Source organism: Myripristis murdjan, chromosome 2 (genome assembly GCF_902150065.1).
Source record: "Myripristis murdjan chromosome 2, fMyrMur1.1, whole genome shotgun sequence".
Classification (NCBI taxonomy): Eukaryota; Metazoa; Chordata; class Actinopteri; order Holocentriformes; family Holocentridae; genus Myripristis; species Myripristis murdjan.
The window spans coordinates 2,401,906-2,473,994 of record NC_043981.1 but is presented as its reverse complement, the minus strand read 5'-3'; the positions used below and the strand labels follow the sequence as shown (position 1 = coordinate 2,473,994).

General features: G+C 40.6%; 1 protein-coding gene across 1 annotated transcript; it reads left to right on the top strand.

Moving 5' to 3' along the window:
• The first annotated feature begins 35,970 nt into the window (after positions 1-35,970).
• On the top strand, positions 35,971-70,602 carry anos1a (anosmin 1a). Its single transcript, XM_030066451.1, has 14 exons — positions 35,971-36,202; positions 43,905-43,952; positions 53,969-54,034; positions 55,330-55,552; positions 58,297-58,481; positions 60,149-60,278; positions 61,784-61,989; positions 63,182-63,308; positions 63,929-64,036; positions 66,530-66,618; positions 67,610-67,781; positions 68,104-68,333; positions 68,719-68,860; positions 69,255-70,602. Exons 1-14 carry the CDS (start codon positions 35,999-36,001, stop codon positions 69,305-69,307), a joined length of 1,983 nt encoding a protein of 660 aa, XP_029922311.1. The 5' UTR covers positions 35,971-35,998; the 3' UTR covers positions 69,308-70,602.
• Positions 70,603-72,089: the final 1,487 nt, after the last annotated feature.

Sequence of the window (72,089 nt, the reverse complement as noted above, 5' to 3'; positions counted from 1 at the left end):
CAAAGAGGAATCTTTTTTTTCTACAAAGAAAAATCCAGCTCCCAAAGGTGAGGAGGAGGGTCTGATAATTCCTGCGGCGAGGGAGTCCCTAATGTAGTTTTCCATAGCTGTGTATTCTGGTCTTGACAGGTTATACAAACGACTTGATGGAAATTTAGAACCTGGGACGAGGTCTATGGCACAGTCATATGGTCTATGAGGGGGGAGTGAGAGTGCCTTACTTTTGCTGAAGACTTCATGGAGATCGTGGTAGATTTCAGGAATTCCGGAGAGATCAGGAGGGTCAGGGGGTGCAGAAGACAGGTTAGAGACACTTCTAGTAGGAGAGGGAGCAGATTGCAAACAGGTTTCATGGCACATCTGACTCCAGCTAACAATCTTCCCATGTGTCCAATCAATCTGTGGGTTATGCTTAACCAACCAAGGGTGTCCCAAAATGAGTGGGTTGTTGGGAGCAGTGATGATGTGGAATTGAATAGTTTCCTTATGGTTACCTGACACAATGAGTGTGATGGGCGTGGTGCGGTGTGTTACCTGGGCTATTAGCCTTCCATCCACTGCCAGCGCATTCTGAGGCTCAGCCAGAGCCTCAGTGATGAGGCCAGCCTGTTCTGCCACTTGGGAGTCCAAAAAGTTCTCCTCAGCCCCGGAGTCGACGAGTGCCAGCAGAGGGAGAGACAGGAGCTGACAACTTAAGGTAGCAGGAACTTGAAAGCGGGGGTTTTTACAGGAAGTGTGGCCCACCAGAACCCCCACATTTACTGGTGAGCCCTCCCTTTTGGCCGCACTGGGCAAGAGGAAATGAAATGGCCAGGCTTGCCACAGTAAAGGCACTCACCAGCGCTGATGCGCCTATAGCGTTCCTCTGGGGATAGCCTGGCTCTGCCCAATTGCATGGGTTCGTCAACTGGTGGTGGAGAGGAGAAACCCGGGGCTGGGTTGGTTGCAACAGGAACTGGGGCTGGGGCTGGTGGACCTGGCCGAGTGTTGGAAGACCCAGAGGTGTTAATCCGCTCGCGGCGGCGAGACTTCAGGCGGTTATCTATACGATTAGCAAGGGAAACAAGGGCACTCAAAGAAGCAGGTTCATCTCGACATAACAATTCATCCTTCATATGCTCACTCAGACCCTTGATGAATGCAGTTTTAAGAGCCTCCTCAGTCCAATCCACCTCTGCTGCCAGCGTCCAGAACTCGATGGAGTAATCTGCAACGGGTCGCTGGCCTTGTGAGAGAGTCATAAGCCGCATAGAAGCATTAGCCTGATAGTCAGGATGGTCAAAAACTAGTTTGAAATCCTCCAGAAACTCACTGAATTGAACTTCCTCTATAGGATTCCGTGAAAACTTGGCCTCTGCCCATGCCAGTGCTCTACCCCGCAGTAAGCCGAAAATGTACTGAATCTTGGAGAAGTCGGTTGAAAAAGAGACAGGTCTGAGCTTGAATACTGTTGTACATTGAAACAGAAAACCCCGACAGAGATTGGGCTGACCTGAAAATGGCTCCGGAGTGGTTGCACAAACATCCCGTGGTGGTGGGGCTTCCAGGCTGGGCTCACTGGGGGGAGCAGGCAGAGTGGCAGGGAGCTGTGAGGAGAGGAAGGCTGAGAGCTGAGAGGATAAATCAGTCAGTTGTTGAGACAAAGAGCAATTACTCTCATATAAAGCTTGTATGTTGCTTTCATGTTGTCCGAGGAGCACACCCTGTTGTGCTACAGCCTGTTGGATGCGAGCTGGGTCCACTCCGTAGTCTGGTCTGCGGGGTCCATTCTTTTGGCCAGATCGTTCTGTTAAGAACACAAAAGGCCAGACCCAAAATGCAGACTCAAAAACAGTTTTAATTTGCAAAGTCAAGTTATTACAGTTACACTTAGAGTTCACGGTGATGAGCCCAATATGGAGGAGGGAGCCAGGAGCACAGAGGAGGCAGGAGGGTCCAGGAGCTCGGAGCACAGAGGAGGCAGGAGGGTCCAGGAAGGCAGGCGAACAGGGAAGGCACAGCAGGAATCGAGCTTAGGGTCAGCAGGCAGGTTAAAGAGCGAGAAGTCCTAGGAAACACCAAGTTTAATGGACGATCTGGCAAAGAGTGGTGGAGTGAGCTGGCTTATATCTGTAGTGGGTGGCTTGATTAGAGATCAGGGACAGGTGTGGATACTGCAGGTGTAGATAGGACCTCCCACTGCACTCCACCTAACACACAGACAAGGGAAACAGACACACCCACAAGAGGGAAGGGGAACAGGGAAACACAAAACAGCAAAACACAGCCCTAACATCAGCTGCTTTCACCAGGGCTTTTAAGTTCTGCGCGACAAACCAACGGATGCCGACTTCTCTGCTAAACTCTGTTAATAAAAGAACTCCTAAAAACACGAGAGACACATCACCTGATTGCGTTTTCAGTGTGATGTTTAAGAACTGTAAAGCTCTTCTTGACACTGTGCGATGCTTCCTTTAGCGCACAGTGAGGCCACGTCTTGCTTTTTCTCTGCACTGATTCCTGGAGGACTTTGGCTCACGTGCTGTGGTGTTTTGACCTGGCTGCCTCTTGCTGCTTGTTGTGCCACCTGCATTTTTCTGAACAACGGGCCAGAGAGCCCATTCTTGAAGTAAACTGTCTCGAGGTCCTCGTTTACACAGCGAAACCATCTGATCTCATGCCGGCGAATGACTTCTTCACCTTCGTCTTTCACTCTGCATGGAGCATTCTGCATCTTTAGCGTCCTGTTAGATTGTATGTGCTCAATTTGCATGAGTAGTACAGGCTACTCACATTATGTTATTAAAAAAGACTTCTCTTCAGCTTTTTTTTTTTTTTTTTTTTGGTCATTTTCTTTATGCTCTCTGGCAGGCCTTTGTCATGTTTGGTGGGCATCATACTCTCCTTTGTTTTTATTCTTCTCCCCATCTTCCAGTTGTTGACACCACTCACAGTATCTGCAAGCATCTTTCTCTGGCATGTGGAAGGCCTGTGTCAAACACAATTGTGAACATGCTTTGTTTTTGAGTCTTTGTTGCATTTCTCCACATTCAACTCATGCATTTAAGTTTCCCTCTAAATACAGCTTGTTGTGTCTTTTCTGCGGCAGTGGGATTCATTTGTTGGGAAAGACTTAATATGCTTCCCGAATTTTCTTCTTGTTTTCCTGTTTGTTGGTTTATGACGTCCCCTGTTGCTCTCAGAGGAAATTCCCAGTTCACGAGTGGCCTGATTGCCCACACACCTGGAAAGCTTTTCCAGAGACGTCAAGAGTTTTCAAGAGGAAGTCTTTGCCAACTCTAGTCTGTTTTCCATCTTTACAGAGATGATATTCAAATGTGTTCAGCCTGCTTGAGTGCGCCTTGGCTCTCCGGCTCTTCTTCTCTGTTTTGACTGCATGGTTAGTGATGAAGGCTTTCTGCCCGGCTGAATCTCCCATTGACAAAAAAATGCTCAGATATTTTCAGTCTGTCTGACGCAGGAAAACTCTCATTGCATTTATACTGACAAGAAGCACAGCTCTTTTCCTTTACCCTTTTTGCAGACACACAGACATTGAATGTGTTAACATAACTTAGGCCTAAACGTCTCAGCCTTTTTGCTTTGTTTTTTTTTTTTTCCAGTTCTCAGTCTCATCCTCATCTTCAGCCGTTCTTTCCTTTTCAGGTTGCTCATTGTTGTTTCCTCGCTGCTCTGTCTCTTCGTACTGGGCTGTCACTCCCTTGCTTCCTGGCTGTTTTCTCTCATTTTCTTGAGTTATCTCTCTGCCATATTTTGCATTCTCTTTCTCCTTTTCTTGACCTCTCTTTTCCTCATTTCGTAGCTGCGCAAGGGGCGCAAGTGATCTTGTTTGCGCCCCTTTGGCATTGAAAAAAACCCCCCTCACTTTTACTGTTATACCCCCCAGTTTTTTATACTTACAACATATGGATCATCATTTCAGTCATGTCCTCTGGCATTGAAAACATCTCATCGAGACCTTTAATTTGATATATAATGCTCAAATTTGCCCCTAACCCTAACCCTAACTTGTGCAAATTCCCTCTGCGCAATAATCCATATTCAATACCATACCTATGTGCAATAACCTATAGTGCAATATATATATATATACATATATATTCTTTTCTTTTATTCTATATATATTTATATTTATATTCCTTTCTTTATTTTTCTTGATTATTTGCTCTTTTTACTTTACACTTGGAGTGGAAGTTGTTATTGTAACAAAAAGTAATTTCCCCCTGGGGATCAATAAAGTATTCTGATTCTGATTCTGATTCTGATTCTGATTCTGATTCTGATTCTGAAAATGGCACTTGCCATTCATGCCCATTCTTCTCTAAACCCTCGAAAAGCATGTTAGCAACAATATAAGAGCACTTAAAGGTGACAAATGTGCAGGCAATGGAATCAGAAATAGAGAGAGAAAATTTATCAGAACAAAGACACCAGACAACTGAACGTCCTGGTGCATTCTGAAGTATTTGATCCAGGATTCATCAATGAATAAGCCTCATAGTGTCATCATGTGTCATCAAGCACCAGGACAGTGTTAGGACATCAGTCTGTTTGCCAGTCATCACTTTCAAAGCCAGTATTTGCTTTTGCGTAATCTCTTGCGCAACCAGAGGGATCGCTCGGAATTTCCAGTTTTCAGTGAATAACAATCAAATAGGTTCACAATAACAAAAGGCAGCGTATAAATAGTTGGTGAGACCACTCACTCGCCACCACAGCTTCACCTAGACTAAAGGAAACACAAGCAGGTGATTATTTCTGGGATTGTATGTTTGGTCGTGTGTGTCTGTACCTGTGTGTGTATCTGTCTGAAGCTAACAACACTATAAATAAATGTCATCTTTTCATGTCAATCCTCAGATCAGCTCTCCTGGAAAAGGCGAAAAAAAATGAAGGCTTTGCATTTTGCTGTTTTGCTCCTGATCGTCTGGATCAGCAGTGGTAAGTCCATGTCATGTTGACTGATTGAGCTTCAAGCTAAAAAAAAAAAAAAAAAAAGGAAGGTTCTAGACACTATGCCTGATCTGCCCGCTGAGTCTGCTGCAGGGATTGACTTGGTTCTCTACATTTGTAAACGTTCGGCCACAGGAATTGTCAAATGCAAAGATCGCAGCAACTTCATGTCAAAAATACCTGTATTAGTATCGGCTGTTATGAACCCATATTGATTCACTATATTGCTTTGTTTCCCAGGAGAGGCTCTGAGGTGCAACCGCTGTGTTCCCAGATCGCCAGGTGGCCGCTGCACTAACACAGTGGAAACCTGCTCAAATCCCTTTGATGTGTGTGCCCGTGTCCTGTTCAGACCCCCCCTCCGTATGTATACCACAAACTCTGTGTGTGTGTATGTGTGTGTGTGTGATTGGACAAAATGTTAACAGACAGTAGGGAAGAGATCAGGTTCTTTTCGGGGCCTGTTAAGTGTCAGGGTTTGGGTTTAGGATTAAAATTAGAATTGCAGCATGTCAGTATTCAGATTGTGTCAAGCCTTACAGCACTATTCTGACTTTGGACGTTTAACTCTGTTTAGTTCTGGGGAATCACTTGCACAAGGAAGTGGCATTGTTGGCTGTGGTAAATGGGGATGTTGTCAAACTGGGTTACATATAGAAATAACAGCACTGCAAAAACGCAAAATCTTACCAAGATTATTTGTCTTATTTCAAGTCAAAAATGTCTTATTTCTAGTCAAAATATCTCATTACACTTAAAATAAGACATGATCACCTCAGAAGTAACTTGTTTTTAGACAATTTTCACTTGTTTCAAATGAAAATTCACTTGAAACAAGTGAAAATTTGCTTGTTTCATTGGCAAAATGTGCCAGTGGAAAAAGTGAAAATTCACTTGAAATAAGTGAAAATTAGCTAGAAACAAGAAACAAATTTTGCCAATGAAACAAGCAAATTTTCACTTGAAACAAGAGACAGCTGTCTAAAAACAAGTTACTTCTGAGGTGATCATGTCTTATTTTAAGTGTAACTGTAGACTCATAATTTTGAGTTCTTGCAGTGAGGCTACGATTTGTGTCAGACCACACATTAACTTTACTTATCACAAGTGAATAGATAGACGTGATAGAAGTGAATGAATGGCACTAACCTTTTCTTCAATTTAAACACAAATTATGGTTCTGTGATTTGTATGAAACACATTTCCCCTGTAACCCCTGATCATCTCTATATTACAGCAATTTCATATTTCAAGAGATGCATGAAGGAAGCAGATGCTGCCATGCTCCGGGGTAACCCCAGCATTGATGTCTACACTTGTTCCATGGACCTGTGCAACTGAGAGGAAGATGTGGAGAGAGAGAGAGAGAGAGAGAGAGAGAGAGAGAGAGAGAGAGAGGGAGAGAGAGAAATAGATAGATAGATATGAAAATGTGTTAGAACATAATGTCTTGATTGTGTTATCTTCCAAAATGTGTTCATATGGATGGAAATTCAGTAAAGTATTGGAAAAGAACTGGTCACACACACCTCCTTATTATGACTATATTATCACTGTGATATCATGTGATAATTCGGTATGAATAAAAGTCAAGAGGTTTTCAAATTGTGGTCTTGGGACCACCAGGGGTCCTTGAGGGCAAAATTTGGGGAAACTGAATTTCTGTAATTGAATTTGAAAATGCAGTATGATGGATCATTTGAACATTTTCTTCTCTGGATTAATCTCACCACCATTTGTCAGAGCTTGTGTGTAAATGTAAGTAACAGTAACTTCACACACACACACACACACACACACACACACACACACACACACACACACCACCACCATCACTACCACCAAGTTATCTGGCCTGGTAGAAGGTTTCTGTGCTCCCTGCAGGGCTGGACGTGCTTACTGCTCTCACACAGTACTGTCACTCTCTCTGGGACGTCCCACCATTTGATTTGTGACATTAAAGGGCCATACCATTGTTGCATGTTTCAGGCGTCAACTGAAATGTCGACAAAATGAATAAACCTAATGTTTCTACTAATCTTTTGCCGAAGCAAGCAGTTGTATTTTAGGACTCCAATATCATTTCTAACTTTTATTCAGCCATTGGTTTCCATTCATTCACCACTTAAAGGAAGAAGGGCCCTACTAACTTGAAATTGGCTGGAGTGAAACGTTCCCTCCGCTGGAAAATAGTCCCCAGGGAAATGTTGGCTTTATGGTCAGTTCTGTGGTTTATGAATGGTGACTATTTTGTTAGCAGCAGAAGCAGAACATGATAAAGTGGGTGTTTCAACCAAAACCCCTTTTTAAAGACTGAAGGATTTCAATTATATGTTGTAAAATGATTAATACTCTGTTGTGTTTTGCAAAATGGTTTGTTGCAATGTAAAATGTGGATAAACTGTAGTAAGCATACAAATCTGGTGCCTATTTCTTTTTGACAAAGACAGGGAAGCAGTGGCCCAGTTGTCTGAATAAATTCTAAGATGCCAGAATCGCCAACAATCACATTCAGATATAGTTACACAGCTGAGGCTATTGAATGTTGTGGGAGATCAACGTGAACAAGAGAAGTTCAATCACACATTAGATCATCATTTTTCTCTGTTGATGAGCCTAAGTCCAGTTCAGGGCCAACTGTTGATTCAGTATCACTTCATGGCTGGCATATCTGCTGGAGGATGACTGAATTCTGAGAAACCTGACACCTGACAGCTGAGACACCTGACAAATGAACTTTTTGGTGTATTACAATGCATCTGATCCAGAATTCCACCGTGTATAAGCCTGAGAGTGTCACCATACACCAGGACGTGTTAAGATGCAGGTGAGTGTCAGACTTCACTTTCAAAGCCAATATTTGCTTTTGTGTCTTCTCTTATGCAGATCATTGTCAGATATGAAATTTCAGATATGGAGTTTTCAGTGAGTAACAATCAAATAGGTTTACAGTAACAATAGGCAGGGTATAAATAGTTGGTGAGGCCACTCACTCGCCACCACAGCTTCACTTAGACTAAAGGAAACAAGCAGGTGATTATTTCAAGCCTAGAGGGCATTGTGTGTTTGGTTGTGTGTATCTATATGTGTGTGTGTGTGTGTGTGTGTGTGTGTGTGTATCTGTCTGCAGCTAATCTCATATGCTGCTGGACCTATCAGTGGTTATTTCAACTTCTTTTTTTTTTATTGTCAGGGTTTTATTTTTCAGTGCAATCTCGTTCAAATTTTGCATTCATTTTCTACTACATCCTGCAATCAAATGTAATATTTTCCATTCATTTGCATTCCAGCGTTGTGCAGACAACACTATGAAGAAGTGCCATCTTTCCATTTCAATCCTCAGATCAGTTCTCCAGGAAAAGGCGAAAAATGAAGGTTTTGTATTTCGCTGTTTTGCTCCAGATTGTCTGGATCAGCAGTGGTAAGTCCATATTGTTTTGTTTAATTGAGCTTAACAAATATCTGACTGGTTGTGGGAGCCTTATGTTGGGAAGTCAAGGCCCCAGACAATATGCCTGATCTGTCTGGTGGGCCCAACAGCTCTGAGTCTGCCACAGGGATTGTCTTGGCTCTCTGGATTTCTAGAATCACCTGTATTGGCAATTGATAAAGCTAGCTTTCAGGTCATAGGAATGATCAGTACTACACTGCTTGCCTAAAAAACATGCATTGTGAATATGTTTATTCTCTTTAGTGCTCAGTGATGGTACAGTGCAGATCAGGGGGAAACACTGAATACTTGAAAACTTTTGAGCAAAGAAATTGTCAAATGTAAAGCACTTATATCACCATCAAATATCAACCATCAGCAGCTTCAAGTCAAAAATAGCAGTAATAGTATTTGATCTTAAAAATTGTATTGCTTTGTTTCTCAGGAGAGGCTCTGAGGTGCAACCGCTGTGTTCCCAGATCGCCAGGTGGCCGCTGCACTAACACAGTGGAAACCTGCACATATCCCTTTAATGTGTGTGCCTTTGTCCTGTTCACACCCCCCCTCAGTATGTACTCCACAAACTCTGCGTGTGTGTGTGTGTGTGTGTGCGTGCATGTGCTTGGACAAAATGTTAACAGACTGTAGAGAAGAGATCAGGTTCTTTTCGGGGCCTGTTAAGGGTCAGGATTTGGGTTTAGGATTAAAATTAAAATTACAACATGTCAGCATTCATATTGTGTCAAGCCTTGCAGCACTATTCTGACCCTGGACGTTTAGCCCACTGGTCACCTTGCCCAGTATGTGATGAGAGGATTGGTGCCAAAATTATGAACAGAGATGATTTAGAATTGGTTTTCAGAAGTTGAGAATCAACATGAAATAATATATAATGATAGCAACTTTGTATTAAGCCAGTTGCACGTACTTAAAATATCCATGTATGTTAATACATTAGCATGCGCACCAGACAGAGCTAACTACTAGATTTTCTGCAAATTTCCACTGACTGAAAATAGTATCCTAAAATGACCACTGTTTCTTTACTGAAGACACAGCCTGTTTTCAAATGCTTTTCGCTATTGCAAAAATAAACCTGCTATCCAGTGCAAACATTCACTTTGGAACCCAAAATAAATTTATGAACACTGATATTTTAATATAGGAACAGTCTGCCTTGCAAGATTAATATGGTTAATAATTAAATTCCCTAGGAGGATTATGAATGGCATTTTTTTTTTTTTTTTTTTTTTTTTTACTTCAGAACTCAGTGTTCAATCACTTGCACAAGGAAGTAGTGGCATTGCTGGCTGTGGTAGAGATAGCCAAAGTGTGGTAATCAAATTGGGATACAAATAGAAATAACAGGCTTTCATCTTAAACTGTGAGAGGTCACACACTAGCTTCACTTATCTGAATGGGACTTACTGTAATGTTTCATTTTTTGTTTAATGTGTATCAGTTTTACTTCTTTTAGTTTTTGCTTTTACTCGCATTTTGCATGTACTAGATCCTCCATCAAGATCAACGTCTGCTGCAAGTGACAGAAGTAAAAGAATGGCACAATGCTTCATGGTTCTGTGATTTCCCCTGTAACCCCTGATCATCTCTATATTACAGCTATTTCATATTTCAAGAGATGCATGAAGGAAGCGAATGCTGTCATTCTCCGCACCATCCCCAACGTTTATGTCTACACTTGTTCCACCGACCTGTGCAACTGAGAGAAAGATGTGGAGAGGGGGAGAGAGAGAGAGAGAGAGAGAGAGAGAGAGAGAGAGAGAGAGAGAGATGAAAATGTGTTAGAACATAGGGCTCTAGTTTCCCAGCGCAGCGCAGGGTGGCGCAGTGAGGCGCACCCCGCGCAGAGCTAGTTTCGACCAGCGCAACGCGCGAGGCGGACGGTTTCCAAGTTTCCCAGACCTAGGTGCGCCGAGATGGGAGTGGCGGCACAGCAGGGGGAGGTGTCGACAGATTCAGCCTGGCGCAGTGACAGTTTTGTGCCAAAAGGCTTCGCTGAGGTGAGCCAAAAGCTCGCCTCCTGAAACCACGTCTACTTTCGGCGCAAGGCGCAGCGTGGCCGGCGCAGTGGAAGTTTGGCTGACAGGCGGGCAGTGCGCACACGTCTCCAAAACCTCACAGATTAACAATGCAATAAATCCCCACAAAAACCACTATTCAATGCTACCATCTCAATCAGCATTTAAATGTATCTCCATATCGACTGTCCCGTCACAACTGATGTCAGATCAAAGGAGATTGGCACCGTTTGGCAGCGTCATGGAAACCCAACCTGATCACCTGTCAGTCAAACAATGTGTCCAGTACTGTGATGTCTTTTTTCCAGTCATGGTGTCTGGAGCTGCTCCTGTTAACTACACAGTTCTTCTTTCATATATATTTAAATATTCCACTCTGGGTTTTCGTTATCCGGTAATCACCGGACTTTGACTGGTAAAATCTGCCAAAGTCCGGAAATTTTTAAATGTCCGGTGAAAATATTCACAATTTGAATTTTATTAAAACAGTCAATTTCCACGTAATTTTATTTATAATTAAAAAAAAAAAAAATAGACTGCGTGATCCCTGTCTCCGGTGTACCAGAGGGAGAGAGAGGGTTTTTTTCTGCAGAACCGGATCAAAACAGCGCAGCGAAGTCGCCTGGGGGAGAACAAGGTCACAAGACTGATGCGCATTGCAAGTTGTGGAGAGACACTTGAGACTTTTGATTTTAATTCAGCTGCTGAATTAAGTTTTTATTGCATCTATTTGATTTCAAGTTGGCAGCACGCCGCGTTATTAAAATGATATGAGCCCGTTTTTTGTTTGCAAATTGTAGTTGCAATTGTATGCAACGTTCATGTTAAAAGAGCACAGGCTTGTGCAATATTTATTTATTTATTTTAGACGTTACGCACGTGAGTCAATTGACGGCACTAATTTTATTTGATACAGCCTGCTTTTCAATAAAAAGATTACGCTATAAATTGACATGCCTTGATATCATTCTTATATAGCCTGCATATAATTTTAAGCTCAATAAATTCAGATAATATTTGACCGGAATTTCAAACATTTATCCGGTAAATTGAAAACCTGCCGGTCACGTTGTCCGGTGCCAATTTTTTCTAACGGAAACCCTGATTCCACACATATAGAAAATGTAAAATGCATCGGTTCCTTGCCAGACACTGGGCGTTTAGAACAGGAAATGTAAAAGCTTTCATGAACCGGATTTTGTTTTAATCTCTAGTGTGTTGTTGCATCAGTAAGTGATGGAGTCGAAAGTTGCAAAACAAACATGTAGGCTATTTATATGAATATGGCGAGGATTATCCTTTGAGGTAAAAACATTCATTAAAAATGGGGGCTTCACAGTAAAATTTGCTCGTAAAAATCAATAACTTTAACAGACGGTGACAGAGCTGGAAAAAAAGAGATGCGAGGCAGGCAGGTAATGGAAAGACAGGGGACTCAGGAAGACGAATTTAAGGATAGATGCATGGATGGATGGATGGGTGGTTAGATGGATGGATGGACAGATGGATGGCAGGTAGCTCCAGCAACATTGCAGCATCCAAGACTGGCCTCAGTGCGTGTGTGATGCGGCTGCTCTCTTCATCCATGTCAAATGTGTAGACTACCACTACGCCTTCGCGCAGCGCATTTTAAAGGCGAGGACAGGGGCTCATTTGATTGGTTTAAAGTGAATCGGCTGTGTCAAACCCACACCACGCCTTCGCTCCTCCCTTGCGCCGGTAGGAGGAATGGCGCAGTAGTTGCGCCATGGCGCACGGCGTGCCAAACTTGCAAAATCCACTTGGCCACACCCATCAGCTTCTGCTGATGACAAAATTGTCACCATTCATAAACCACAGAACTGACCATAAAGCAAACATTTCCCTGGGCACTATTCTCCAGTGGAGGGAATGTTTCACTCTGGCCAATTTCAAGTCATCCAAACACAACAGTGCTGCTGCGTTTAGGAAAACTAATGTGGACGATGTTATGACGGTGATGGCAGAAAATGTGAACAAAGTCTGAAGTCTCTGAAAGTTCATTGTCACTGACTGACATCCTAATCAGGGTTGGAATTACACCAAGGTTGGAATTACACAATTTTAGAATGATGTCCTAACCAGGGTTGGAATTACACATTTTTAGGCCAAATGGCCTTGCCCCTAAAATTGTGTAATTCCAACATCAGTCTGTTTGCCAGTCATAACTTTCAAAGCCAGTATTTGCTTTTGCGTAATCTCTTACGCAACCAGAGGGATCGTTCGACATTTCCAGTTTTCAGTGAGTAACAATCAGACAGGTTCACAATAACAAAAGGCAGCATATAAATAGTTGGTGAGACCACTCACTCGCCACCACAGCTTCACCTAGACTGAAGGAAACACAAGCAGGTGATTATTTCTGGGATTGTGTGTTTTTGGTCGTGTGTGTCTGTACCTGTGTGTGTATCTGTGTGAAGCTAACAACACTATAAATAAATGTCATCTTTTCATGTCAATTCTCAGATCAGTTCTCCTGGAAAAAAAATGAGGGCTTTGCATTTTGCTGTTTTGCTCCTGATCGTCTGGATCAACAGTGGTAAGTCCATGTCATGTTGTCTGATTGAGCTTCAAACAGACACTAGACCTATGACACTATGCCTGATCTGCCCGCTGAGTCTGCCATAGGGATTGTCTTGGTTCTCTACATTTGTAAACTTTCGGCCAAAGGAACTGTCAAATGCAAAGATCGTAGCAACTTCATGTCAGAAACTCCAATATTAGTATCGGCTGTGATAAAACCCATATAGATTGACTGTAATGGTTTGTTATATAACTCCTTGGTTGATTCTGTTTTATTTTATGCAGCGCGAGTATGGGGCTTTAAGAAGGTTCCTGATTGTAATTCCATTCAGAATTGGGCCCTGAGATGCTTCTTGGGTGTCAATAAATTTACAGCAGGGGTTTTCAACTGCTTTTGTCCCAGGGACCACCATTATAACCAAGAAGCAACTCAAGGACCACTGCTTTGGGGGATGTTTGTTTTATGTTGCACCATGCTTAAAATAAAAGCGTATATAGGCCCATATATGTAAAGAAGGCTATTTATATGCATCAGTGTCTATTAATTTGCAGCTTGTGATAAAAAGAAAAACAGTCAATTAATAATGAACAACAATAGTATGTGGGAAGCCAAGAGGGCTTGTGCTGAACAGTTAGCCTACGTGACGTTAGGCAAGGCTCGGCTCGAAGTCATGCAAAGAAACAGTCCAATTTTTTCCGTTTTTCTTTTTTTTTTTTTGCTTCTGGGGTCCGTTTCACGAAGCAGGTTCAACAAACTCTGAGTCTTACCTGATTTGACGAGTCATCATGGCAACGGGGAAGCGTCGGACTGCATTTTTCACCCCCGTTGAATTGGAAATCTTAATGCATTCATACAGCGAGTTTGAACATGTTTTTTGAAAAAGTGCAACAGCGCTGCAGCGGCAAAGGAGAGGGAGACGGCGTGGGAGAACACTGCTGCTCGGGTCAGTGCGTAAGTTTAAATGTAGTCCGTTGCAATCACAATAACATTACAGGGGAAAACTGCTTGAATGGTTGCCTATTAATTTATTTAATTTAGGTGTAATCCCGCGGGGGAGAAGCGCACTTGGCAGCAGTTTAAGATGAAATATAAAAACATTGTTCAAACATGTAAGACCTCGGCATAAACATCTATGCGCGGTCTTGTAACCATCTCCCGACGAATATTTAATTCTCTGCGCAGTAACACTGCACCTTCATCCACGGGATCGTTGTCGAAAGGACATGCAATGTTTGTGAAAAAATGTCGCCACCTAACTACTAATGGACTTCTAATAAAGGCCTACTGACTTTTTTTTTTTTTTTTTTTTTTTTTTTTTTTAATAACAGACGGCAGAACTAATATGCCACGTCAAAACTCGCCTGCTGATTGAATGAATGAGGAAGTTAAATACCGTGTGTGGCTGAAAGAGGGCGGACACAGAGAGAAACTCAGAGTTTCCCTCATTTCAGGGTTAACAGACTCAGAGTTTTCACTAAACCTGCTATGTGAAACGGCTTGGGAGAATCTTGGCCAACTCCATCTGACATAATTTGGATGGGTAAATTTTTCACAAAAATGAATTGTAAATGGAAAATAAATTAAGTCTAAATAATAAATCATTTTTTAAATGATTATTATTATTTTCCATTTACAATTTCACGGACCACCTGCAATACCGCCACGGACCACCAGAGGGCCGGGGACCACTGGTTGACAATCCCTGATTTACAGCAAAAGTAGCCATTGAGGGAGATGCAGGGTGGATGCAGTGTATTATCAAACAACAAGGTGAAATTATGCGATTGTGGAACCGCCTTGTCTGTCTGCCAGTTGAAAGGCTAACTAGGAAAATTTTCAATTGGGATAGAGATAATAATTACCCTTGGTCCAGAGAAGTCCCAAACATGGGGCTGTATGAATGTGCAGCTTAAGAGATTTGGTAAAAAGTTCATGAAAATGTTGATGTTGTGACAAATAAATGCATTTCTGATGCAATGGTCATTGGAGTTGAGGTTAATAATGAACAAATAATAAACAATAAATGAATATAAGACACAGAACCAACCTACAATGGTAGGAGGAATTTCAATATTTGCGAGTGGTGAAGCAGCCCCATGTTTGGGATAAAAAAAAAAAAAAAAAAGAAGAACTTGCATAAAGAAAAAATGTTTTATATCCCAAGAAAGAGTAAGCTTTGAACTTTAAATTAAAACAGAGATCAGATTTTTTAAGACATTCCCACATGCAGTTACGGGCCAATGAAAAGCTGACACGAAAACTTTTTTTTTGATTTGGAGAAGCTGCCATCCAGAAAATAATGCATATATCTGACTAACCATTAATGCTTTGAACAGTCCATGTATGTATCTCAAAGCTCTGAAAAAATCAAGAAGCTGGGGCAAATACAAAGTTGTTTTCTGAAGGCCCAAACATGGTCAACCACGAAACCTGTGTAATTTTTTTTTTTCCATTTTGAGGGGCTGGAATGCCTACCAGTTATGATGTATGACAGATGTTTTTGTATATTCTGAGAGAGTAGGTGGAGGTGTTTTATCGTACCAAATTTCAGTTTCCTATGTGGTGTAGTTCCTGAGATATTGACACCTGAAAATGGAGGAAAAATAAGGATGCCCGAAAATTGCACCAAAATCGACACATACTCCCCTCACTAAATTGGCCGTATCTCAAAAAGTATCCATCCAAGCAAACTAAAAATTTAGTGTGCCTATCAGATGAATAGGGGACAACTGGTGAATTTTTCAGAATTTTTTGAGACCCAAGTGCGTGGGCCATTTGTTGAAATGACATGGAATGACCCATGTTGTATCCGGAGCATTAAGTCACCAGCTATCTTGTACATCTGCATCTGTATGTATATTTTTGTTATTGTGTCTAATAAAAGTGACAAAGTGACAAAGTGCAACTTTGTGGTGTTGGACACATAAATAAACATATCAATCAATCAACCAATCATTGTTTCCCAGGAGAGGCTCTGGAGTGCTACCGCTGTATTCCCGACTTTCAAAGGACCTCCTGCGATGAAACAGTGCAAACCTGCCCAAATCCCTCTGATGTGTGTGGCAGTGTCATTTTGATATTCCCCCACGGTATGTATACCACCAACTGTGTGTGTGTGTGTGTGTGTGTGTGTGTGTGTGTGTGTGTGTGTGTGTGTGTGTGTGTGTGTGTGTGTGTGTGCTTGGACAAAATGTTAACAGACAGTAGAGAAGAGATCAGGTTCTTCTCGGGGCCTGTTAAGGGTCAGGGTTTGGGTTTAGGATTAAATTACAACATGTCAGTATTCATGTTCTGTCAAGCCTTGCAGCACTATTCTGACTTTGGGAGTTTAGCCCACTGGTCACCTTGCCCAGTATGTGATGAGAGGATTGGTGCCAAAATTATGAACAGAGATGATTTAGAATTGTTTTTCAGAAGTTGGGGATCAACATGACATAATATATAATGATAGCAACTTTGTATTAAGCCAATTGCACATACTTAAAATATCGTCCATGTATGCTCATAGATTAACATGCGCACCAGACAGAGCTAACTACTAGATTTTCAGAAATTTCCACTGACTGAAAATAGCATCCTAAAATGAGCAGCTTGTTTTCAAATGCTTTTCAGTATTGCAAAAATAAACCTGCTATCCAGTGCAAACATTCACTTTGGAACCCCCAAAAAAATTCTGAACACTGATATTTTAATATAGGAACAGTCTGCCTTGCATGATTAATATGGCTAATAATTAAATTCCCTAGGAGGATTATGAATGGCATTTTTTTTTTTTTTTTTAACTCAGAACCCAGTGTTAAATCACTTGCACAAGGAAGTAGTGGCATTGCTGGCTGTGGTAGAGATAGCCAAAGTGTGGTAATCAAATTTGAATACAAATACAAATGACCGGCTGTGAAAGGTCGCACACTAGCTTCACTTATCTGAATGGGATTTATTGTAATGTTTCATTTTTTGTTTAATGTGTTTTTGTTAGTTTTACCTCTTATAGTTTTTGCTTTTACTTGCATTCTGCATGTATTAGATCCTCCATCAAGATCAACTGCTGCAAGTGACAGAAGTGAAAGAATGGCACAATGCTTCATGGTTCTGTGATTTCCCCTGTAACCTCTGATCATCTCTATATTACAGCTGCTCGACATTTCACGAGATGCCTGACGAAACAAGAAGTTGCCCTTTACCCCACCAACGAAAAAATTCGTTTCTGCACTTGTCGCACTGACCTGTGCCGCTGTATACCTGAATGAAATTCAAATTCACCTGAAATGTGTAGAGAGAGAGAGAGAGAGGGAGAGAGAGGGAGAGAGAGAGAGAGAGAGAGAGAGATGAAAATGTGTTAGAACATAATGTCTTGATTGTGTTCTGTTCCAAAATTATGGATGGAAATTCAATAAAGCATTGGAAAAGAACTGGTCACACACACCTCCTTATTATGACTGTATTATCACTCACTATGATGTGTGCCTCTGTGTGTAAGTTCTACTATTACGTGATAATTCAGTATGAACAAAGTCATTTAACACAGTGGTTTTCAAATTGTGGTCTGGAGACCACCAGGGGTCATTGCAGGGCTTCCAGGAGTTTCTCAGCAAAATTTGAATTCACTTTAATTTAATTCAGTAAAAACTGTTAGAATGCATTAAAATAAAAACACAAGTGATAACTTTAACATTTTCTTCTTTTAGTTTTCCTAAAAGCAGCAGCACTGTTATGCTTTGAGGACTTGAAACTGGCTGGAGTGAAACGATCTCACCTCCAGAAAATAGTCCCCGGGGAGACATTCACCTTCCACAACCAATTATCAGTTCTGTGGTTTATGAATGGTGACGAATTTGTTAGCCAATGTTAAAGCCAAAATCATATTTCTGTACAAACTCTAGTGCAGTCTGGTGCATATTTCTTATTGACAAAGACAGGGAGGCAGTGGCCTAGTTGTCTGAATAAATTCTAAGATGCCAGAATCGCCAACAATCACATTCAGATATAGTTACACAGCTGAGGTTATTGAATGTTGTGGAAGATCAGCATGGACAAGAAAGGAACTTCAGTCACACAATAGATCATCATTTCTCTCTGTTGATGAGCCTAAGTCCAGTTCAGGGCCAACTGTTGATTCAGTATCACTTCATGGCTGGCATATCTGCTGCACCCTTTTTTAAAGTGAACATTACTTATTTGGATTGAAGCTTTGAATAGGAAGGAAAATGTTATTGTACGCTCCATCAGTTAAATTCAGTGGCAACCAGAAACCTCAGACTTCAGTAAAAATGTATGTCAGAGTTCCTGAATGAAAGACAGTATATATAAAAAAAGAATTTTAATCCAAGACTTTAAAATTCTTGATCCAAAGACATGTTGGTGACAATACTTGGATATTGATGTATCTGATAAATGCCTACCTTTCATACCAAGAAAAAGACTTGAGAAGGCACAGATGAAGTTATTATGCATTAGAGGCACTTCTTCACATCTACTGCATCCACCATCTAATGTCAGAAGTTAGATGGTGGAACTATAACTGCTGAACACATGTATCCTTCCATTTATCATAACGATCCATACATTGGTTAAAGTAGATCCGGCACAAATTAATTTCTCTGGAAACAACTCTCTTTTTCTGGGGAAGTCAGAAAAAGGGTATTTTTTTCAAAACATGGAGTATTATCAATATCATGCTTGTATAGTTATCTCTGTGAGAAATGCTACACCAAACAACAGCAGACACACTAACATTCTGAAGACCACTGTATAGAAGGTTAAAGCTTGCAATGGAGTTTTGGGATGCAGTTTAGTACCAAACACTGCTTCAGTTCCAAAGTCACTATTTGCTATTGTGCAACCTCTTACACAGCCAGGGGAGTCACATGCATGAGGAAGCGGTGGCACTGCTGGCTGTGGTAAATAGGGGAAGCCCAGTGTTTGGCAATCAAACTGGAATGTACATACAAATAACAGGCTATACATTGTGTGTGAGATCACATACGACCCACAAGCTTTACTTATTACAGGGGAATATTGTTTTATGTAATATTTTGTTTTTTTATTTGATATGTTTTTATTTGTCAGTTTTACTTTGCTTTCTATTAACCTAAAAAAAAAAAAAAAAATCTTTAATAGATCCTCCATCAGATTTGACATCAGCTGCCTAGGGTGAAGAACAGTCCAGTGATGATGATGAAGTAAATGAATGGCACAAAACCGGTGGTTCTGTGATTTGTATGAAACACATTTTCTCTTTTAACCTCAAACTATGTACACTCTAAAAACACTTGGGTTATTTCTTTAACCCAATTCCTGCGTTACGTGTGTTGGGTTACATTTCTGGGTTATTGTTCCAGAGCCATAACCATTTCTTCGGTTATAAGGATTTTATTTTGATCCAATTTGTGGGTTTTTCAGGTTGGGTAATATTTCTGGGTTATTTTTTCTGGGAGTAACCCATTGTTCGGTCAGAGACTTGGGTTTGATTGACTGATTGCTTATTGATTGATTGAATGAATACTTTACAAACAGTTTGTGTAACGAAGAGCACTTCATTACTAGTGACTGATAGCTTTGCTTGTAAATATTGCACAACATGGTGGGTAGAAAAATGCACTTTAAACAGACAACTTAACTATGCACTTTAATAATGGCACTTGGCACTTTAGTCGCAATATTTGCACTTTATTATTGGTTTGCACAGAATATTTGCACATTGCATATTTGCACATTTTATACAGACTATTTGTTGTCTATTTATTGAATAATTTACAACTATGAAATGAATATGACCTATAAGTTGGGTTATATTGACTACAATCCTGGGTCATGTTAAAAGAAAAATTGGGTTATTTATTTAACCCAGATTATGGGTCAAAATGCATAACCTAGTTTCTTGAGTCAAAATAACACAGCAAGTAGTTGGACCCTTTTTGACCCAGGGGTTGGGTTAAAGTTGGGTTATTTTTTAACCCAGCAATTTTTAGTGTGTAGAATAAGGTTCCTTGATGCGTCACAGTTCTGACTTTTGAATGTGTCAGCTTCACTGAAAAAGCCAGACTGACACTTCTCACATAGCAGGCCCTTCCAAAAAATAGGAACAATCATCATCATCATCATAATCATCATCATCATCTCCAGCTTCATTGCCTGACCCTGCTAGTACTGGCATCCGGACCCACAAACTTCACTTGCGAACTTACTGACTTTTAAGTAGTATCACCAGCTGTTTGCCACTAGGGGGCACCACAAATGCATAGAAACGTTACATTTTATACAGAATGGATTCTGATCCACTCAGCCTAATTGGCTCTTTCTTGCCACTTGACCAAGTTTTCCACAAAATTTTGCCATATTACATGCTTCTGTTCAGATATATGCCATTTTGTGATTCGTGACACCCATTGCCATGCCTTCTTTTGACCAATTAGCTCTTTCTTGGCCCATGACTAACCTTTCCAGAAAGTTTTGTGCAAATCCATTCATAACTTTTGGAGATATCCCGCTAACAAACAGACACAATGGGGCAAAAACACAACCCCCGTCCACTTCTGCTGTGGGGCTAATAACAAGTAAACACTGTAAGGTAACCCGAGCACAGCCCTGGCTCTTCTATCTTGATTCATGTGTGTTTCATCTAAAAGTCATCTTTTCATCTCAGTCCCAGTCTGGTGTCCCACATCGCCTCTTAAGCAACAGTTCTCCAGGAAAAACACACAAATGAAACCTTCACATTTTGCTGTGTTCCTCCTGCTCATCTGGATCAGCAGTGGTGAGTTAGCCACAGGGATTGGATTTTAGCTTTGGGGAAGAGAACTGCCCATGTTTTTTTATTTATTTATTTATTTTTATTTATTTATTTTGTCAGAAAATTGCATCTCTGTGGATGAAGACTTGAACTGCATAGGAAAACTTTGACTGCCAAGAGGAGTTGTGTTATACCTAGGGTTATGCAGTGGTTTGCTTCTGTGCAGGGTCAGGAATGGCCTTCATTAAAATCAGGTTTGAGTCCAGTGATAGATATGATGCAGTTTGTTTGATTACATATTTGTAGAACTGATACTACACTGGCTCTCAAAAGCCTTTACTGTGCATGAACTGATTCTAATGAGACACTTTGATCCACATGCATGTTTATTGCTATTGTCCTGGGCCTCCTGAGGAACTTTTGTGCCCCGCAGTGTTGCTGCTGCTTCAGAGGCTAGAAGAATAAAACTCTACAAGAAACATTTTTTTTAATATGAATTTTTTTGGACATGAGGTCACATTTAAAGACACTATTAGGAAATCATCCAGGGATAAGATATGTGTGTATGTGTGTGTGTGTGTGTGTGTGTGTGGCGGCTCTGTCAATGCAACTTTTCATCAGTGAGAGCCCACCGGTCGAACTTTCAACTCCAGAATTATGTTTATTGATACATTTGCAGTTAAATGAATGTAATAAATGTAATATTCCTATATCTGTCAGGTCCCTCATATGGCAATCCTGCATGGCACGGCAAATTTAAGGGATTGCCATCAACTGGGATTATCCAACTGTTTTATGAAGTACATGAGCATCAATAAGTGTGAATCAATCTGTGTTATTTGAAAGAGATTTTAACATTCTGTGTTGTACAGGTGATTTTCCCCTAAGCACCATTATAATCCAAGAAAACTGCATTTACTCATTTTCTTCAGTCCTGTCATGATCAGTTCAGAAGATATGGAAGAAAAACTCATTTGCTCATAATGGCAGGAGGGAAAATGGCCAATTTTCGACATGACTCCAATTGTGAAGTTGTTCCCTTGCTTTCTACCCGTCTGCCTTCATGTACCTGCATGCATGTCTTACTGTGGTTTTGTCTTTATTGTGTCATATTTTACAAATTGTGCATGCCTTTTGTATCTGTGTTTCTGCTTTGCATGTTCTAGTTATTGTTTAACAATGTAGTTCAATGTGGTCTTATTCAATCTACTTTTCTATTAACATTAATTTCTTCATGTATTTATTGTCTTGCATATTTTGTATTATGAGTCTCTGTGTTGCATGTTTTAAGGATGTCCTGAATTGATGTTTTTTATTTATATTATATATGTTCTTTCTTCTTCATTTTTTTCTTCTTCTTTCTTTCTTTTTCTTTTTCCTCATTTTATTAATTGTTCTGCATGCTTATAAATGACCTCAGTAACTTTGTAATTTCAATCTCATTTTCACATTTTATTCTGTTTTAAGGGTGACTCTGTAACATCTGTCCAGGGACTACAGATGAAAAATAGCTTCTTGGCTAACTGTGGCGCATTTACAGTAATGTTTATTAATGTGCACTGTCCCTGTCAAATAAACAAATAAATAAAATAAAGTACCAAACGTGTTACTGAGACTTTGTTACTTTTTGGCATGTAAAGGCCCGCTGGCTGAGATCTGTCTTACAGCACAAATACACCGAGCCGCATAAAGCTAAAACAATCGCAGGAAAGTTTTTGAGTTTCAGTTTTGATTGAAAACACATCTGACACTATCTCACCTCCACCCATCTGACTCACCCACTGCAGGGGTTTCACACAAATCCTGAGGATTATTACAAAAAGAATTACTGTTTGATCTGTGCCTTTGCAATTTCTGCTCTCTTGACTTAAAACTGAAACCAGGGCTGTTTTTCTTGTCTGGAATGCCCCTATTAATAATGCATGAGTTAACTTGTTTTTAGATGATACACTTCTGAGCACAACATGCATGTGACAAACTGAAAATTGCCACCTCAAAGCTGATTGGTCTTACACTTATGGGAGTTTTGGAGAAAAAAAAAAAACAAAAAAAAAAAAACATGAGTGAGCAACAGGTGAGAAAACAGGAACAAAATGAGACGGAACATTTCTGCTTTGCATTAGTCTTGTCTTTACAAGCTGCCATTGTGTCCTGTCTGTTGCACCATCAAAAGTGTAGCACAACAGTGGAATGATGGATACATCAATCAAAATCAAGGCAGGCTTGAATTCCTCAAGCAGAGGGTCGGCGAGACAAGACGTGATGAAGGCAGGCTCTGACTTGTGTCTTCTGTTGCGTCACTGCTGGGAAAGCACGCTGTGTTGCAAGCGCCCCTGACCACTGATGGCTTGTCAGCTGAAGCAGCCGTGTCCTCGGGGGCCGGGGGAGCGACTGCATTTAAGTCGAGGCGGCAGGCCTTGTGGTGAAAGAAAAAGGCAACTCTGAAGAAAGCAACATCACATCCTCCCGGTGTTTACTTCACAGGTAGCTCGGCGCCGCAGCAACACACTTTATTCGTTATTATTCCTTTATTCCCTTAACACACTCTTTATTGTGTTCTTTAACTTCCAGACAGACACAATGAGAGCTGTAGCCTGTGCCATCCTCGTCTTGGTGACTCTGTATCAAGGTAGGTCTGCCTTCCTGCCTTTTGTGCAGCACTGACATGGGATTTTGAAAGACACCATTTTTGGGGAATTGAAACTGGCAATAACCACCATCATCTGCTGGTATTCAATAACTTTTGGATTTTTTTCGTTACGCATTTTCCCTCGCTAATGAAATTCTAGGATTGATCTTTAAAGGTGCATTCTGCCAAACTGGCCAGGGTCATTAGCTCTTATCTTTGTCGTGTCTCTTGTAAAAGTTGAGTCTAAATCGTCTTCATTTTACTTTTGCATAGTTCACTTTTAAGGCAGGGTGACCCTCCAAGCCTGTAAAATGCAGTTAAACATTGAAATGAATAAATAATATTTGGAAATGTATATAGTTTTACTTTTTTAAGATTGGCATTCTATATGTACAAGAGCTTTGAAAGTCTGTTCTAGTATATCTTTTGAGTTTTTGAATACCCTTTTCACTTATTTGCATATTGTAAATATTGTATGCTTTATAGTTGTTCTGCTTAACTCAAGTTTCCACTTAACACAACTGTCAGCTGTGCTATGTTTACCGCCCCTGCATTTGCCATATCCTTATGTGTATTCTATTTATCATCAAATTTCATCTTGTCACAGTTTGCTGAAGGAATGCGCCAATTTCCCCTCGGGGATAAGTAAAGTTTCATATAAACTTATCCTACAGAGCTGTGCACGTGGGAGTATGATCCTCTGTCATATTGTGTGTGTACCATTCCCAGGCGAGGCACTCAAGTGTAACTTCTGCTTCTCGAAGGGCGGTGACCTCTGCAGCCCCACCAGCGTCCAGACCTGCTCGCTAACACACAACGCCTGTGGCGCCGTCCTGTTTATGTATCCACTGCGTGAGTCTATCAGCCGTTCACTCACTCTCTCTGTGTATACGTGCAAGTGGGGCACTAGGTCTGCACCATTTTTGGAGTTGTGTTAAAACTGGGAATAGGCTCTTATGGAGGAGGTGAGGGATATATCTTAAAGGGATAGTTCACCCATTCTGAAAAATGTGATATTACTTCACATACCTCTAACTGTTCTGTAGGACAGTAGTGGTGCTCTCTTCCTCTCATTGTTACTGAGTGCTGGATACTGGCTGGATGCTCCAAATGCTAACTGTTAGCCTCCTGCCATTGAGCTGGACTTCCCCCCAGCTAACACTCTTAAAAATAACCACCTTCATGCAAAATGGCACAAAAATCCTGAATGTTTAAAATAAATGAACAAATACTAGAAGAAATACTAGTTATCTTTTAGTACTCTGGAGAAAGTTGTTATTTTTGTCCTCCAACATGCATAGATGTGTTCAAAGATGAAAACACACAATAGCAAACTCAAACAATCTGTGAGTGGATTGAGGCAGTAACAATGAGAGGAAGATAGCACCAGCACTGTCCTACAGCACAACAAAAGGGAGGTAAGTGAAACAATATTTTTTTATTTTTTTATTTTTAGAAAATGGATAAATGGCTATTCCTTTAATGGTATTTTTTTTTTAGCAGGGTTGATGGTTGTCATTACCATTAAGTGGTATTACTCCCATTTTTTGTATAGGTGTGTGCGCTGGAAAGTGATTTTGTGTTGCGCATGACTGCATTCAATTCAATATAGATACACAGAGGCCTCTCATAGCATTTTCACTTTCTGCTGACGGTGGAGACAAAAATGTGAGATGGCTAATTTCCCGACAAGCTGCCATGAATGCTAAATATATTTTCAGAATTGAATGTAAAAATTATCTGAATGGGACGAGTGTGTGCCCCACTGGAATGTTTATTCCAATTCACCCTACGCCTCTGTTTATTTTTCCATTTAAACTAAAGGCACCATGCAATTATTCACCTCTTGTTCTCAGCTGAACTGTCTGGTAATGGTTGGCTATTTAGATGAGAGGAATAGTACCAACAAAAACATGTGCGCAATACTATATACCTACCCTTAAATTACACATTAAGTAACTTTGAAGTTAGAAAAAAACAATGTCACATTCATATTCTATATCTGCTGGTTGCAGCTTCATTGAAGCTCCATCACACTTACGCTGAGTGAATGATGCTATTGTTTTATGGCTGCAGCATCACATCAAATAGAAAAGATCTACATGACTGGCCCATCATTTCATACAAATTTCCCTGGAATTCAGCAGCACATGGGATTAACAACGACAACTACAACAATAATAATAATAATAAAACAAACCAAAAAAAAAAAAAAAGAAGAAGAAAAAAGAAAAAAGAAACATGTTGGACTGAACAAAGCTCAGCTGCACAGCATGCATTTGTAATGACCAACTCACAGATTGGAGAGGTCAGAGTTGAAGAGGTTAAAAGGGGTTAAAGGAATACCTCACCCATAATGCACCATTTTTGTATCACGTGATCACCATGTGCTTTCAATACCTGATGAAGAAAACTGTTTGGCTGTTGTAAAATCATAGAACTGTGGACCCCAGCACACGGTGAGGACTTGACACAAAAATGATGCATTATGGGTGAAATCACAGGAGGAGTTTGTTTGCATTTGGTTATTGTACCAAAGTTTCACAAATCACCAGCAGCAGCAAAATTAACAGAATTCAGCTGAGAAACAAGGAAAAAGACCTTAAGTACATAACTAGAACAATAAAACAATAAAGCAATAAAGCAATAAAGCAATAAAATAGAACTGAAATAAGTGCGAGGCTATATAACTATGTGTTGCAAATAATTTCAAGACTTTGTCCAAATGTCTTACACATATTCTGTCTGTTTTATTTGATTCTTCCAGAGTCTTCTTTCCGTCAGTGCATGAACATGGCGGTGTGTCAGGGCTACCAGAAGACACCTAATGTGGCAGCTAACTGCTGCAGCACCGACCTCTGTAACTGACTTCCTCCACATGCGAGGCCAGATCAGTGATGTCAGCTGCTACTCAAACTACACCAGCGCTTTTCAAAGTGGAGTCCGGCAATCCCCAGGGGTCCCTGAGGGTCCTCCCAGGGGTCCACAGCAAAAGGAGGACTAGTTTACACTAGTTTACAGTACATAAACATAATAAATCTGATCTGACCATTTTAATCATTATGAATATAGTTAGTTATATGAAATGTGTTTCGAATTTCTGGTCATATTCTCTTTTTTTAGAGAATTTGCTGGGGAAAAGGGTGAAATTAACAAATTGATAAAAAAAAAAAAAAATGCTGGAACATTAGTAAAAATGTGTGTTTAAATACTTGTGAAAAAGAAAATAATCTCTTGACATAAGGGTCCCTGTTGGGCACAGTTACTTCAAATGGGCATCTGTGGCTTATTGATAGTCAACTTAGGGGTCCAGAACATAAAAAAGTTTGAAAACCTCTGAACTATACAGCCAACTGCTGTTCACTGTGTGATGCTGTGATACAGAAGACTGTTGCTGTGTAAAATGCAAACAACGTGAATGTGATTAAAGACTTAAAAATATGTATTTCGTGATCTTTGCACTTATATTCATCTCCCGCACCCCATGAAATGACTTATATGCCATCACATCACAATATAAATCCAGTAATCTCACTGTAAAGCAGCTATTTTTTTTAAAAGAATCAGGACTTCAAAATCCACTAGATGGCAGTAGAGCACTGAGCAGGACAATGAGTATACATTGTGGGCTTGGCCAGTGGCTGCCTCTGTGTGATTCATATAAGGGGACAAAACCTGTTTAAGAAAAAGAAATTAACAAACATTAATGGACAAATAATGAACTTGACTGACACGCTCATATCTGACTTTTGATCTCCATCCCTCTCACATGATGAATGTGAATTACAGATGGCAAGGCTTATCATTTATAAAAAGCAGGTAATTTCACTCGGGGTTTAATAATAGATTATCTACTGAGCAGAACGTATGCAAATGCAATACATTTTTCAGTCACAGGCAAAGATCACCGGAAATAGAGATGGATGTGTTTCTCCTTTGTGCAGGCTGCAGGGCTCTGCTCGCATGCTTTATGAGCTGATGGCTTGGCTTGTCACTTGTAAGAGTAATTTAGGATCTAAAGGCTATTGTACATTAATCAGTTTGTGAACCAGATACTGAGCCAGCCACAGTCAATGTGTGGGAAAAAAAAAAAAAAAAAAAAAAGCTTACTGGTGCAAACAGTTTTGCAAAATAAGTCAATTCATCACACCAGGATTAAACTTCTCACTTTCACTCTGTGTATTACACTTTCAGCAAATCTAGAAAACAATTGGGCTTTGCCTGTACAATGACACCAATACATATCCAGCTATTCAACACCTTACCAACTAAATGTAACATTTTCATAAAAAATACATACAGTATATCCATTTTGCTTTTCTCTATTACTGACTGATATAATAAACTCTGAATTTACAAAATATCAGGGAGATGTTCTGTTAAGTGATGAGGTGATTCCCCTGATTAAATCCTGATTCCCCTGATTAAATCCTGATTCCCCTGATTAAATCTGTACCAGTCATAAAGGACTGGTAAAGGAGGAGATGTATTTAAAGAGAAACAGATAAGTAGTGGTTCCCAAAGCAGTCCTCAAGAACCCCCTGTTCTACCCATACTGCCATACTATTTAGTATGCAAGAAAAAGAATTAGTATGTCCCAATACATAGTATGTCAGATGCAGTATGCCAAGAGTACCAGGATGTTCTACTACATCCGGTCAGATTTCGCAGTATGCATGTCAGCATGCTTCTCTGGCCATTCTGACCCACAATCCTTTGCGCAGCGGAGGTTACGTCGCACTGACTGAGCTGCGGAGGAAGGGTTGAAGTTCAGGGATGACGTACGTAGTGTGTCCCCATAGTGTGCATACGCATGCATACTGCATACTACACTACATATTTTGTAAGGGCAGCTTCAGTACATACTAAGTAAAAAGTAGAAGTATGCGATTTGGAATGCAGCCAGGGTGTGCATGAGGGTGCATCTTAATTTAGCCAGCTGTGCCAGAGAAGAGCTGGAACAAAAACCTGCAGGACAGGGGGACCTTGAGGACCGGTTTGGGAACCACTGAGATAGACATGAGTTTTTAAGCTTTGAAACAGTAGTTTGTATAAAAGGGGCTGCAAATCAACACCAGGGAATGCATAAAGAACATCTGGTGTGGTTGTCAGTGTATTTGTCATATCTATTGTTAACCAGCTCACATTTGATACATGGGATTATACATTGTAAACGTGTATGTGGCTGACATTAGCACTGTTTGGCTAGAGCTGGGCTTCATGCTAGGCTTTATGCAGATGCTGGACGGACTCCTGATGTTTCCTGATGACCTGTAAGGAGGACACCTTATGTGCACATTGGACAACGAACAGTGTGTTTTGCTACATAGTTGAATCTCTGTCCCGTCAGAGTTCAAACAGCAGTGATATAATGGTTTTTAGTGGGATTTGATATGCCAGTCCTATTGACTTCAATACCAATATCTGGTCTGTTGCAATGACATGTTGTCCCTTCTTTCTTTAGATGTTCCTTGCTCAACACGAGGATGGAATGATTTAACTAACATATATCTATGTCTATAGATAAACAGATTGATTCATACATAGATACATAGATATATAAAATAGTGACTCAAGCTGCAGTCAGCTCAGGAAGGCTTTTCCATTGAGGCTTCTAAACATTCAATGTCTGGTAGCTGTTTGGCCACAAAAATGACAAAGTAAGTGATGTATTTTATATTTCTGGCATGTCTGGAATAAACAGAAGAAGACTGGTGACTCTGCACGAGCAGTGATAGCTACCAGGGCTGAAGAGATGGAGCAGGAGACAGAAAATCTAAGGAGAAAGACGTCACTGTTCCTCTCATACTGTTTGACTGACAGGTGATTTCTGGGAACTGTAGTGCAGGAATAAGATAAGATAAGATAAGATAAGATAAGATAAGATAAGATAATAATAATAATAATAATAATAATAATAATAATAACTTTGATATATATATATATAGCGCCTTTCAAAACACCCAAGGACGCTTAAGATAAGATATTCCTTTATTAGTCCCATGGTGGGGAAATTTCACGTATTACAGCAGCAAAGTGGATAGCAAGATATGAAGCATAATTTACACTATAAACAGATAATAAGTACCAAAGAGCAATATAAACATTATAAACAAAGAATGTAGAAAAATACTATATGAACAATACTGCAGCAATGAACATTTTGTGCCTTAATAATAATAATAATAATAATAATAATAATAATAATAATGAAAGCAAAGTGGGGACTACCCATTTGACATATCAGAGTAATTTTTCACCATGCTGTAGAACCACCACTGCAACCAGAGACCTTTGTCTGTATGTAGCATCAAGTGGAAACATGTGAGTGCAGTTATTTCTTCATGTGGGCCCAGTTAAGCATTTGGGACTCCACAGAGCACTCAGCTGAAGACTGTATACAAACTGCCTGTAGGCTAGGGCTGTTGCCAGGGATCAACCACGAAAGCAGGGAACTCCCCCTTATCAATCCCCCCCTCCACCCTCCCAACGCCCAATGATATAACAGCCAAGCTCTTATTTATGAGGTGTTCCCCATTAACTGGGGCTTCCCTTCAGTAAAATGAGTGCCTGGAGCAGTGTGGAAATACCATTCAGCTGTCCGTGTGGAGCCCAATGGACCCCACACTGACACCGGGATTCCACCAGCAACACATGCAGGAAGGAAAACACACACACACACACACACACATATACACACACACAGGCTCAAACAGACTGAGATACACACTGGGGCTCGACTGATATTCATTTTGAAGATATGCCGATATGCTGTTTTCGAAATCCATTTAATTTGACCATTTCCATGCCTAAGAGATTGTAAACATGACAGGGATTCAGCATTTCTTTATGAACTGTATTGTCACTGAAAGCCACTGAAAGCGCATTTAGATCACAGAAGATTAAATCAGTTTTAGTTGGTTAGCAGCTCCTTAAAGCGATAGTTTGGAGTCTTACCCATATCGTGGTATTTGCTGCTCCATGCAAGTGTGATACATCCATCAAGTCTGGCCACTGGTTTGGTTTTTCCACTGTGTCACCATGGAGGTTGAATATGGGACCAGAGCGCCACTGTGTGGTGATACAGTGGCAGTACAACGGCAGAATAAAGTTCAACCATTTTGAATGCCAGGAAGGAGCGTTGAAAATGAAACCAAAACAAGCGTACGTTATTGTGCATTCCTCAAATAATTTGTCAGCTTTGTGTCGCCACTGAAAATGGTGTTTTCCGGTCAGCTTCATTCATTTTGGAACAGCATGCTCACAGTGAAGCTCTCGTTCCTGAAACAAAGAAGGATTTAATGGACCAGGCTTGGAGGGTGTATTACACTCACCAAGACCAACACTATCTGGGTGTGAATCTGAACTTTAATGCAGGTGAGACAGGCTTCACTACAGGTTTTTAAAGACTCACTAAGTAATTCTCCATACCAGCATCTCTGACTTCTGAAACAATAATCATAATAAAACAAATTGACTAGGTGTGATCCGAGAGGAACCTCCATCATATCACAGGCAGGCCATAGTGAGTATCTGATTTTTAATAAAAGGCCAGTATCAGCCTCATATATCACACAACCAGTATATCGATCTAACCCTTGTGCACTCAAATTAATGAGCCATTACACCGTCATAGTGTGTTGTTTTTATTTGTGAAACACTACGCTGAGCACGCAGTGGGGAGATTAGAGGGATTTTCCTCTTCCTGTTGTGGGTGGACCACCAGAGCATCGGCTGCAGTCAGATCTGGAGAAACTCTCACTTCATTAAAGCTCTATTTTTAGGAATACCTATACGCGGAGTCGTGTTTATGAATTGTGGTGAAACAAAAAAGAGCTTCAGGAAGGAAGGCGTTTGCCTACTGTGCTCCACAACTTTGGAATGGATTTTAGCTGCAGCTATTAGAGAATCAAATACAATTAACAATTTCAAATCAAGCTTAAAAACACATCTTTTTTTCCGGCAGCCTGGCCTAATTAACTGTCTGGTCCAGCAGTGCCATTATAACTCCATTTGTACAACTGTGCCCAAGGGGACAAATAAAATGCAAACTGCAGCAGGAAAAAAGACAATTGCTATGCCCCAGAAGTGCCTGTGACACCTAAATCTGCAGCTGGTGCAGCCACCGATGTACACTAAAATTATGAGCTATCTGCAAATAAAAAAAAATGTCAGTGTTAGTTCTTATTTTATTAAACTCTTTAAAAAAAAAAAAACAACATAAAAAAGAACATAACTGAAAGGGAGATGTCATGTCATTTGTATTTAAATTCAAAGTTCAAAACATGAATCGTGTGCATTCTTATTTTAGATTTTTGTCTGTTTAACTCACTCCCCACCCCAAATCTATATTCATGTCCATGCCTGACCTTAATTTTTTTGTCAGCTGGTAATTACTCTTGATATGAACATGTTTCTCTCTAATACTTATTCTGTTTGCTCTTTCTGTCATCTTACTTCTTGTTTTATTGTATATTGCTGTGTGTATTTTATCAGTTTTTCACAATTTTGTGTCTTTCTGTGAAGCGTTTTGAAGCCCATGCTGGTGATAATGCACCCTAAATAAATTTTTAACTCGCCTTGCTTTCAGAGATGTGGCTTTGGGCCCAGCCATTTATCCGAGGGGTTTACTGGGAAAGATGCAGTCAATTGGGCCAAACACAGGGAATTCTATTGGCTTCTCAGGACACCTCATTGCCTCCAGCTCCATCAGATTGTAAGTGTAGAGATGTAATGGGCAGGAATGAACCTGACTCTGTCTCTAAATCAGAGGAGGTAAAAACTCTCAGTTGCAAAGCCTCATTAAGCCAAAGACACAGTGCTATAAAACCTGAGAGAGAGGGACTATGCATGTGTGTGTGTGTGTATGTGTTGAATATGAGAAAAAAAATAGGCCTCTCGTTAACACTGCAGGATGCTCCAACGCAATGCAGGGCCTCTTGTGCCAGGCATGAGAGAACCGGCAACCCGAGGAGGATTTCCTCAGAGTTTCCGACACGTCATGCCTCTCTCCTTTCCCAGGGCAAGGAAACTTGTAGTGCCCTGCCTGCCTAGGAGAGATATGTTTGTGGTTACTTTAATGGGGGAGTCCATAAAAATGTTTGTTTCGCAGCTACCAGTGAAAAGTAAGACCGGGGTTCCCTGGAAATTACGACGGTTGCCTCTCGCTGAAATTGGCTGCTCCGAGGAGAAAGCATGCTCACTCCCTGGAAGAGGTTCCACCTGTGTGTTACCATCACCAATTCAATAGGAAATGCGTAAAGAAGCTTCACCTACGCTGTCTTGAGAACCAAGATCCACTCTCTGATGAAGGCAGTGGTCGAAACATGTCGGTGATTCCCACATAGTCCAATAAATTACTGTTTTAACTGCAAGAGAGAAATGTATGACATTGCGTATTAGAGCCATTGTAGGGGAAAAAAATTATGGTGTATGGGGAGGGGCATAATATTATGAGAAAAAAAAAAAAAGGTGTGGATTTGCACGAAAAAAATCACACATTTATGATAAAAAACTTGAAATTTCTGTAAATACAAAGTCACAAATTTACACGACAACCCCCCCCCCCCCAAAAAAAAAAAAAAAACATGGAAAAATACTTTTTCATATACTTTTCTCTCTTATACTCTTATACTTCTGAAGTCCAGATACTGAGGAGAAGATTATGATTCTGGGCTCAAAGCAGCAGGATTTCCTTCTTACTGTTAAATTTTAGGGCAGACACAGCTGATTACTGGTGAAATATTATTATTTAGTTAATTTGATAAATGATTAGATATAGGTCAGCAAACTGTCAGTTTAGAGGGTCAATGGATTTTGAATGTCCCATGGCTGATATGAGAATTAGCGGTCATATTTTAGAACTCAAATATCATTTTTCCTCCCCGTTATCCAGCTGTTGGTCTCCATTCATCCCACTACAATATGAAAATGAACTTTCAGAGACTTCAAACTTTCTTCACAACAGTGTTTCATCGCCATAATAATGTCGTCGACATTAATTTTCCTAAAAGCAGCAGCACTGTTGTGCTTTGATGACTTGAAATCGGGCATCAGTTCTGTGGTTTATGAATGGTGACGATTTTATTGGCTACAGAAACAGAACATTATAAGGTGGGTGTTTCAATCAAAAAAAAAAAAAAAAAAAAAAATCATTTTGAAAATGAAAGACATTTTGATTATATGTTGTGAAATCTTTAGTTTGTTGTAGTGGGTCAGCTGTAGTACATGGCCCAAACTTTCAGAATCACCTTGCCGTACCCAACTGAGAGCCATGAATGTATGCTTTACAGCCAGAAATCTGTCTGTAGTTGTGTGCTAGTTGGTTTACTCACACACAAACCCTACAAGAACTAGTACCTCAAGTGTATGCATCAAACCTGATGAATTTGCCATGTGAGAGTATGGAATATCCAGAGACATACTGAATGAACACTTACAAAACATTAGGGATGCATTCTGTTTTCATGAAGTCCACTGATAAGTCCGATCCAGGTAAAGGCCATTAATCCCTCATTGATTCCCCTCCTTGAAATCCATACCAATTACATCAAAGGAGAACATGTAAATAAAAGTCAAGGTCAAGCAATGTCAAGTGAGTTAGGGCAGGGTCAATACACTGAGTATACTCTTAAAGGAGTAGTGCAATTTTTAAGATGTCTGTTTTTTAGGACACTGAGTTTTGAGACAATGAACTTTTTGTTTTGTGCTCTGTCGCGCAATCCTCACAAAAGTCCTCTTCCGACTCGCACGCTACTCTATCTGCATCTGCTTCCTTTGTGCTTGGTGGGGCTTTTCGTGGAAAAGTCAGTGTGGGATAATGGCTTTTTACCTGGATTCATCTCTTTAGCCGACTTTGAACTGAAATTCATTGTATGCTATGTTGAACAGCTGTGTGAAAAATCCTTTGTCCAGGCGAGCCGAAATTTGGAGTTTTGCCATTGCAGTTGAGAGCAAACAGTGAGCAAAAAATGTAGTGGGAATTTATTTGGAGCCATATCTGAAAAGAGAATGAGAACACAACACAAAAGCATCCAGCCGCAGAGTTCTCCGTATTCTGATAGGGATTTTTAAGAATTTACCACATGGACCAAATAATAACATCTTGTCACTCATCAGACATTGTTTCACTTTGTCCCCAGAAACTCTCTCTGTTTATATTAGCATTTCTGGAAGTTTGGCTTCAGATGATGAAGAGGTGGAAGTAAAAAATAACATTTACTCATGCTACTGCAACTGAGTCGCTTTTGGTGTACTTTGCTTTACTTTTTGGAGTTTTTTTTTTTTTTTTTTAAAGACTGTGGTTTTACTTTTACTTAAAGGCAGACTATGTTTCAAATGGCACACCACTTTATTTATTAATGTTAATGTTGAGGATGAGGCTGAGGATGAAGATAAACCCCCTCAGGTTCATTATGTTACATTATACTCCTGTCTTTTAGAATTGCATGGAAAAGATCACATCTAACAAACAGTTATTCTTTCTAAAATAATGCAGTAACTTTTACTCTGAGTACATGTAAAATGGGTTACATGATACTTTTACTTAAGGCAGACTATGGAGTTTCAATGGGAAGGTCAGCCCACCTTATTATGAAATGGTGAAAATGATGATTGCCACTCAGTTCTCAAAAGAATAAAACTGGAAATGCCTCCGGATTACAGGGCAAGTCTTTCACACCAGGGCTTCTCAATGGGGGTACGTGTACCCCTCGTGGTACACTTGAGCACTGCAGGGGGTACATGAGATTCTGGAAATATTTTAGAAAATATTAGTCATGCATAACTCCTCAAATAATGAGACTATGGCATAATAAGTTTAATAAAAATGTAAATGTAAGTTTGATATAGCAGATTTTATATCCAGTTTCCTCAAATGTGGTGTCAAATGTGGTGTGTGTGTGTGTGTGTGTGTGTGTGTGTGTGTGTGTGTGTGTGTGTGTGTGGTTTACATCTGCTGCTGTGGTCGATACAGATGAAAACAAGGAGGAAGAAGAGAAAAGGAAGCTAAATCAGAAACAAGAACATCTCAGTATCAGGTTGTTGTTTCAGACACACTGATGGAGTTGGGTTCTTCTGCATATAGGCTTTATTTTCCATCGACTTTTTTTTTTTTTTTTTTTTTTGGGCACTGGTCAAGGGGATTTGGCTGAAAAAAATATTTCAAAGGAGCTACATTATTGAAAAAAAGTTTGAGAACCACTGTTTTCCTTTATAATACCCCAAAATATGAAAGCATTTCACTCCATTGTTTCTGTTTTTATGCACAAACCTCTGATTCAAAACAGACATAAATTCTATGGGTTATTAGTTTTGGCAAGAACCTGAAGGTTTTTTTTTTAATCCTTCCTCAGCCTCGTCCTTGACATGAGTAAACAAAGTGGTATGCCTCTCTTTTGAAACTGCACAGTCTGCCTGGTATCAGCACACTGAGTCACAATACTTCTTTTGGAGCAGCAATTTCCACCACTGCCTTTTAGAGAAGTGACCCCCCCGCCAACTGGGAAGACGTGAATAAAGCTGATGCCTCCCAGTTACCCTGACCCTAATGGTGCACGCCTAGACCGTATAGCTCCTCCCTTGGATATACACGCTTAGTTGAACTTCCATCAGATTGCTCCCCACTGCATCCTCTTGGTTCCACAGCCGCGCTTTCACAGTCCCACGCAGGAGGAAGATGCTGGCCAAAAGCTGCGCCGTCTGGACGAGCCTGTCCCTGTGGAGTATTTTGCTCTGCGGCTCCCTCATCCGCGCCAAGAACCACAATAATCACCACGATGACGGGGACGAGTCCTGGTCGGTGGAGACAGTTTCCAGGGCGAGATGCGCGTCGCGGTGCCTCAGTTTGCACAGCGTCGCGGCGCTCTCCACACCGCTGCAGGTAAGAGCCCGGCGCGGCCCCGGCACGGCCCCGGCTGCCACCGGAGCGCACCAACTTCCAGCGGGGCTCCCGCCGCCGCACAGCTGCTGCCGCCCGCGGCGTCCCGCACAAATCCAATCAAACATGAACGACCTGACAGGGTTTATCTCTCCCTCAGAACTAAATTTACTTTAGGGCTTTACTTAGCTCCTCTTTAGGTGTGTGGTGTTGGTGCTATATATAATTTCAAAATATAATATAATTTTTCTTGTAATATAAATTCAAATATGTAAATTTCCTTGTTATATTTTCTTGTAATATACATTTAAATAGGCAATTATGAATTATGAATATAGTTTTATGTTGCTTTTTGCATATTGATTTTCCTTTTTTTTTTTCTTCTGTCATTTTCTTGTAATTTTATGCCAGTTTCTTGTTAATGTTTGGGTCGTTTCATTTTCATTTCATCGCCTTTCCCCCAAGTTTTTGAAAGAAATCAAGGGAATATGCTGGGTTAAAGGGCGAAATTAGCAAAAAAAAAAAAAAAAAAAAATTGAACAAGCAGCCATATTTTAGAGCTCTGATATCATTTTCCTCCCTTTTATCTAGCGATTGATTTTCCATTCATTCCACTATGATAATGAAAATTAACTTTGAGAGACTTCAAACTTTCGTCACACCAGTATTCCATCACCGTAATGAAGTCCTCCACATTAGTTTTCCTAAAAGCAGCAGCACTGTTGTGTTTTGATGACTTAGAATTGGGCATGGTGAAGTGGTCTCAGAAAATAGTCCCTCGGGAAACATTTGCTCAACACAGCCAAATGATCAGTTCTGTGGTTTTGAAAGGTGACTTTGTTAGCCACAGAGGCAGAATAGGATAAGGTGGCTGTTTCAGCCAAAAAATACAAATCTGAAAATCGAGGTATTTTGCTTTGTGATTATATGCTGTGAATTTTTTTGTACCCCTGCAGTAAAATGGCTTGTGGCAATGTAAAATGTGGCTAAATTGTAGCAAACACTCAAAATCACTGGTATGGTCCTTTAAGATACTGAATATCAATATAAACTACTGGCAAATTTAGTCTAAATACTGGTAGTGGTATCAGACTTCAAACACTAATATCAGTCAAACCCTAATCTATGGTCCATTATGACAGCAGTCCTTATTGATAATTGCTTATAAGAACACATAATGCATACTGCACTATCATGAATCCTTTTACAGCGTTTTAGGTCTAACAAAGTCCGGGTCCGGGTGTTGTGCATCCTGGTTGATGGGAAAGACTACACTACACTGAAATGGAACAGAACCTTCATTAATGCCATGAGTAACAGCTGTTTACCCTGCTATTCCATGTCAGAATGGCTGGGACATGGGATATTATTACAAATAATAGTAGTTATTCTAATTATTTACTGACTTAATTAGGCAAGGCAAATGCAACTTTCCATTTTTATAAATCAAGTTGATCAAGTGAAGTTGAAGGGCTCACTGTCCAAAACTGCAAAGGATCGACTGAAGTGAGGACTGTTTAGACTCAGTCCACAAAAAACATGGCATTATCACACCAGTTAGAATTAGAATGAATGAATGCTTTATTTCGAACATGTGCTAGTAACACAAGAAAGTAAACTAAAAAACAAACAAACAAAACCCATGAGAATAGTCAAAACAACAATAACAATATGAACTCACATATCCGAAAAGGAGTAGGATGAAGCATAAGCTTATTTAAATGTACCCCCTCTCCACTACTCAATTAACAATCAGTCTCCCCAAACATACAGTAACATAGTTATTACCTACAATAAGAGTCACATGGACTCAACCATCCATTAACACTTATTTCATAGTTTTTGTTTGTTTGTTTCGTTTTGTTTTTTTGCAGCTGAGTCTAAGCGGTCCTCATTTCAATCAACCCTGGGCAATTTTTCGTAGTGCACCTTTAACTCAATGAAACTTTTCCCTGTCTTCTTCAAGTAATCACTCACTCACTTAGCCAATCACGACATCACCCACCCAACTTTCAATCAGTAGCTACTCTAGTCACTTAAATCATGTTAATAGATTTACAGAAAAATAACATGAATCTGCACTAATAAATGTTATTTATCCACAACATGGAGACATATTACATATTCCATTGACATTAACTAGTCCTGGGCAAACTATTGAAGACAATAAGTGGCATAAGTGTTTTCTTTTCCTGGCTCCATCACAGTTTTCTGAACTTATCAGCCTGTTGTAGCTGTCCTGTTACTTGCCTCTACCTGCTTGGTCATCATACCCACATTACTAATCACTGCTTGTCAAAAATCTCATTGGGTAAATATTGTGTGAAAGCAGCGACAGTCATCCCTACGGTATCTTCACAATATCGCTGTTGATGCATCAGGTCAAAAATATCATGATATTTCATTTTGTCCGTATTGCCCAGCCCTAAGCCTCATTAAAAGTTTCCTGCAACATTTTGCTTTTTTTTTTGTTCCAATCTGCACTAACCAACAGGGGCAAGGCCTGATTGTAGTGCTTGTTATTCGAATTATATTACCCATACAGATCCCTCCTCTATCCACTCTGTGTGCACAAATTAATCCGCCCACACACACACACACACACACACACACACACACACAGAAAATGCAGCCAGTACTCTGTGCTTGAGGCTTTGTAGTAATGTATATAGTGGATATATCTGCATATATAACCACTTAGAGCAATGATAGCTGCGTAGGATGATGGTCCAACCCGGAAAACAAGGAGAAATATGAAGAAATCGTGAATGCTTCTGTGGTTTGCTGTCATTGAGGAGCACTCAGGCTGCCCTCAGACTGCACGACTCTGTGCTCTATTCTCAAGTGCTGCTCACATCGTATTGTTTGGGATGACTGTTCGTGTGTGCCGAGATGTACTCTGCATAAAACTGTCGGCGATGTGCAGAGGAACGGTGATCAAAGACGTCGCGTCTGCTTTTGTTTTCAGCGCATTTCAGTTGCAGTCTGTGCCTTTGGGTTAGGGCTGAATCGAGGCATGAGCAGAAATGCCAGTCAACTTTGTGTCTTATTGACTTCCATGCTGGCGCTGCTCAGCCACAGCACTATAATTATCACAGGTGAATGACGCAAAATTCACTCAGGTTACTATCTGAATATGGGATATGTGACTCCATGCAGCTTTTTGCCTTTCACACTTAGTTAAAGACATCAGATTTATGTCACGTGTGGGAAAAAAAAAAAATCACAATTGGGAACTTTTTGGCTTTAGTGTAGATGCAGACCAAGACGCAGTGGTGCTGTCAAGCATGTTGTCAATCTTCTGCTTTGCATCTGATTGGTTTTACTGCCACCAAAGAAAGCAGTAGCTGCTGAGGTGTAAGCTTTGAATCCTCAAACATGCAGGAGCTCTGCTGTTTCTTTGATATGTGTTACAAGCCCTTTGGGTGGGTCCACTCAACCAATGTGGTCAACAATGTGATCAAGACTCGGGTGTATCCATTGTGTGTGTGTGTGTGTGTGTGTGTGTGTGTGTTAGAGATCGACCAATATTGATTTTTCAGGGCCAATATCTATTAGTAATCCAGGACTTTTTGCACGTCGGCCATCATGTAAATCCAAGTGATACTGATTATTGAAAAATCTGGAATCTTGGCCTCAATAATCACCCAGGACTGATATACTGGTGGATCCTGTGTGTGTGTGTGTGTGTGTGTGTGTGTGTGTGTGTGTGTGTGTGTGTGTGTGTGTGTGTGTGTGTGTGTGTGTGTGTGTGTGTGTCCTTTCCTGGTCTCACAGTGCACACCATTCAAGAAAAGTGAATCAGTGATAATTGCGTGTCATGGCCACTGAGATGGCCACTGAAGTGTGAAGCACACTCCCACTGACCTCGTGGGGGGAGGAGGGGTCGGGGTGGTCGGGACGTGACCTGGTCCGTCCCTCAAACCCCACTGAATTATGGAACAGGGTCAGTGTAGATGGCTCAGCGCTGGCCCTCTCCATCCTGTCATAGATCATGTCTGTCCACAGCACAGTGGCCATGGCTCTGTCACTTTCACCCAGGAACAATAAGCTTCTGTTACCCCCAGACATTACTGCTTTGGTGTACTCCCATAAAAGCCGGGCTCATTCGTGAGCAAATCGGGAAGGTATGGTGCATGGGCAGATTCTTCAGATGAGCAAAAGTAGGCACAAAGTTGTTGGCGACAGACCACCGGATTGTTTCAGGGCTTCTGGTTGCATCACCTGGCTAGAGGAAATGGGAAACGTCACAACCTGAAAGCCAAGGCTGACGACTTGGCTTAGCATCTTTGGTTTTAGTGTGTCAACATGGTGTGAAGCAAGTTTGAGGCTGCAATTTGCCGGCATTAAAAAACCTGGTACCTTTGCATATGCAAAAGTAACCATACATGCAGATTACAATCCAATGAATGCAACCTGCACCATCTAACCATTTAATCAGAAGACGGCAAAGAAACAGAACTTTGATATCAGAACCCAGAAAACACCATTTCCCATGATCCTCTTTCCCATATCTCTGTTTACCATATTTAATGCACAACAAATGCCCTAATCGTTTCTGCCATATAGGAAAAAATAAATCAATAAATAAAGGAGGTGTGTGTGCACTAGATGCTCCAGCCACCTCGGTGGTCTCCTCAGCTTTTTCCCAACACTGATGTTGTCCCTTTACTCTGAGCTGTGCTAGCAGTTGGGGTTAAATGTGTTTCTCAAGGGCACTTCAGTGGTGCTTGTTGAGGGAGGAGAGCGCTGGCCTGGGGATTGAGACCAGCAGCCTTCACCTCTCAGATCAAACAACCCTCCTGCAGAGGATGAATGTGAACTGTGAATCAGTCATGGGATAATCAGTCAGTACTTAATGACAGAGCAGATGCCAGCGACATGCTCACAACCATCACAATGTGCCGTTCAACACTGCAACCGTATAATTACTCAACTGCTTTTTCAAAGCTTAATTCCACGTATAATGCATGGATGTTAAATTACAGTATGCACTGTTTTACCAACATTGTATTAAGAAGAAATGCGTTACCTTTTTTGTTTTTTCCCCGTCTCACTTGATTGAAAAATTTTTCGGCAAATTAAAATCCCACATGGGCATGAAGTGCCAGTGATAAAGTGGATGACAACTCCTAACTCAACACTTGTCTCTTACACATTAAACCAAACACATTGCGCCATATTGTTGTTCATTGCAAATCCCGGAGGGGTCAGGGGGGACAAGACCCCTCCATCCCCCCCAAAAAAAAACATTGTTAACACTAATAAATAATTTTCAATAATATAGTATTATTCAATGAAAGCACAATACAAGCGGTGCTAATTATAAATGTAAAACAGTGTGTTTTTAAGTGTTTAAAAGTTATGACCTCCCCCATGCTTCAAAGTGGTTTGGTCCACATCCCGCTGCCGGCAGAGCGGCAGCTCGGTAACTTTCAGTCAGTCCGTCAGCCTGAGAGGCAGCAGCCTGATGAGAACTAGCAAGAAAACCTCCTCAAGTGAAAGCCAGTGAGTCATTTATCACACCACTTGTTCACCAAGCACAAGGCTGGAATATGAAAAGCGATATTTCCCCTGCTTGGTCCAAAACCTGCCTCTTTCAGCTCACTGTTTAAGCTAATAGCTAACGACTGTTTACAGGCTCAAGCTAGTGCCGGATAGTGAGGGAGAGAGAGGACAGACCACAGGAGGAGCAAATACTGAGCTTTTTATTCTTTCAAAAAGTCTGTCAGGATATTAATGTCAGAAATAATTAATATTTTACTGATATTTTGAATTTGTCTCTAGATAGATATCTGTTTTTTTGCATTTTAAGTTGCATTATTTTGTGGCATAGTTTAATTTAATTTTCTTATTTGATCTAAAAGGGACAGTGTACAGCTCAAACATATACTGTATGTCACTATTTGATGCCATATCTTGCTTTGTTTTTTGTTGACACTACAATAAATATGTTTTTTGAAGAATAGCTTGATATAGTTGGATTATTCAAGGCATTCCCTCTAGTTTTAGAGCTTATTTTGAGTTTCTAGTCCTTGTAAAGCTACTTTGATGGACTGTAGTGGAAATAGAACAGTGAGCAAAGACATTTGGTTAGAGGATTATTTCTTTTAATACCATTATTTAAAACATATGAACATGCTGAGTGCTCAACGCTGTACGGCGAGTTTTTAAGGAGCGTAAGAGAGAAAGGGGTGGTACTGTTGTGCCAGACAGCAATATTTTCATGCCCCCCCCCCCCCCCCCCCCCCCCCCCCAGGAATTACTCTGAAATTTTGCTGTTTATTGTCCCCAAATAATGAAATAGGATTTTTTTTCGCCCCTGATTTTGCCCAGTGATGTCTTGGTCTGTTTATTTTGGTGGGCCCAAGTGCAGTTGCTGGTTTCACACCTGCCCAAAAAACCCTGCCTGATATCAAAACTGAATCGTCAACTGGTTACACTTTGTTTCCATCTTCAGTCTGACATTTCCTCCACTCTAGCCAGTTTCCCTGGGGGAGGGGATTCAATTTTCCCCAACAAACCACTCAAGTCCATCGTATCATATCTGCCTGGATTTACTGTCATTTTAAGTCAAAAATGATATGTAGCCATGGCTCCATGCTGGTTTTGTCTGGGTTTTAAGAGTGGAGCAAAGTAAAAACTACGATGTTGGGCGATATCATCCATTTTCTTGTGTTAACTAATACGCTATCTGGCTTTGAGTCTCTGGCACAGCTTGATTATGTCAACTTTTGTCCCGCCCTACAATAAACGATGTTGATTGGCTGGTTTATCAACTGAGAAATCACAGTGGAATTGAGAAGCACCAGACCTGCAGAATCGCTCAAAAGTTTTAAAGAGAACGTGTGATCCATGGACATGGAAACTACGACGGAATATTAGGGCTATTGTATGGAAAAAAATTGTGGAGCTGGGGAAAGGGGTTAATATTTCTGAGGGGAAAAAAAAGCAAATTTACGAAAAAAAAAAAAAAAAAACATATCCTTTGAGATCAATATGGTAAATTTATGAGAAGAAACACAAATTTATGAGACCCCCCCCCTGAAATTCTGAGATTGAAAGGCCACAAATTTATGAGGAAAACCTTGAAAATTAGTGTGTTGTTTCCATCTGAATTGGGCCAAGTCATGGCAATATCTCTTCAAAGTGCAGATGCTGATGATAATATCCAGTGAAGAGCAAACCAGAACAAGGAGGTAAAGGCACCACAGTTTGATTCAGTCAGACTAAACAAGGCAGGTGTGAAAACGCCCTAACAGGTCTCAAAGACCAGAGAGCAGAGAGCAGCAGTGCTGATTGGAAACCCGCTTGGCTCTCGTGTCACATTGAAAAGTGCACAGTCCTACACAGTGTGACCTGCCCGGTGATCCCCGACGTGGACTCATCATTCATAGGGCTGTGCCGCGCGTCGCCTCGGGCTCACAGCGGGACGCAGTGAAGGACATGAAGTCCCACAAACCGTCATTTGTCACTACACAGAAAAATAACAGTTGTGGCGTGTAGCGAGTGAGAACTCCAGAGCTCTATGATGTTCTCTTGACATACTGTAATTATGCTGCCTTGCTCTGAGCGGTGACAGAGCTGTAGCCTGTAATTAGGACATTAACATTTATTCTTGTGCACTTAATTCAATTAGACGAGCTTACTCACTGCTGCCTCTCTCGCTTGTCCTCTCTCCCTCTCTCTTTCTTCTTATCCTCAGAATAATGGATCACTGGGCTGGTGTCTCAACCACAAGCAATGTGCAAAGGTAGGAAACATATACTACAATGTATGCATACATGTCAGTTTTGATATTACAGTGTTTTATGGTATGATGTTGGGTCCCCTATAGATATTCAACAGAATGTAAATATCAATAAGAGCTCAGTATGACATCAATAAGCCATAAATTACATCTAAAAAAAAAAAGAAAAAGAATCCCTGTCGGGTTCGGGTTGGGTTCGGGCAAAAATATACAACCTGATCCACACTCTAATGCCCACATGGTTATTATTATTATTATTATTATTACTATTATTATTATTATTATTATTGTCAAGCCTGTTTTAGCAAATAGTCAACAGGACAAGAATATTTAGAACCAGTCACAGTGCTGGTAGGCATATCTCGCCCAGAACTCCAGTGGGATACTAAAAAAAAACTGTTATGTCAGTTTACTGAATATTTACTTGTTGAAATGTAATTTATGGCTTCTTGATGTTGTACTGAGCTCTTGGTGATATTATATATCGTTGGTTGAGATTCTGTTGAATATCTATAGGGGACTACCCAGACAAAGTGTTACCTCATGTTAATATGATGCAAAATGAGAGAATCTGAATTACATCTCTCCATTCAAGTGATCAGGTGGCACAAAGTCAGAGGGGAATCATTTTGCTTCCGGCGCAATTAATCACAATGCATCCAAGTGTGTGCACGGTGTGTGTGTGTGTGCATGTGTGTGTATGTGTTTGTGTCGGGGATGCATGCCTGCAGGTACACATGTGCACCTTGCTGTCTTGACTGTATTTGTGTGCGTTTATTTGCTGCTGCCTTCTAGTGCAATAAATCACTCCACACACAAACAAATGACAGCATGGGCTCATGTGTGTGTGCGTGTGTGTGTGTGTGTGCATGTGTGCAGTTAATGTGTGAACCCAGTTGCAGTGTGAGCCACGCGTTGCAGTGGTTATTACCCGTTTCTCAGTCCCACCATTCATCACCAGACTCGGCGCTTTATTTTCTGACTCTCCATACATCACAGCAGCAAGTGGTTCCCAGCTAATGCATCAATGCTAGTGCAGGCGGTAATAGATGGAATACACGCTTGGCAAAGCCTCTCCCTATGATATTATGCTAATATAATAAAACTTCCCTTGGTAACTTTCATGACATTATACTGAGATAATTTGATTTTGCATCCAATATGCAACTACTTAGCCTCACTATGGCGTTTTTGGATATTTAACAGCCCCCGAGAGTAATATTGTCTTCTCGCTGAGCAATGGAGATATTAACGTGGCTTAGCAGCCTCTCACTTTGGTAGCCACGCGATCTTAGTGATGGGTAATTGTGGTGACATGTTAGCGCATTACACTTTCCCCAAGCTGCATTATTAAGAGCTCCCAAAGCGATACATCCAGGCTCTTTCATGAGCGATCACAGCGAGGAAATGGTTAGATAGCGGCGGGAATTAGTTCATGATACCAAGCGCTGCCTTGTCCTATTATGTGCTCTTTTACCACTCCTGTGCTGTGGTGCTGCAGATGAGACGCATACACCTGTAAAAACACAGAAACACACACACACACACACACACACACACTGACACACAAAGGCAAAACCCTTGGGACAGGATTGTTTCACCTCAACATTTGAGCAGGAGAGGGGATGCCTGAACATGCATTTAATATTTACATTATGTATTTTAACTGTTTGCCTTGATTGCATATTGCATATAAAAAAAAAAAAAGCCTGAGGAAATTCATTTGATTTAATAGAAAATACCCCCAAGAACCCCTCACATTGAAAACAACTACACAAGACTTTCTGTATTTGCACTCAGCTGGTCAAAATTTGCAAATAAAAAAATGCCATTTTCTTTCACTATTTCTTCAAGTATTTTAGTTAATTGCATATTTACAAAAAAAAAAAAAAAAAAAAAAAAAAAAAAAAAAAAAAGAATATGTAGCTGACCAGGAGACTTATCGCCTGTATTCACAGGTCAAAGTTCAAAACATGAACTGTTTACATGCTGGGACTTGTTATTAATATTTTCTATTATTGTTGTTAATTCAGCAAAGTAATTCATCATAGATCAAATAATGACATGCATTTAGATTAATCTGGTGTGTTTATTTTTCTTGATTTTGTGCATGCATACATGCGATTATTGTGGGTGGCACAATAGTTTCTCCAAAAGTCAGATCTCACTCAGCAGCTGTTCCCTGCACTCGTTTCCGTGAAGAGCAGCGTTCCCTTTAGAGACGTTTAGCTCAGAGTGGGCTCCAAATCACACTCCTCTTTAGTGGGGCTTAATTTTGAAAATGGAGGCTCTTGCGGCGCGGCACCGAGTTGTTCCATTCCTCCAAAGGACACGTCAGTGAATGCAATTTCCTCCGGAGCGCCCTCGCCCCGTGCATTTAGTTGTCATCGGCGTGTGCCTGCAGAGCTTTCAGTCTGGACGCGGCAGAGGCTGTCAGAGCTGCTCTGCGCTGACAGGTGTTCTCTGAAGCATTGCCGCGCAACTCGGAGCTCTTTCATCTCGCATGCAACATCTTGATCAAAGGCCGTTTTTCATTCACGGAAGCCGTAGCGTGTCTACGTCGAGGCGGCGGTTTGCTCTGCGGCGCGCGTTGTTTACAGTGGACGGCTTGTTAGTCAACATTTGAGTGGCTCTTTTTGTGTAAGTAAGGCCTGCTATGGATTCTCATGATTGGCTGCATATGTCTGCAGCGTAAACATTGGCTGCCATTAAAACCCTCGCTGGGTTTTCAGCGTTAGGCGTTGGCTGGTATTCATAAAGGATCACAGAAGTTTGCTTCAGCCTTTAGGTGATTATATATGTTGTTGTCCTACATAGGGAACCACTTTCTCACTGCTGATGCTAATTGTGAACGCTAGACCAGGGCCTTTCAATCTTTTTCATCTTCTGGACCCCCAAGTTGACTCTCATTAATCCGTAGACCCCCGCGTGAAGTGATGTTGCCCTCAGGACTCTGATATGAAAAGACATTTTGCTTTGTGTTAATGATGGAATGGCCTAGGTGTCATGGCCTACTTGTCAAATCAATTCCAAGCTTTGAGGATAAAATAAAATGTTCCAATAATCACTCATTTTTGTGCTGTAGTGACTTTTAGTGAATTAACCCTTTGAGGCCTGAGCAAATTCATTTTCTTTTTCCAAAATAATATATCTATATACAGTATATATGCATATTTGTGTAAATATAAATAGATATGTATTTCATTTGACACCTCTCCATTTGATTGACAGCAGTGAAAGCAAGTGGGCGTGGCATATGGTTCCCTATTCACTGGATTTGTATGTAAAAACAACACTATGTTTATTGTGCTTAAAAATGATATATTTAAGATCAGTGATGCTGGATCAGAGTCATATTTCTTATTTGTCAGCGCTTGCTGTGTTCAGATGCCTTTTCCGAATCAGAATCAGAAATTCTTTATTGATCCCTGCAGGGAAACTTTGCAAGCCTTTAAATTTGAGTGAAATTGAAGTGGTCATTTTTTAATGAGGACCACTGGTGTTCCCTGGACTTTGAAAACAACTGCACTAGACTTTATGTATTTGCACTCAAGTGGTAATCATTAGATACATGTGATGGATATATAATAATTTTTTTTTTGCTCTATTCAAGAGATGTAACATCCTTCCAGGCATAAAAAATGCAGAAAATCAATCTTGGACTTGGGACTTGGGACTTGAAAATTCTTCCTAACCTATTTTGGGCTGCTAATGAACCAATAAGAGGCCCAATACTACAATTGATACATCCCTCGCCCGGCTCTCGTGCTCACAGAAGCCTGATGAGAAGCGTGTTGAAGCTCGCTGCTGTGAGACAGAGCATTACTTTGGCTCGTGACCACTTGGCCTCATGTCGTCCTCACGGACCCTGGTGGTAATGAGTGCTTGTTAATCCTTCTGTCACTATCTCCTTCAGGCAGACAGCCATTTACAAGTGCCAGAGTTGATTAGCAACACACTCCCACACAGTCCGCTTCAGTCCAACCCTCATTTAAAAAGAGCTTAAGAAGGCACTACTGTAGCGCTTGAGCCATGGAGGGACATGGAGCGCGCACGCCCGCTCTGCTCTCTTAGCTCACAGCAGACAATTGGTATCGAGCGGGATGCTGCGACCTTCCCCCAACTCCATCTCCACAGCACTTGGCGGTCATTAGAGGACTCTGCAGCACTCCCTGTAGCCATGTTGGGACGTGCAGCTGAGAGCCAGAAGCCCTTTGCTTTCACTCTCCCTCAAATCCAACTCACACGTTCACACAGTGGAGGAAAACAGTGCTTCATTCTTTTCAGCTTGTGACCCCTTACAACCAACCAGTGCCTACCGGCGACCCCCTGTCACCACTCACCAGTCCACACCATCACATTTAAAAATTAGTCAGGATTACACAAGCATATTAAACTTTTTTTCCGCTTATGTCTTAATCATCTTGCGACCCCCCCAAAAAAGATTTCACGACCGCCTGTTTGAGACCCCCTAGTGTAAAATAACAAACTAGAGCTATTTCTTATACATCACGTAAAGACATTGTTCACCACAGAGGCAGGATATTATAAATAAAACACACACCCACACACACAGGATATTATAAAGTAGATGATTCAGCCAAAAATTCAAATTTGAAAATGGACGGACTTTGATTATATGTTGTGAAATCTTTAGAACCCCCGCATGATTTGCAAAATGGTTGTTGTGATGTAAAATATGGGAAAACTGTTTTTTTTTTTTTTTTTTTGCCGTGGTTGGATTTTCAAATATGGTACAATTTTCATGACGATTGCTGATGACCCCTCCTGGTTGTGTGAACAGAGCTCTGGTTACGAGCACTGAGGTGGGCGGACACTATTTTCATATTCATAGATCTGCGCATTTGTAATAAGGGCGAGGTTTAGAGTCATCTTTAAGCAGTTTAAAGGTAGTAAGGGATGTTTTTCATGACAAAAATGATAAATATGCAAAATTGATGACTGGAGATTATTTTTTAATGCTTAATAAATACCTGGAGGGGGACTTTAAGTGTTTATTTCTCTGTTTATTTTCACCTTTATTTCATTACACTTTGAAGATAAAATACAGATTTTTTTTTTTTTTTTTTTTTTTTTTTTTTTACAGAAGCTTACTTTAAAATGTTAATGTTCCAATACACATTTGAAAACAGTTATTTTGTCAAGTACAATTTATTTTTACTTCTGAGCCACACTTAATACAAGATAATTTGGGACTTTTACTTGATGTTGTAATGCCTTTTTTGGGAAATTTTATTCATATTCCAATGATTTCCTCTTTTTTTTTTATTTCATTCAAGTAATTTCTTGCTATTTTTGACTTTTTTTCTGATTTTGTGATCATTTCTTATATCTACAATTTTTTTTTTTTTTTATTTTTGCCAGTGATTACAGAAGCTGACTTTCAAAAGGTTCCAATAAACATTGGTTATTTTATTAAGTACACTTTATTTGAATACTTAAGTACACTTAATGCTGGATACTGAGGGGCTTTTACTCAAGTTGTATTGTAATGAGTGACTTTTGCTTTTACCTGAGTAGTTTTCAAACAAGGCGTCTTTTCTTTTGTGACTTTAGACTGCTTTTTACACCACTGCTTTCCAGTATGCAAAAACACGTGTGAAGTGTCTTGCTGTAACTTGTTCCGTGAAGAAGACAAGGTCTTGCCTTTTGATGTTTAAAGGTCTGGAACAGCCTCAGAGTTGTTGAAAGTTTTTGAAACAGGAAGCCAGAAACAAAGATGAGGACTTATTTCCTCTTGGAGGGGGTTTGTCTGGGACGGGAATCAAACAGCAAAACAACAGTATTATGCACGGTCAGCAGAGAAGTTTCTTGGTCCGTTATCTCTAGTCAGTCATGCAGGAGTGGCCCGTGCCCACCCCCAGCACACACACACACACACACACACACACACACGCATGCACAAAGGCAACAGCAGCTGCACTGTAGCCCTCGCATTGTTTCCCCAACTAAAAACAAGTCATGCTCCGTGCGCCAAAAGAACAGCTTGGATCCCGGACGACCGCAAACTTGGATCGAAATTCTGCAGCCGAGACAGAAATACCTCTCCGCTGTCTTTGCTACCAGTGGGACGTTAGGTGTTGTCTCTAATCTGTCTCGACCGCATCACAAAGTTCCCCCTAAGTCAGCTTTATTTGCACTATAGTGGAAAGGAATGCTTGATTTGAGCTTGAAATGGGGCGGAAAACTAACTGACGCCGTGGTACAATGGGAATGGCACGAGAGTGGGAACGTCAGCCTGCATTAGCCGATGAATCTTCTCGTGGACACCAGAGAGGGTAGATGGGAGATGGCAGGGCTGGCACGAAGCTATCAGACATGCTTCAAGGACCTCCTCATTCCCTTAGCAGGCAGAGCTGTGCTCCACGCGTCCACTGAAGTCCAGTCTGCAGCTACTTTAGTTTCTGTGCTGCCCTTGACCTGCACTACTTCTCTTTATTTACTCAAACTACACCTGGAATTTCATCTTTGTATCATCGGTTTGCTCAAATGATAGAACTTTAGAACCACATAAAGAGTGCAAAGAACCATCCCTAAATAAAGAGGTTCTTCAGCTGGTGTCGGCTCTTTATAGAACCAGAGGGCATTTTGAAGAACCGTTTGAGAGCCGTAATTCTTCTCAGAGTAAAGGAATGTATGATAAACTTGGTGAAAAATAATTGGAGAAGTGGCCTTGGCTAGCTGGAAATGAACAGAGCAGGAGGAGAGCAGATAAAAGCAAAGCAAAGCAGACCTGCATACAGGAGGCTGTAATCTCCTGTGGCAGGGCTGACTCTGTGTGTGTGTGTGTGTGTGTGTGTGTGTGTGTGTGTGTGTGAGTGATGCGCAGCCGGACGGGTCATAAAAATGAACCTTCTGATTAATAGCAGATAGGTGAAACAATACATCGTTTGGAAAACGTTAATTGGATTCTCTAAAATGTGAATATATTTTAAGCTTCATTCGACAAGACGTGTGTGTGTGTGTGTGTGTGTGTGTTTTATTTTCATTCTAATGAGTTCATTTTCAATTTTTTGCCAATTTTTTACCTCTTATTTCAAATTTTCTGATAGTTTACTAATGATTTTTTGGTAATGTTCTGGTCATTTTTTTACTAATCGCCTTCTTTTCCATGTTTGGAATAAAAAATGAATTTGCTCAGGTTCAACTGGTTATTTTAACATTATGTTTTAATCTCAACACTTTTGGTTTATTTGACAAGTATGACGCCTAATTACATAGTTAACACAAACCAAATTATATTTTCAGATCAGCCCTGTGTCCTGAGGGCAAAATCAGTCCAAGTGGGGGTCTGGAGCTTAATGAGAGTCAACTTGGAGGTCCAGAACGTGAAGAGCGGAGTGTGTGTGTGTGTGTGTGTGTGTGTGTGTGTGTTTGTGTGTGTGTGTGTGATAAAAACCTTTGAAGACCCCTGGCCTATAATAACCCTGATAGCTTTGCAGTTTATGTCAGTTCAACCTTTAATGTGAGTTAGACTCAGCGCACATGGTTAGTGGCAGAGGAGGAGGTGCTGGTGTGTGTGTATGTGTTTGTGTGTGTGTGTGTGTGCGTGTGTGAATGGGGAGGGGTGTTGTATAGGAGGGTGGACTGGAACTTTAGCAGACCCAGGAGGGCTGTGGTGCAGGGCCCGGGGCGAGCTCAGTGGGCTCCCCTGCATTTTGTGTGTAAAGCGAGTGCCTCAGCTGGATTTAAAGGTGGGCCTCCTTCCTGCAAATGTATTCACAGTTTCCAACAGCTATTACATCCCTCGTGCACAAAACGCCCGTGCACTCTTACACACAAACACACGCATCCCTTCACACCCTGCAGCAGCTGTTAAAAATAATCAGGTTCCCCCTCATTACGACGTGAGACGATGCCCGAGCAAGATGAGAAATCCCAGTCCCTTCCAGAGGTTTCAGAAAGCTGCCGCTCCCTCACCCTCTGACCAGACAAAGCTGTTTAAAGGGACGCTAACCCAGGCTAAAAACAGCGATTTTATTATACTTCTATATTTAATCATCCACAAAGATGTGAGAGTTCCTGAAAGTCATTTCAGGAGTTCTTAACCCTCCTATTATGTTTGGGGTCAATTTGACCCCAGCCAATGTTTAACGTCTCTAAATAAATGATTAAACTCATTTTTTTTTTTTTTTGCTTCATATTTAATGAGTGTTCCTAATGTAATGGGTACCACTGGGTAAACATGAAATTCACATGATGATATGTTTTCAATGTCCTGTACACACTTTGTACGCATTGCTTATAAATAACAAAAATCTGTACTTATAAATAATATAAAGCCATTAAAACACCAAAAATTAATATCTCTTTCCAATTTTAGATCAATCAGTGAGATTTTATGGTAATTTGCATATTTTTCCATTGTCGCCTAATAGGAATACTGGATGTATAAGTGGCGGTGGGAGGGAGTTATGTTTTATTTAAAGGGCTATTTAGGTAATCAACAAAGAAACATAAAGTACTTGACACATAAACTTTGATAACAATTTTAGTTATAATAATTTTGTGGAAGTTTAAACTGCAGGGGTCAAATGGACCACAAACATAAAAGATGTTCAAAAATGTGAACATAACAGGAGGGATAAATAGATAAGAATAAATAAATAATTAAAACAGGTGTCTAACTGACAGCGAGCCATCCCCTGTCAGCAAATCATAGTGGCCATAGTAAGTAAGGTAAGGTAAGCTAAGGTAAGGTAAGGTAAGGTAAGGTAAGGTAAGGTAAGGTAAACCCTGCCTTCCTCTTACTTCAGTTTCTCAAGTTCAGTTTCTACATCCAGAGATGATGATAAAAAAACATTTTAATGAACAGTTGTGTCTGAGTTTACCAGCCCCTTAAGCGTCTAGACTGCAAAATCTTAATGGTTGATGTGTGCTTATGTACATTTTTTTTCTGTAACAGAAGGAATAAACTGGAATAAAATGGACGCTCTACCTGAAACTTCCCCCGAATGCAAGTTCATTTCGAGTTTACAGCGCGATCGCCTGAACTTTAAGACAGCCTGCCTCGTCCTTGCGATGCCGCTGTATGTTCCTCTGCTCCCCGCCATGGCTTCCGCTGTTTCTCACTACAGCATGAAATTACAGTTGGTGTACACTCCCCTGGGCTGCCTCTGCTTACTGGTGCAGGATTTTGGCTTTATGGTAGAGGGCAACGGTGCTAATTGGTGACATGCTCCAGAAACAGCGTGCTAAAGCAGCAGAAAACATTCATTAGCTCTCAACTGGAGCTTCCCCCAGACATTTATTCCGATGAAACACCGAGTCATGGGGATGTTTATGTCATATTCACATCAACTTTCGAGCATTTCTTAGAAAATTAGGGCCTTAGGCATCTCAGATCATTGACCATAAGATTGGTTCTTTGATCTTTGACCTCTGTTGGCTGCTTCCGGCTGCCAACAGAGCTTGATAAAAGGTCAAAAGATTATTTAATGCTCCTTTATTCACTTCATCACTGTAAAAACCTTTACGTGAAAACCTCACAACGTGACTAAGATGTTTTCCTGACCGCCCAAGACCCATGCAATTCCATTCAAATGAGACTGGATATTTGCAAAAATACATAGGTATGACCTTATAATAAGGATGCTCCTTGTAATTTTGGAAAAGCAAGGTTCTCATCGGTGAGTAAGATCATAAATTATGATCAAAGGACAAAGCTGATCTTCGGTCGCTGCGGCTTGATAAATCCCAGGCCCAGTTAGCGCTTCAGGCATTAAGTCACATTCTGAATGATTAATGTTAGCATTCAGAAGGAGCCGGTGTTACCTGTAATGGAGCTGTGTTGCTGAATGAAATTATCTAACACCCTGATGACACCTCAGTTTGGGATCCTGAGAAAAGCCGTCCACCGGTGAAACATTTTACTCTTAATCTATCTGGTGAGACAGATTCCCCTCACATCTCTGTGTAAGATGAATCACTATTATACCTTATTCATATCATGCAGTAATCTTTGCCATTACTCACACTGGTTTCGTTCACTTCCACAGTGCCTGGAGCCGTGCAAAGACTCCTGGGACATGAAGAGGAAAAGCCAGTGCAGAGAGCTGTGTGAGGTACTCTGTGACCCATTATGCAGTTTCTATACAGTGCCATCATCAGAATTTATGAGCTCAAAACTTTAAGCCAATTGAAAACAGACACGCTGCTTCTTCCAAATACTGTCTCATACATTTTTGCAACAAAAGCTATGTAATAACATTTGAACACTATAGATTTCTAAAGTTAATATTGCTGTATATGGATTGAATCTGCCAGTTTTTAGTATCTTCATGTTTGTTTTTTGATGGCAATAAAAGGATGTATTGAGTGTTTCCCCTAGAACTGTGTACTTGTTAGCCCCTGAAACAGCATTTACACTGGTGGTTTATGGAAAGACCTATGGAAAGAACTTTTCCCAAAGCAAGCAGTCATCATTTCCCCCTCCCTTTTCTCCAGCCATTGGTTTCCATTCATTCCACTACAATATGAAAATGAACTTTCAGAGACTTCACACTTTCCACACACCAGTATTCCATCACCATACTAAAGTCGTCCACATTAGTTTTCCTAAAAGCAGCAGCACTGTTCTGTTTAGATTACTTGAAATTGGGTGGAGTGAAAACGTCCCTCCGCCAGGGAAAATAGTCCCCGAGGAAGTGTTTTCTTTACACAGACAATTATCGGTTTTGTGGTTTATGAATGGTAAATACTTTGTTAGCCACCGAAGCAGAACATTATAAGATGGGTGTTTCAACCAAAAATTCATGTTTGAAAATGGATTTTTATTATATGTTGTGAAATCTTTAGTACGTCTGTGCTGATTACCAAACAGGCCTAAACCAGGCCCAGGGGCTTCTGCATGAAGACTCTGTTATTAACTTGCAGCTCTTGTCACATAGTCAAAGGGCTTAGTCATCCTTAGTCAGTCTGTTCACTGCATATGTGTGCCAAAAATCCTGTTCTGGTCCAGGTGAATTTAGTTATTGTGCTGCTGGATGCAAGTTGGTGTACCTGCCCCTCATGTGCACTCATGATTTGCAAAATATTTTGTTGCAGTGTAAAATGTGGGTACTTTGTAGTAAACTGGCCAAACAATTTGACAATTCAAAATCACTGGTATGTTTGGTCATGTGACTGGTTGCTCATTTTGATCTAAATGCTGTTTCAAAAGCTTTTCCACTTTGACAAAAACACAATTCTCATGGAAACACCTTGTAATCTTTTGGGCTTGAAAAAAAAAATCACGTTTAAAGATAAGGAGCATCAGCGTAACATATCAATTAGCAGCGATAAGCAGCCCAAACATCAAAAGCCAAAATCAGTGGAATCTCAGCTCCTCACCTGTGGTGTCTTCCACAATCCCATGCAGCGATCGTTTCCCAAGAAGCACTGGGAGTGTGTGACCAGCTGTGAGTTCCTTCAGTCGGTGCTGGCGGTGAAGCAGGGCGACTGTCCACCTCCAGAGAGAGCCAGCGGCTTCGCGGCAGCCTGTGTGGAGAGCTGTGACCACGACTGGGAATGCTCCGCCCAGAAGAAATGCTGCTCCAATGGATGCGGCCACACCTGCCAGCCTCCCAAAAATCTTTACAAGGGTATGTGGGGCCATAAATGCAACATGAGAATACAACCTAACTGTATTGGTGGGGTACGCTTCAACATTGTTCTGTGCCGTGGAAAAGTAGTAAGCAAAAAGGTGGCTAACTGTAACCTTGACAAAGCGATCCAGCCATCCTTTCATCATTACAGATGCATTTGTTCAAAACCACAGAACTTTATTTGAAATTCTAGTGCAGATCCCAAGGTTTCCAAAGATCCCAAACATGTGCTGCTGAATCCCAGGGAAATGCATATAAAATGATGCACAAGACATGTAGATATGTTCTGTTTGAAGTGATGCTGCAGCCAGAAAACAATGGCATCATGGCTTTGAATATTTCACTCAGTGTGATGGAGCTGCAATCAACAGAGACACAATATGGATGTGACACTATGGAAAACATTTTTTTTTTCTAACTTTGAAGCTAGTTCACTAGGGAACATTTAAGGGAAAATAAAAGTTCAAAGAGTTAAGGCAAAAAAAGAACCAATACAAAAATGACATATTTAAATAAATATAGATATTTTTCACTTATGTCACTTTAAGAACCCTCCATCAGGTTAATAAAACTGATGGGACTGATGGAACCAATAATACTCTGTATGCTTTTTTTTTTTTTTTAAAGTTATGTCAGCCTAAAAAAGGGTAAGTCAACTCTATTCTTTATTCATAGAACTGATTTTGCAGTGCAAATTTTTAGATATCTTCATGTGTTCTCATAGACCTGTTGATCCCGGAGTAATTAAAAAAAAAAAAAAAAAGCAGAATAAAGTCAGTGTTTAAAATCAGTTAATTATCTCATTATCTAATTACCATCCAATTATCAGTTACGTGGTAGTTCCATCCAGAAACAGAACATAATAAGCATTCACCAAAGAAAGCAATAACCAACAATTCATCTTTGGAAATGGAGGGATTTTGACTCTATGTTGTGAAATGAAAGAAAAAAAGAAATGTTTTGTTGTCATGTAAAATGTGGGTGAACTGTAGAAAATAGGCCAAATGTTTAAAAAAAACCAAAAAAAAAAAAACACTTGTGTGGCCCTTTAATTTAGGCTATTCTCCTTTTAAGGTCACTATCCTCATTTCACTTTGCTGTGATATACACCATGTCCTAAAATTAATTTGAACCTATAAAGGTGACAGCACTGGTCTTGGGGATTTATTTGGGTGAATTAGGTCATTTTCAAGTGGGAAAGCACTTGTTAACATGCAGCCTGTGACTAAAGCCTCTCTATTGCTCCACTGAGTCAGGTGGCTCTCGTCCTAATTAAGCCAACATTGGTAGAGGAGGGGTCAAAGAGAGAGACATGGGGAAAAATAGATCCAGCACAGCGTTAGCTTCAGATTGTACTGATGGCAGCAAATGTGATGGGAGAAAAAAAGATGATTTGGAGAAGCTAATTTGTCTTTTTCACAGTGTGGCAAAGAAAAGTAAAGTACTGAATCCCGGCTGCCCTGCGGGAAAATGACTGTCGCTGGATGAGTGCTCTCTGTACTCCCCGATGGGACAAATCCAATAGTGCAGAGAATTACTGGAGACGTGTGGGGTATCTAGCAGTGATACAACAAGAGTCAAATTATTACCATGGGGCTTGGAAAAATATCAGTTTGTTCATATGCACGGCTCATAATGGCCTTTCATTGGAAATCAGATCAGGTCCCGTCAGTGTAATTCCCCTCTGATATGATGGATATGATTAGATATTTATCAGAGATTGATAAATACTATATTGGTTGCCTAGGGTCTCAGCCTAAATTAATTCTAATGAGATATTTTGATCAGAATTCACTCAGCTATGGATGAGTATAAATATGCATTCTATTTGTTTTTATCATCATCAAGAGCTCCAGTGTGGAGATTCTGTTTGACATACTTTTGCGCCCAGACAAGAATAAAAATATGGGGAAACACGGGGAGTTTTTAATATAGTTTTAATATTCACTTATTTATTTATTTGCACAAAAATGGTCATATTTAATAAATTGAATATTAGCACAAGCGTCCGTGACATTTAATATTTCAATATTTCAGAGATTTACAAGCTCAAGCTGCGATGATTTCAAAGGGGAAAACAGTTTTTAATAAATCATCTCATTTTTCATGAATAAATGTCAGTTGCTTTAAAAGACAATGACTGTGTTTGCTGAAACATGATCATGTATAACAATATATAAGCATGTTAAAAAGTTCTAATGAGTGTACATGTACATGTACAGGCAACTTCTGTGGCACTGCCCCCTAGGGGTTGAAACATGCGGGCAAGTGCAACATGCCTGAATGTTTCTCTGCTGATGTCGACTTGTTCTTTAACCTTATAAAGCCATTTGTATCATATATGACCAAAATACTGTTGTATACCTTTGGACACTTCCCCTGTTCACCCTGGACCATAGCATTGGCACTTCAAGTACTGTCATATATGATACAACAGAAAAATCATATGTAGAAACATTTTTGAAAAATCTTTTTTTTTTTTTTTTTACATTTTGTTATAGGACTAAATAAATTTAAAAAAAATTGGAATTTTTTGCCAATTCTTTCATAGTTCAGGCTTTATTGGGTTAAAAACATATGTCATTCAAAATCTATGGGGGTATTTTTATTTTCATCACATGTTGGTAGTGGTTTTCTTCCTTTGATTGCTGTTATTTCAGTAGGTACATGATTGCAATTTATTCCATTAAAAAACATCTTGATGGTGGACAGACCTGTTGAAGATCACCCTCTTCTCCCAGGTGCTCCTCTGAAGCCGAGGAAGGAGCTGGGCTTTGAAGAGCTTCCCTCTGGCCAGCTAGAGGTTCGCTGGTCCTCTCGCTTCAACATATCAGCTGAGCCCGTGGTCTACGTACTGCAGAGGAGGTGGAACTTCGGCATCCAGCCCAGCGAGGACACCGCCACACCCTGGCAGGTGGTGGCCCAGGTTAGTCTGATCCACCTCAACAATGACGCTATAGAATAAAATCAGTGTTTTGTAATTTTTAAAAATCTTGCAGCTCAAAATCGAGGATACTGTTTTCAGTCCAGGACATGCACATGAACTTGAGCTTTAAAAGAAAGGCTCTGTATTTTTCAACCCAGGCTGTATAACAATGTTAGGGTTCCCATAATGCTAGCGCTAATGACAAGAAACTTTGCTGTAGCTCTTTCCTAACTTTTAACATGGTCCTACAAACAATATTACAAATGTCTTTTTTTGCAAACAGAAAACTATTAGTACCTACAGTCAAATACATCTTGAAATTGTCCACCAAAACAAAGTACATTAAAACATTGCCTTGTATACATCTGCACAGGGAACGTGATAAGTTTCTTGCCTCTAAATCTAGTAAGGTTGTGCTTTGTGTCATTATGAATGGAATTAACATTCTAACATTGCCTGGGTTGAAAATGACCAAGCATTGCTGTAGTCATGTGAAAACCTTTTAAAACCAAATTGCTGACTTTCATGTTTTAACTTCAGTTGATTTCATGGTCTGGGTTGGGATATTCTGCGACTCTGCAGCTCTTAAAGCCCCTTTCTAAATCCCTTGTAAAACCTCACAAATAAATGGTGCTGAAGCCAAAACTAAAATCGTTTCCTTTGGTTCCTGAACTGTTGACATTGTGAACATATAAAGTTTTCACCACCTCAGCAGTCATGTGCAAATTGTATCTGCAACCTCTCTCATTGTCAAAAAATATAACTTTCAGTATACAGTCTTTTTTTCTTGACATTCTGAGGATATTATATTTTACTTTTATAGCAATAAAGCAATCTGACCTCAGCTGAAATGAACTGCACTGGATTTTTGTGAGGGCACTGCAATATTACTGTCTTTATTGAGCTTTTAGGAATGCTGAGAGGGAGACAAAGCACAGGAAATTCAGAGCCGTTTGGAATTGGGTGCAAAATGTAATACTTTGCATATTCAAATATGCAAATGACACCATATCGCAGCACTTGTTCACCTGTGTTGTAACAGCTATCCCACTGTTACCGACATGGCTGCTCAAGATTTTGAGCTCTGAAAATAATCTGATCTGTGTCGGAGTCAGTCCCCTTCCCACTGCTCCTCAACACACACACACATAGCCAGGCTGATTCTGGCTTTGTTGGGTAGCAACACACACACACACACACACACACACACGTCAAGCTGTTTAAGGCTCAGACTTGTTCGCTCAGTTTGGAAAAACATTATCAAATCAAACTGACTGCATTCATGCAACTAATGATGGGATTTTACATTTGTTGTTCAGGTAAGCAGCATTTGCTGTATGAAGCTAAATGAAAATCACTTCAACAAGCCCCAAACAAACAAAAAACCTCATAAATCAACGATGCAGTGATGCAAACAGTTTGTCCAAAACTTACCTTGAAGCAAACCTAAGCTAAACCAAATAATCCAAGGAGCCTTAAATCATGCAGCTTTTTTCTTTACGCTGTGCTGTGTGTTTGTGTACTTACAGAGTTTGTACTGAAGACCACCATCTAGTGGTCAAAATTGCACACTGCAGTTTTTTCAGCCAGGTGGAGTCAGTCAGTCAGGCAAATTTCACAGGTTTCATGTCTTACTCCAGCTCCCTGTTTTATTCAATCAATTGTAGACCACAGAGCACGGAGCCAGACTGGCTGACACCCGGCCAGGCCGCTGGTACCAGTTCAGAGTGGCAGCGGTCAACACCCACGGAACCAGAGGTTTCACCACGCCCAGCCGGCACATCCATTCCAGCAGAGGTAGTGTGTGTGTGTGTGTGTGTGTTGGAATTATCATCAGCTTAGCCAATAAATGCAGACAGCGACCACCAAAATCATTCAAGAATATTCAAAATGACAATTGATTACGTTGACAGTCATGAGTATTGAGCATTTTCATACTTTTATAGCGTGATACTCAAACAATGGTTGGAATTTTTTATGCTTCTGAGGCTCTGCTGAAGACTTTGTTGCCCACTACAAGTAGCTCCAAAATGAACCTGTCATATTAGCTATACTGAGTTCATGATAGCCCTTTTTTACATTTAAAAAATCTACCACCATATATGAAAAATGACTAACTTTAAAAAAAAAAAAAAAAAAAAAAAAAAAAAAAATATATATATATATATATATATATATATATATGGCTAAACTTTGAGTCACAGCCGAGGGAATGCCTGTTGCAAAAGAGAGGGAGTCACACAAGTATAGCAATACAAACCTGTGTGTGTATGTCTCTTGTTTGAGTGTTTGTGTGTGTGAGTGACAAAATAGCAGTGAGAGACATTGGCAGTGTCATCTTTAGTGTATTATTATTATTATTGTATTGTCTCCAATAAAGCAGAATTTGAATTAATTGCATTGGCACCTGGCCACCGGTTGTGGAGCTGCTGCCTGTGTGGCTGTAATGAACATTTGTCATTTCATTTAATGTGATTAAAAAAAAGAATCAATTCTGCTTCCACCCCCATAACAGCAACAATAATGATAATAATTATGATAACAACAATAATAACAATAAAATAATGGGAGATTGAAAACAGACATCTACAAGGAGGGCCTTCTTTATAGCAATTATGGGAATAATAAAAGAAGTAGTAGCCCTACTTAAATGTGAGGTCATTTTTATAAAGTGGGTGCCAAATCGCATATTGTTTGTTACTGCTGCAGGACATTCATGCAGGAACCTACATTTTAATCATGGACAGCCCTGAAAGCAATTTCTGTATCATTTTTTGTGGCATAGGAAGTCGAAGTGGATTTGTATCTCCAGTCTAGAAATCAGATGAAAAAAAGAAGTTGCTGTATTGCTGTGTTTGTGTCATAAGAAAAAGTTGGATATATGATTTTCCCACTAGAAAATTTGTCAGCTTTCCAGTGGGTAAATACTGCTCGAAAATACTTCTCACCTGTGCTTTCAGATGGTAAATAATATTTTGGGAACTTGTTGACAGACCCTGATTTCCCAGACATCATATCCACGACAATTTTCAGCTCATATGCCATTTTGTGATCATGACTTAAAATTCTATGGCAGGACACAGCAACCCACTTTTTAAAGCTTGTGTGCTACGTGTCAAAAAATCAGGCACGATCAAAGTCTATGCAGACTTCAATCATGGTGTGTCGACAGCTTCACGCTTTGACATGCACACTTCACAAGTTGTTGCTTTACTTACTAGCAGCTATTTCCATATGACCTGAATTCAGCTTTTTCGCTTAATGTGTGTGCATGAACCTTTCCAACATCGTCTCCCTCACAGACCCCTCCAGTCCCCCGCCTCCCACCAATCTGAGGGTGGCCAACATGACCTTTGGCCCAGGCAGGGCAGTGTCTGCCAGGCTCCAGTGGAGCGTGCCTGCCGACTTGGATGTTCCCATCCACCACTACAAGGTTTCCTGGAGCTGGAGCGCTGCCGGAGAGCCCTCAGCTTCTCCCTCAACCAAGAGGAGGAAGACAGTCAGAGTGGTGAGGATTTCCAAATGCTGCAGCGCTCTGCAAATGTCTTGGGACCCTTGTTCCAGCTAAGCTTTTAAAAGACAAGAGGCACTGCACCATGCATCAAGCCTAGTGAAAAATCTCTGTAATTAGTCTTAATTATACAACGGTGTATTAGGGCCATGTTAGGAGTAAAAAAAAAATTATGCAGCCAGGGGAGGGGGTAATATTATGAGAAAAGAACTCATAAAAATACTTTTTTTATACTTATCTTTCTAATGCTCTTCTATTTCTAAAGGAGCCACATGTGTTGACTCTGCTGCTGCTGGCCGTGTATCAGGCCTGCAGCTGATGACCTCCTCAAATTCTACTTTGACATGGGATTTAGTTACAAGGAGATCCTGCTGATTTGAGCCCAGAATCACAAGATTGTTTTCTTCTGAATCGGCCCAAGTCACGGCAACGTCTCTTCAGAGTCCAGATGCTGAGCAGGAGATTGGGGTTCTGGGCTCAAACCAGCAGGATTTCCTTCTGACTGAATCCCACAGGAGGAGAACAGGTAGTTACACAGTTTTTTACCCATAAATTAACAACTTTAATCTCTAATTTATGTGTTTTTTCTTTCTCAAAAATTTGTGACTTTATAATCTCATAATTTCAAGTTTTTTTTTTCTCTTAAATTTGTCAGCCTTTTCTCATAAATTTACTCTGAATTCCTCATCCATTCTATTAGGTGGTGGGCTTCTCATCATTTTTGGAGGGAATTTAAATTGCCTCCCCTTGGGCCAACGGAGTTAATCCTTATAAAAGAGGCTGACAAACCAACATGGAGGAATGGAGGGAGGAGGGAGACATATTTAGAGAAATTAGATTATTTAAACTGGCCCATAGGCTTTCTCTGCCCTGACATGCACTGGAGGCTCTGAATAGCATTTCCTGACTGCTTGTTGCTTTTGGGGCTTCTCCCAGTGGAAAAGCCACAAGACATTAATCTTCAAGTAGCAAACAATGAAGTTGTCAGGGATATTCTCAATGCTGCCACCTGAGGCACTTTAACTTCTTTGAATGGCCAAAATGACAGGTGGAAAAAGGGAATTTTGTGGGAACACACCTTGACTATTGACATTTTGTTCTTAATTCTTTTTATTTCTCTTTTCTTAGTTTTGCTGACTCACAACTCAAATGTGTGTGTGTGTGTGTGTGTGTGTGTGTGTGTGTGCAGAGTCAGGTGGAGCTGGACAGTATGCGTTCCAACAGGACCTACAGCGTGGACGTCCAGGCTGTGTCATACTGGGGACAAACTCAGCTCAAAGGACCCAAAGCCTCTCTCCACTTCACCACACAGCGCAGTACGCCAACACACACACACACACACACACACACATACACTCATTATCCATAATGAAAAAGGAGATTTTGAATTTCACCTAGTTATTGTCACCTTGTCATTATTGGGTTAATAATGCCCTGATAGCCTGCATTTGACTGTTTCCACAATCTGGCATATTATAGGTGCTGGATAATAGTATAAGATACAGTATATGCATATGAAAATGTATATGCTAATTTCCAGTTTACATACATGATGTGCAAAATGTGCTTCATAATTATATTCACACATCTACAGAAGGTCATGCGTATGCAAGTAAAATGTCAAGACTGTTTATCTACTACTATTATACAGCACCTATAATATACCATATTGCAGAAGCAGTAAATAGCAGTAAAATGCAACTTTTTGAATGTGTAGCAAGGTCCAGTACTGGACCCTGATTGACCAATACTGGAAGGATACTACTGAATGCTCGATGTATTGGAAGGATTTAGTCTTCACATTTAGTTGATTTATCCGATTCAAGTTTAACTAAAATATATTTATTTGCAAAATGCCATGAAAAACATTATTGCTATTGGAGCTGAAAAAAAGTAGTACTGAACCTTCAAAGCAACTTGTTCTCCTGTTTTGAAGCTGCCAGCTCCACACCAGGAAACCCTCCGGCAGACATACTGGACGTCGGCACGCCATTCTACCAGGATGGGCAGCTCCATGTTCGTGTTTACTGGCAGGGCAGTGCTGGTATGTATGTGCAGTGCAGGAGGTGGTGTGTGAGTGTCTGCCATCAACATCAATGAGGGAGAAAATCCCTCTTCCTCTGACACGACAACCACCTCCCTGTCAGTTATATAAACAATGCAAAGCTTATGGTGCATTTCAAAGGCCAATCATCTGTAATTACACCACAATACAAAGGCGCTGTGATTGAAGATGATACCGTGTGATGTACAGTGTCTGTAAACAACCCACACATGTATGAGCATGAACTGCAGCGCTTAGACAGTGTGGTCTGTGATACTGTACTTGTTATTTTAGCCTCTTTATTGAGGTGCTGCAACATTTAGTGGACAGGTTTTTCCAGGCAGCATCAAGATTTTACCATATCCATTTTTGTATATATTGGCTTAATTTTAAAGGGATAGGAAACTAAAATATGCAACTTCTCATGGAAATTATTTTACCATCATCATTGGGTGTAGAAAACATGAAACTGCAAGAATCTGCTTAACAGATGTTTTCTCCTGAGTCAATTGATTATTTTTTGTCTGAGGATTAAAAGCTTCTTTCACATGTAAGAGCAAAGCAATCCAATCAGAGCAACACCTCAGTTCAAGTTCAAGTTTATTTAGAGCCTTTAATCACTGTTACAGTCTCAAATGGCTTTACAGGCCCACAGTTTGTAGAAAAGAAAAAAAAAAAAAAACTCATTGCTTAATCCTTAAACTCAGGTTTACTGATTGTTGTAAAACATTATTTTGGTATTGAGCAGGCACTGTTCTGTCTGTGGCCTACATGAATTATGGCTGTTTAGGATAGCAGAAGCAGCAGTGGCGAGGACAGGGAAAGTGTAGCTGCAGGCAGTGACAGAGGAGTGATCTGACAGCTGTGACAGGCAGCGCATTAATAGAAGGAATAAAATAAAATGATTTCATGTAATGGATAATGACTTAGAGTGTTACATATTATTGTCATTTTGTTTCCTAATGACACTTGACTTCATGTTCAGGAACAAAGATAATACATTTTATTGTTGAGTTTTTACTTGCATGTGTTTTACTGTTGTGGTGCGTGTGCACAGGATCAGGCACTTCCACGCTTCCCGTTCATGGTCTATGTAGGCAGCTGTGCAGTGCATTCTGGTAGTGCTGCACTGCGTTTTGAGAGACAGGGCGTCACGTTGGTGTCTCCTCATTTGCATAAAGTTGAGGTCTAGGCTATCTTATGCATATTAGGGGTGTCCAGGGCAACTCGTCGCCTCTGGAAACTCCCGAGAAACTTTTAAATTAACCATCGTCGATCTGAAATGAAAACAGATCCAGCAGCTTCAGGGCTTATCTCTGCCTCAAATGTTTTCAGAAATGCATAAAATATCAAAGAAAGTTTCCAAAAGAGCCGCCATGTTGGTCCAGTTTGAACAGTGTGTTTGCACAGTTACTGCAAAGAGCAACTGACAATCATCAGGAGTGGCCACACCCATGAAGTATCTGAATGTGGGAAGCAGTGCGTTACTGGACACGTGACATTACTCTTGGCTGACACTGCATGTCTTGTACTGGAGGCCACGCCCCCTTGGCCACATGACCACGCCCACGCCCAACTCCCCTATCCTGAATTTTGCCAATAATCACCTGGTCACTCTACTCCCGCCCCCATTTGATTGACTCTTCAACACAGTAACAGTAACAGCTTGTTAGCACAGCATGCTGATTTTCTGTACCTGGATGTAAATATCGGTGACGGCTAGCAGAGAACTTCAATCTAATATGAAGCTTTAGTCAGTGATGGCATCAGGCGTGGATTCCCTCCCATCAACTCTGTTACCACAAGCTTCCAAATTGCTGTAGCTGTGTCAGTTCAAACAAGCAGAACATATTCACTTTGCTGGACGGTTGGTTACTATTACCAAGGTCCAGACAATATTGTTTCTTGCAGTTGTTGACTTTTAGGAATGGTAAGCATCTTGGTAGATGATAAACATACTATTTAATATTTAATATTCTCGTGGGAATCATTTAAATTTAATCTAATCTAATCTAATCCAATGTAATCCCATCTAATCTAATCTATTACACTGATTAAGAAGGCATGTGGCCAGAGAGTGGTTTGAATCATCACTCTCCCCTCCCTCAACAGGTGCTATCAGTGTGCCTCAGCCCTCAGCTGCTGCAGTGCTGCTGCATGTCCAGTAGCAGAAGCCTGTGGTTGTGCTGGGCAGCTCCGTGTGTCTGTATGAATGTGAGGCTGGGTGTTGCTGAAATAGAACACAAAGTTCAGTAAAACCTTCCCTGAATAAAGCCGGGCTTTAAAAAAAAACATTAGAAGGATCAAGCATTTCTTCTGTTTTCTTGCCAAGACATAAGCAGCTCATTCAGCTACAGACAGCACAACTGTATACACATGCTTGACTCGCATTAGTGTCAGCCAAACAGGTTGCCAAGTCAAGTTAATCCCTTCATCGTTGTGTAACTGCCGCCGCAGGAGGGTAATTGCACGAACCTCTTGTCGTTTGCTCAGACCCTTCTGTTGAACGATACCGAATCCAGTGGGGACCGGAGTATTGTGCACACAACCACACCAGACCCATGGAGAAGATCATCACACAGGTAACCTCCTGACCCAAAGCAACACTTGTCTTTATTATCGAGCGGCTTCAAAAAGTGCCTAAATATGCTTTTCCTTTCAAATTTCTTCACAGACAGCGATAGTGATAGTTTTTTTTTTTTTTTTTTTTTTTTAGCAAGGGCCTGGGTAGGACATACCTGAGGGTCCGAGTCCATCAGGGACCCCCTATCATCAGATGGCCTAATCATTCACTGTCTGGTTATTTTGTTATAATGTACATATATAGAATCAGTGGCCACTTTATTAGGTCCACCTGTTCAGTATCATGCAGTTCATAAATTCTGCTTGTTAACAAAGTTTATAATGTTCAGTTTCAGTTCATTTTTCTATTTTTTTTTGTCCTCCCTATTTATATACATGAGGAGGGGCAGAATAGTAGAAACAGCTCTCAATAAAATGCCTTCCAGTACAAGAGCAGCACTAACTATGAGTCTTTTTAATCTTATTTATATTGTCGGCATTCTGTCAGTGCGTATCCATATCCTTTGACTATATAATGGAGAGTTAGACAACAACGGAAAAGCTAAAAGCAAATATGAAACAACTGTCTCGTCACAGACATGGGTATCTAAAGAAAAAGTCTGGCTAACAACTGTTCTGAACTCTTCATGCTTTGTTAAGTGATGTTACGAACAAAGCTCCATTTACAGCGGAGAGGAAATATTTCATTTTTTTGTAGTCGCTCTTCTCTCCATGCATTGTAGGAGGACGAAACAGAAAGAAACCGGATCGTTTTCATTTTTTCTGAGTTGTACGTTTTTTTTGTGCACGCATTCCTTATTTCATTCAGTGTGAGTGTAGTGGCGGGGGGCCCATATGAAGTTGTGCCAGAGGGCTACATGGTCCTTTGATTGGGCCCTGGAAAGAGCAATAAAATGCATCTAATACAGAAGTCCGTTATGTATTTTATTCCTAGACGGAAAAGAAGCCTTCTAATAATGTCTTTGTCTTTGTCACTGGCTGGTCCTGCAGGAGAGCTTTGCCAGCCTGCAGGGCCTCCTCTTCTCCTGTAAGTATAAAGTCCTCCTGCAGCCCATCAGCAGGAAGAGTCGCCCTGCAGCAGAAAGCACCAGCTTCTTCACGCCTTCCTGCGCCGCCATCCAGGCCAAGAGTCTCAAACCCATCACTTGTGCTGGAGAAGTGGGTGAGACACCTGCAACCATACATCTCTGAGAGTAGTAAAATCCTAAAGAGGTTACAAACGATTGATTGGTTCCTACAACTCTGTACATTCAGTATGTGTACCCTCTGTTGACCTGTGACTGAGAATATGATGAACATTCTGAATGATGTTTTGCCCAAAGGCCTAGTCTAATCATTGGCCAATCATAATCAGTTTCATTTTGTTTTCTTACATATTAAGCCCTTGACACGTTGGAACTCTTGCTTATGTTTAATGTTTAATACCAACCAAATGTCTCTATTGTTGTTCCTTATGCAGTTCTTTTCTTTGTCTTTTCCCCCAGTGGTGACTCCTCACAAGGTCCTGGCCAAGGCAGAGAACCTGACGGCGTTATTCGAGGTCCGGGGTGGCAACGTGACAGCCGTCTTCAGCTGGGATTTGTTCACGGTCCGGCCCGATCAGCAGCTGACCGGATACCAGGTGACATGGGCCGAGGTGGACTCCGCAAACCGCCACAGCCACAACAAAAAACTACCCCACAGCCTCATCTCCCAGTCCCAGATCCTGTCCCCTGTAAGTACTTGAGCTAATATTGAATAAACTGTAATCAATAAGCACATTTTGTACGAGGTTTTACTCTGTATTCAAACAAGAAATTATTCTCTCCAAGGGTTTAAGCTATTATTTCAGAAATCCACAACTGACTCAGGGGCATTTGACTTTCATTTCCATGCAATGTGTTTACTTTTACAATAGCAAGCAGTATTTCAGTGAGCTTTATGCCATGGCCATTCTTTAGATTAAAATTTCCCACTAGGTGAATCTCAGAGTCCATTGAGCTGACAAGCAGTTTTGGTGCTTGTTTAGTCGGCAGTTTCCCTACGATTTCAAAGTCCCTGTTTATTTGAGGCCTTGTCTTATGCTTCTTTCTCTCATTTCATTGCCTCCTCTGTCTCAGGATCACAACATTCTGGTGGTCTCAGGCCTGCACCCAGCCAGCCTCTACAGGCTGGAGGTCCAGGTGATCACGGCAGATGGTGAGAGTCCTGCAACCAGCCGAACCTTCCAAACCCCTGGAACCCAGAACACCCTGAAACCCAGTAAGGACAGACTCGCTGGAAAACACTTGTTCATAAGCATTAGGATTTGACTTTGAGGAATCTACAGTGAACTTCAGGTTGATGTTTGATGATAACATTTACCTCCCTCAACAGAGTTGGACAGGGGTTTTGTTTTTGCCCCATTCCGTTTGCCTATTTCTTAGCAGGATATCTCTAAAAGTTCAAGGATGGGTTTGCATGAAAGTTAGCAGAAAGTTTAGTCATGGGCCAAGGAAGGAATTTACTTTTTTACACAGATTGGTCAAAGGGGGGTTTGGCGGTAGTCTTCAGAGCAATTTTGAAAAGAAAATGTGTGTTAGTGTATCAGTATGCATCAGCTGATACCTGATTAATTGGCTTTTTATTGATCAGTTTCCAATCTGTCCTCGTTCAGGAACCAGACTGAGGAAGCATCACCATCAACGGCCAATGATTGAGAGGCACTGAGCCCAGATAGCCAATCAGACTGCATGAACCTAGTCTCCCAAACTCAGGATGATGGAGAATCTCAAGAATCTCAAGCAGTGATCAGCGATGCAAAGTGCAAACCTCACCAGCTTCATGACACCCACGGATTCTCCTTCGCAACTCACAGCAACTTCAGTGTCCCTCGCGTGGTAGCTCACAGTGGAACGGAATAGCAGTTGAAGACACAAATGTTATTAAAGGTGTTATGTGTTAGCAGTTTAACACCATTCATTTTGTTAGAGTAAACAAAGGATGCCATTGCAGAGAATGCTGTCAATTTTTATCAACCTCCACACTGCATTTTACAAAGTGTGCCTCTGGGTCAGATTTGGCGGCAAATCTGCTGGTTGCTTCATGGCACAAATGGTGGAGATTTTGTCAGCAACAAAAACAGACCACGATAACGTGCTTATTTCAAACAAAAATTGAAATTTAAAAATTGAGCAATTTTGATTATACACTGTGAAATATGTAGTACCCCCGCATTATTTGCAAAATGGTTTGTTGCAATGTAAAATGTGGGTTAATTGTAGTAAATGGGCCCAACATACAAAATGACTTGTGAGGTCTTTTAATTTTGAGCGACACTCTTTTGTTTACAGTAGTCATACTGATGTATTTTGGTTAATTTGACAAGAACATATTGATATTTAAAAAATGCTACACATAGCACCTTTAAATACAGTAATGCAGCGATACAGCAAATCGAACTGCTCATGATAGGACAAATGCCATATTCAGTGCAGAGCTCATGGACAGCAATAAGGATTTATGCAAGTTAAAGACATGGTACATCCCTCTCACCCCCTGCTGTTGTGAAGTGAACTCACCACTAGTTTGTGTGCATCTGACAAGCATGTTGATACAGTGGCAAACTACTTTCATAACCTGCTGTGGCCCTTGTTAAGTTGATTTGATGGGATTGCATGCAAACACCCAAATGTTCTCTTCATTCTCAGTGCCAGCACCTCGTACTCTTCAAAAACGCCGCAGGGCTGTAAAATTAATACCCGCCGCTCATTCACACGAGATTTGTTGTTTTTGTAAGTTAATTTGCCAATTTGGTAAGAACATTTAGCTTCCTATAGCCTTTATTCTGTAAATGCTGTATATACTGTTTGTCTGTATTTATTAATTGTGGTATATTTGTGTCTGAACGAGTGTCTACTGTAAACCTAATCCATCTCCACTTTATGTGTGTTCAGCCTTTTATAAAACCTCTAGAGACCCTGTAAAAAGATGTTTTTTAAGTAAAGATAAATTCCATGTCAACATTTGTGTAGCCTACTTTATTCTACTTATTATTCGATCTTCCTCTTTCTATTCCTCTATTCCTCTCCTCAGCATCTTTTCCAGTATCCAGTGGTGACCTTTGTCCATTATATTATGAATGAGAATTCATAATCATAGCGTAAGTATGACTATATCCCTGCGGGGAGAGGCAAAACCATGAGAAAACAAAGATCTGTACTTAAATTCTGCCTCTATTATTCTTTGGTTGGTGTGCAAACAAAAGGTTTGGAGAGCCCCGGGGGATATGTGGTAATGTGCATGTGCACACGCAAAAGCAAACGCACACACACATACACACACAGACACACACACACATACCACAGAGAAACTCTCACAGAGCTCACTTACCATTGCATCATGCCTCATTCCCATGCACCACCATGTTCTGATTTTCACTTTTCTGGGTGTCATATGTGTGCATGTGTCACAGCATCGAGTATTAGAGTTGTATTACCATGTTAATTCACTTGTACACTTTGTATACAAGAAGCTCTCAATAATCCTCCCATAAAGAGTGGAATAGTTGCCACTGTGCTTGGTTCCACATGAGCAGACAGTCCTGAGAGTCTGTAGTTTGAGTTGTTAATGCTCTGCTTATGATAATGCACCTTGGACCTGATGGAGCTCCGTGATGGAGTATCATTTAAAACACTTGCATGCAACATGAAAAAGGATGAATGTACTGGCAAATGCCGCACTCCGCCGTTGTTCTGGAAGTCCATTTGGATAAGGAATTACTTGGCCCGGAGCATGAAAACCATCTTTACGTTGGATTTATGAACATTTCAAGGTCTGTTTTTTTCCCCCCTGTACCAGCCTAAATACGTTTACCGCAGTAAAAGGATGAACTGAGAGGAGGCTGAGAGTGGGAGGGCTGAGGAGAGCAGATAGAACAGAACACAATGCGACGCTGTTTTCTAACCAGGTCAGAAATATTTCCCTCTTTTTTTTCTTTCTTTCACTCAGCAAAGGCATAAACTAGGAATTTATTATGTAGCATCTCAGCATTTACCAGGTAAATACACTGTAAAAATAGTAAGTTACCAAGTATTTACAGCTGTAACTAAGCTAATAAACTCTTTCAATACCGTGTGGTAACACAGTGTGTATCTTAAAGGGATAGTTCACTCATTTTGAAAAATCTAATAGTATTTCAGCACCAACTAGCACCAGTACCGCCCTATATAACAGCTATGTAGGACAGAAGTGGAGATATTTTCCTCTTATTGCTTAAACCGTCCATACCAATGTTTTACACTTGCAGTATTACTCTAGTCGGTTACAGCTGTAATTACTTAACTTACCCCTCTGATCATGTGACTTAGGCCGAGGCGGAGCCATCATTTCAAAAGGGAGGGAGATGGAACATTCAGGAGAAAGAATATTCAGCAGAAGACTATTTTTAACATAAAAATAAATCAACAGGTTAGTGTCAAGTTTACTGTGTGTATAACCTTTTTTTTCTGAT

What these genes read in the sequence shown, in the direction of transcription:
- anos1a (XM_030066451.1), top strand. Translation starts at nt 35,999, where the DNA reads ATGCTGGCCAAAAGCTGCGCCGTCTGGACGAGCCTGTCCCTGTGGAGT. An exon ending in GCACATCCATTCCAGCAGAG is followed by an intron (nt 60,279 to 61,783) that starts GTAGTGTGTGTG and finishes TCTCCCTCACAG; the next exon opens with ACCCCTCCAGTCCCCCGCCT. An exon ending in GGAGGAAGACAGTCAGAGTG is followed by an intron (nt 61,990 to 63,181) that starts GTGAGGATTTCC and finishes GTGTGTGTGCAG; the next exon opens with AGTCAGGTGGAGCTGGACAG.